Source organism: Aythya marila (genome assembly GCF_965140915.1).
Source record: "Aythya marila genome assembly, chromosome: 2".
In the NCBI taxonomy this organism is placed as follows: domain Eukaryota; kingdom Metazoa; phylum Chordata; class Aves; order Anseriformes; family Anatidae; genus Aythya; species Aythya marila.
Window position 1 is genome coordinate 157,024,629 of NC_139043.1, and position 63,112 is coordinate 157,087,740.

General features: G+C 47.7%; 1 protein-coding gene and 1 long non-coding RNA gene across 20 annotated transcripts; both read left to right on the forward strand.

Moving 5' to 3' along the window:
* The first annotated feature begins 38,149 nt into the window (after positions 1 to 38,149).
* On the forward strand, positions 38,150 to 39,185 carry LOC309874504. Its single transcript, XR_014316836.1, has 4 exons — positions 38,150 to 38,178; positions 38,309 to 38,373; positions 38,905 to 38,958; positions 39,059 to 39,185. It is a non-coding gene; the product is annotated as an uncharacterized lncRNA (long non-coding RNA).
* A 26-nt stretch (positions 39,186 to 39,211) lies between these two features.
* LOC309874505 (uncharacterized protein) lies at positions 39,212 to 56,963 on the forward strand. 19 transcript variants are annotated; one of them, XR_014316843.1, is made up of 20 exons: positions 39,212 to 40,349; positions 40,469 to 40,518; positions 40,912 to 41,005; positions 41,692 to 41,783; positions 43,259 to 43,376; positions 43,839 to 43,899; positions 44,060 to 44,110; positions 44,242 to 44,301; positions 44,865 to 44,918; positions 45,019 to 45,128; positions 46,224 to 46,289; positions 46,455 to 46,502; positions 46,602 to 46,670; positions 46,890 to 46,983; positions 52,185 to 52,295; positions 52,384 to 52,491; positions 52,611 to 52,660; positions 53,054 to 53,147; positions 54,064 to 54,425; positions 54,695 to 56,963. XR_014316843.1 is itself a non-coding variant. In XM_082752729.1 (12 exons), exons 7-12 carry the CDS (start codon positions 44,072 to 44,074, stop codon positions 46,772 to 46,774), a joined length of 288 nt encoding a protein of 95 aa, XP_082608855.1. In that variant the 5' UTR covers positions 39,212 to 40,349; positions 40,469 to 40,518; positions 40,912 to 41,005; positions 41,692 to 41,783; positions 43,259 to 43,376; positions 43,839 to 43,899; positions 44,060 to 44,071; the 3' UTR covers positions 46,775 to 46,840. The 19 variants fall into 19 exon arrangements, 1 of the variants encoding a protein (XP_082608855.1); XR_014316837.1 differs by having other exon boundaries at positions 44,242 to 44,318; positions 54,064 to 56,963; XR_014316842.1 differs by having other exon boundaries at positions 54,064 to 56,963.
* The last annotated feature ends 6,149 nt before the right edge of the window (positions 56,964 to 63,112 follow it).

The following is a 63,112-nucleotide window of genomic DNA, read 5'->3' on the forward strand; positions in this document are numbered from 1 at the left end:
CTGTTACCACTTGGTGGTTACTAAACAATCTACCTCAGACTCTCTTCTGTTTTTATCTGCAGACATTATGAAAGCGCACCTGAGGCTTCCCAGGTCCCTGACTTCAGTTCTCTTTCATCCCGTGAGGAGGACGGAGATTCTTCAGGTGGCCTTGCCTTGGCACACGCTGTGCTTTGGAAGCACTAAAAAGAAATGCTTTTAAAAGTGTGCATTTATTTTAATGTTCATACAAAAGAGATTGGTTTTGAACAGTGTTGTTACCGGATCACTAATTTGATATTTTAACTGTATACATTTTTTTGAACATAGGTGGGTGTGTGTGTGTGTGTATATGTGTGTATATATATATATATATATATATATAAAAAAATAAACCGTTTTATTAATTCTCGTTAAGTGCTGATCTGAGGAGTCTGTAATGGGCAGCGCTGAATTCCTCAAATTGTCTGTCACCAACAGACCGCTAATATTTTTTGTGAAACCAGTCTGCATATCCTGAAACCCCACTTCTGGTAATAGCTGCGGAATGTGTTTGTTACTTACCTCCCGGTAGCACGTACCCTGGAGCACCTGCCTCATCAGTCAGCTCAGCCTGTACAGGGTGTACATTTTTGCTCCAAGGCTAAAGTGTTAAAGACACCAAGTTCCAGCTTACCAAATCCTTGGTTACCCGAGTTAGTATCCTCCCTTCCGTTCCTCTTACTCTTTTGTTCAAAGGTAATGTTGTGAATCACAGAAAATGCAACGAAGACTGGAGCACCTGCACGTAATTAATATTTTCCTTTTAAACGGTAATATGCCAGTAGTAAGTGGCTCTTCAGATAATTTTATTTTCGGTTGTTCTCATTTAGAAACAGTCTCCTGCTCCTTTAACAGCTTTCTTTTAAAAGACAGGTTGAAGTTGTGCTGGCGTTAAGAAGCTCTTCACAAGGTATTGGGGCTGTCCTGAGGATTCCACTTGACCAGCCAGCAGAAGAGGCAGGGAAACATACTTACATTGATGGCCTGAACTTCTCTTCCTATTACTCTTTTTAGTACTAGCCAGCGTGTGTGAGACATCTTTTCCTTCTCCTGTGAAGCAGTGGGCTGGTCTTTCTGGAAGAGGTTGTTTGACCATTGGAATTACACCAGTGAGATTCAAGAAGGAAATAAAATCCAAAAGCAGCAGCGTATCTTTATTACTACGTTAAGTGAGAAAGTGACACGTGGAACGAACTCGTTATAAACAATTCTGAACTCTTTTCTTAGCGGGAACGTACTTACCTGTACCGTTGAACGTACTTGAAAAAAAAAACAAACAAACCACAGGAGTACCTTGGAATACATAGGGCGATTCATCCCTTCAGGATCATTACACGGCAGCTGTATGTCACCACAATACACCTCTTTTGCTTAATGGTGGACTTCTAAGAGGGAATTTACTTGGGTCAGGTATACTGTGTGTATGTGGTTTTATGCACGTAGAACTGCCTGTACTACACTATCTTTTAAATAGGTGGTGGTAAGAGGAGACAGCTTTCTTCTAGTAGATTCTTCCTTAAGTTTCTTTAGTGATTCCGGGGGCGCTCACTTGACCGTGATGTGCCTGACCTGGTTAGCATCTGAACCTCCTCCTCTGATGTGGTACAGCTGTCTGCTAAATTAGTTACAGAAAGACGGTGACTTTAACTCAGCCAGTTCTCTCTTACCTCGCTATTGTTTTATCTGGATAATTTGAATTTGGATTAGAGCAGCGGAGGGAAAAGATGCCTTACACTGAAACGGACGCGAGTCTGTGAGAAGAAAGCCAGGCGTCCTTGGAGACTGTGCCAATGAAAAGGGGAAGAAAAATGAGTGGAATAAATCTGAGTGCACATAGTCCTGCATCCCGAAGGGAGCACAGAAGGAAGGTTGCTTGCTTAGAAGAGCAGTGGATGCTTCGTGCCCGCCTTAAAGAGAATATTAACAGAGAGAATTCTTTGTAAGACAAGCTGCCCCGCGGGGTGTGGGTAGCAAATACGTTGGAAAAAATACAGCCACAAGCTCCGAATGGCACAGTAGGCGAGCTGTGATCCGCCCGACAAGGCCTCCCGCGGGCGCCCTCTGCCGCCACCTGCTGGTGGAAAACGAGTACTGCAGGCGGCCGAGGGGCGCGCATGCGCGGTGGCACCGGCGGGCGCCCTCTGCCGCCACCTGCTGCTGTTATTCGGGTACTGCAGGCGGCCGAGGGGCGCGCATAGCGCGGTGACTCCCGCGGGCGCCCTCTGCCGCCACCTGCTGGTGGAAAACGAGAACTGCAGGCGTCCGGGGGGCGCGCATGCGCGGTGGGGTCCGGTGGCGCCCTCTGCCGCCACCTGCTGGTGGGAAACGAGTACTGCAGGCGGCCGAGGGGCGCGCATGTGCGGTGGCGCCGGCGGGCGCCCTCTGCCGCCACCTGCTGGTGTTATTCGGGTACTGCAGGCGGCCGAGGGGCGCGCATGCGCGGTGACGCCCGCGGGCGCCCTCTGCCGCCACCTGCTGGTATTAATCGGGTATTGCAGGCGGCCGGGGGGCGTGCATGCGCGGTGGGGCCCGGGGGCGCCCTCTGCCGCCACCTGCTGGTGGAGAACGAGTACTGCAGGCGGCCGAGGGGGGCGCATGCGCGGTGGGGCCCGGGGGCGCCCTCTGCCGCCTCCTGCTGGTGGAAAACGAGTACTGCAGGCGGCCGAGGGGCGCGCATGCGCGGTGGGGCCCGGGGGCGCCCTCTGCCGCCACCTGCTGGTGGAAAACGAGTACTGCAGGCGGCCGTGGGGCCGTGCATGCGTGTTGCTTATTACGTCGTTGGTTTTTTTGATGTGTAATTTCCTACGCTCCTAGATTTTTCTTCATATGTAAATCACACAGAATCACAGATCTTCTAGGTTGGAAGAGACCTCAAGATCATTGAGTCCAACCTCTGACCTAACACTAACGTTTGAGCTAATTCCCGTGGAAAATATTTCATTTACTTTCTTGGTTGTATTGTCCTTTCTATGTTCAAAGCTGAGGCATAAATACGGTAAATTTTGCTTCTAGAAACACCCCAGTTCTTTTGTCTGCACTCTGCATGCTGTAAACTAGGCATAGGCACAAAAAAAACAAATAAATAAATAAATAAAAGAACACAGCTGCTGCTGCTCCTGCTCTCTTTCTTGTGGTTTGCCCCCTCCTCTTTCCCAGGTGATTGGGTTTGGGTGCTGGGCGGGGCCAAATGGTATAGGAGCCCCAGGCACGGCATCAGAGAGCTCCTTCTGCCTGGGCTGCTCTTTGGGGTCAGTGCTTTGTTGATGCTTCTGTTAGCTACATGCAGGGTTCTTTTGGTGGGTCAGGGTCTGGTACGATCTTTTAGAGGAAACCGATCTAGTAGTATGTGCATTTATTGCTTGAAGCTCTTTGGAGGTGATTAATTGTTATAGCACGTTTATGGATAGGATGTCAATGTTATTTTGTGCGTTTGCTTTGTTGTTCTAGGTCCCTCGTGATTTTTGCAGGGTTACAGGGCAGATGCCACCAGATCTACCCCTTTTGTTGTTTTTGTTTTGTTTGATTTTTTTTTTTTTTTTCTTGATTTTTCTTTTCCTTTTTTGGAAGGGGGTTTGGGATTTGAGCATCTCAATTTTGCGGGTTTGGGATTTGAGCGTCTTAATTTATTGGGTTAGGGGTTTTAGGCATAGGACTTCAGGGGTTTAGTGTGGTAAATAGTTTGGGTTAGGTCCGTAGGGGTTTCGAGGATGTTTAGGGATAGGGCTTGAGGCTTTTTTGTGTAAGGGCGGGAAGGGCTAGGGTTACAGTGAGTGCTGTTAAATGTACTTCTCGAAAACTCGGCCTCTGATTGGCCGTGCTGGCTGTCCAGGGAATTCTGGTAGGTGTAGTTTTCCGGCACCAGGCTTCCGGTAGGCCGTGTTGACTGCCCGGAGCATGCCGGGAGATGTAGTTCTGGGACTCCGAACTTCCGGGAGGCCATGTTGGGTGCCCGGAGCATGCCGGGCAATGTAGTTCTGGGACTCCGGACCTCCGGGAGGCCATGTTGAGCGCCCAGAGCATGCCTGGAAATGAAGTTCTCGGGAACCAGGGTTGGGCTTAGGGACTAGGGCTGGGGCTAGGGTTAGAGTTTAGGGTGAGGGTTGGGGTTAGGGTTAGGGCTAGTGAATGCTGGTTCTCTGTGTTTGCAGATGACGGTGAGCGTGTTTAAACTAATTCCAGTTGAAGAAGTTTCAGTTACTTGCTTGGTGCCGTTATCAGTTCAACATTAAAAGCTGCAGCAAAAGCAAAAGGGGATTTTTGCTTCTAGAAACGCCACAGGTCTCTTGTCTGCTCTCTGAATGTTTTTGAGATAAAACAGATTTTAAAAAACAAAGGAAAAAAAACAAAACAAAACAAAACAAAACACAGCTGCTCCTTTTGCTCTCTTCCTACTTTCATGTGCTTTGCCCCTCCCCTTTCCCAGGTGATTGGGTTTGGGTGCTGGGCGGGGCTAAATGCTATATGAGCCCCAGGCATGCCATCAGAGAGCTCCTTCTGCCTGGGCTGCTCTTTTGGGGGCAGTGCTTTGTTTTTCCTTCTGTCCGTTGCAGGGTTGTTTAGGCAGGCTGGAGTCTATGGATTTCTGGATTTTAAGTGCTTGGAATTCACTTAGTAGAGGGATGTTTAGTAGGGGCTGCTGGCTCAGTTTGGGGCGCGGTTGTCACTGCAGTTATTTTCCTACAGCCAATAGAGTAAAATTCCAGTTTGCCTTTTAGAGGTGCTATAAGTGGGTAAAGAGAACAGATGGAAGCGTGTGCCACGTGGGGTAGGCAAGCGGCTGAGGTACAGGAGGGGATGAGAGCATGTGATTTTTTTTCTGGGGATGAAATGGACTCAATTTTGTTGGTGTATAATCTGTTCTGCTCCTAGATTTTTCTTTCAATGTGAAGAAAAGTTTGAGCTAATTCCAGGTAAGAAAGTTCCAGTTACTTGCTGGGTCGTATTGTCCTTTTAATATTCAAAGCTACAGCAAAAGCGTGGGGATTGTTGCTTCTAGAAACACCCCAGTTTTCTTGTCTGCACTCTGCATGCCGTTGAGCTAAAGCAGACTAAAAAATAAATAAATACAGGAAACACACACACAAAAAACAACAATAACAAAAACAACAACAACAAAAAAACCACACCATTGGGTGATGTGTTGTGAACGCAACGATCATTTAATCCCTTTGTTTTCCCAGGTGGTGTGGATGATACTGGTTGCAGTGTTGGAGCTTGGATTTGGAGAGGAACAGGTGAGCATAGTTGTATGTTGCATCAGCAGTAGTCAGCGTTGTGGAGAAGGTGGGCATCATGACCGGCATGCTAGTGAATGCTGGTACTCTGTTTTTGCAGCTGATGATGAGCCTGGCAATTGACTAAGATGACGACCAGTGCCTGTGTATTTCTTGAGGCGGAGGGAATTTACCATGCAGCAACCTGAGAGCTAAGTTGGGGGGCACCTGGTATTTGCATGTCTGGGGTGGCTAATGGGAGCTGGGAGCCAGAGCAGCGTGGAGCCAGCTGGCTGAAAATACTTGGTGCCGCTGCGAGGGTGGTTCAGGCTGGGTCACGTTCAGGCTGCTTGTGGCTGGGTCACCAGGCTAATAGAAGCAGCGGGATTATTTTGTAGCGTGAGTGCGTGCGCCAGGCAGGACAGTTTCCTTCTGTTCGTCTGTCCTGTAGTGTTGCTTCTGCAATGTCTGTTCTGTGCTTCTCGGGTCTTGATATCCTTCTCGCTTTTTACACTGGACTGACCAGACAGGTGACTTGGTAGCGGTGCTGAAGGGCCTCAGTGCTTGTTTTGTCATCGTGGCTCTGATCCGAGCACTTCTTGTCTTGCAGTCGCTGCTTGAAGTGCAGTTCTGTTTCAGGTCTCGTGCATCATATTCGGTTTGAGATCGCATCTGTTTCCATCCTCGCTCTTGTGGAAGTCATCTGGGCCGCATCAGGAGCTCTTGCTTGGGAATTGATTTCCTAAGCGTCGTCTTATGTGATTAAGGAGGTATTGGGGAGGCAAGGACAGTCCCCAGACAAGGACTGTATATCTCGAAACAAGACACCGGAACTCACGATAAGGAAGCGGCAGACGGACAGAGAAACAAATGTAAGGACTATAAATCTCAAAACTGGACGTTGGAATTCATTATAAAGACACAACAAAGGGAAGAATTAGCAACAGCCAGCTCTTGCGATTAAGAAACATGCCAACTCAGCGGATTCCTGACCAAAGGTGAAAAGTACAATGTGAGGAAGACTCGGGGTCTTCCTCCCAAAGACCCCTGCTCATGTCCCAAAGGCCCCTGCCCACAGTTCTTGGGAGGCTCTACGCAGGCGCAAGGTGCCAAAAGGCTAATTAGCATGAGAAGCGAGGGAAGGCGGGGGTAGGCAATGAATATGTATAGGCGCCGGTAGAATATTGATAGATTGATTGTATAAATTCAAGACTGCTTTCTGCTTTGGGTATGCACGATAGGTGGAGAGATCCCCCCGTGCATCCAGCGCTGCAATAAAGAATATACCGCTTAAAGGAATTTCGGCTTCAATCTTTGAATCATATGGGGTTTTCAGTCCCCATCCTTCTGGTCTCTTGTCTTGAAGGAAGGCTTTTTAGGCCTCCATCACCCCAGTTCTGGCAGTGTCTTCCAGTCGCGTGTCGTGACATTTGAGTCTCTCCTTGGGTCTGGTGCAGAGCACCTGTTGTGACTTGCTGTTGCCATAGGGCTTCCCTCCGGGGGTCACTTTTTCTTGCGCCTTGTGTTGTGTGTTTTGTTTGTAGTGTTTGTGGCGTGGCTGTGTGTGTATGTGTTTGGTCTGGAGCTGTCCTGCCTGGCAGTTAGTGATGACAGCTAACGTGGCAGTGCATGGGTGGGCTAATACATTGTCCGGACTGTGTTGGCGAAGACATCTGGTCTGCCTCTGCGCACGTACTGAAGGGCAGCGGGCACAGTCATCTCTGTGGTGTTTGTCAGATGTGTGTGTGGGGGGGAAGAGTTGAGCTGCTTGTGAGCAGCTGCTCGCATAGTGCTTGAACGGTGTGCTTGAGGAGGAGGTCTGTGGAATCTTGAAAGCTTACAGATAAGGGGTTTTTGAAACTTTTATTTTTATTTCTCTCCTGTCCCCAGTAGAGTGTAAACCTCTGGAGGAACCTGTCACAGGAAAGAGCTCCTTCCGGAACTGTTCAGCGCTCCGTAGGCAGCTCGGTGACTGGCTTGGTCTACTTCTGAGGTGTGCTGAGGTATGGGGGCTGCTGTTTTGAAATGATAATATTGTAAACGGGGTCCCTTTGTGTTGTTGAGGGATGGGTGCTAATGCTGGCAGCTGAATGATTATCTTGTGACCGTTTTCATTTGTTAAAGCTGAAACACAGTGTACAACGCGGGACTTGACCGGAGCTGCTTTTGGCAAGGTGAGCGATGAACAGATGTAGCAGGTACTTTAGGGGTGCAGTTGTCACTGCAGTTACTTAACTGCACAAAGTACAGTAAAAATCCTGTTTATATTTCAGGGGTGTTGTAGCTGGCCTAAGAGAGCAGATGGAAGCACCTGCCTCGAGGGCAGGTGAGGGAGCAGAGGTTAGGGAGCAGATGAGAGTAACTGTCCCAGCTGTGCTGTGGCTTTGGATGCTGCTTCAGCCTATGCTTTTCTTTTTGTTTCACAGGTGTGTCGCACAGGCTCAGAGGGGCCAAGCTGCACTCTGAAGAGCAGCACGAGAAGGGCGGGCTGTTTGTGAGCTGGATTGGAGCAGAACTGCCAAGTAGCACGAGGTGACTGCGAAGGGTCTTGCTTTGCAGGTGCCATGGCAGGCTCTCCACAGAAGCGGTTGAGGATTTGAGAAGAGGTTGCAGATCATCGAGGAGCGACACGTGCAGGGACGGCTTGAAAACGGTATGGCTGCTTTCTCTTCTGTTTATCAGGTGTCCCAGGCGACGTGGGCTGTGATGTTAGCCTTTAGGATCGGAACAAAGCAGGTGCTGATGGCGGTCTTCTTCGGTAGGCAAAGAGGTGCCCGAAGCCCCCTCCTGTGCAGCCTGAGCACGCCTCGCTGAGGATGAAGCTTGCTTTCCAGCAGTTCTGGAAACTGTGTTGAGGCTGAAATGCTGCGTCTGTGTTCGGGTTGGGGTTGCACCTTGGTGAGTGTAGGGATGGGTTTTAAGTGGGTGCAGCGGAGGGCCCGGCCCCAGTGTCCTGTAGTGTGTTTTGACCCATCAGCATAGCCTTTTGGTTCTCAGATAGCCTGCTGAAGTAAGTGATTTTTGCTGCGAGTGGAACGGAATTGATTTTGTTGGCGTATAATCTGTTCTGCTCCTAGATTTTTCTTTCTGCGTAAATAAAAGTTTGAGCTAATTCGAGCTGAAAAAGCTTCAGTTACTTGCTTGGTTGTGTTGTCCTTTCAATATTCAAAGCTGCAGCGAAAGCATGGGGATTGTTGCTTCTAGAAACACCCCAGTTCTCCTGTCTGCCCTCTGCATGCTGTTGAGCTAAGCCTTATAAATAAGTAAATAAACCACAGCTGCTGCTCCTCCTCTTTCTACTTTCATGTGCTTTGCCCCTCCCCTTTCCCAGGTGATTGGGTTTGGGTGCTGGGTGGGACCAAAAGGTATATGAGCCCCAAGTATGCCGTCAGAGAGCTCCTTCTGCCTGGGCTGCTCTTTGGGGGTAAGTGCTTTGTTTTTCCTTCAGTCAGTTGCCGGGTTCTCTAGGCAGGCTGGAGTCTATGGATTTCTGGAATTCTAAGGGCTTGGAATTCACTTCATAGAGGGATATGTAGCAGAGGTTGCTGGCTCACTTTTTTTTTGGGATGGTGGGATGATACGCTCCTGTGTTTGATCTGTATTTTAATCTCTAGATGAATCAACCCACTTGTGTAACTCTCCAGAGGACTAAAACCAGCTTGATGACATGCTACAAGAGGCTTGACCGTGTTGGTGCAGTATTACCAAGAGACTGAGCAGGGTCACCTTTTTCATCTGCAAAGGGTATGTCTGCCATTACCCCTGCCGGGGCTGCTATGCATTCATGGCCTTGTGGCATTTGTGGACTTCAGTTTGTTTGTTTGTTTGTTTGTTTGTTTGTTTTATTTGTCTGGCTCTGGTCTCTGTGTTTGAGTCCTCTGCATGTGCCGCACTGTTTGCGTATCCATTGTGGATGTGACCTTCTCTCTTTGTTTCTTGTAGCTCAGGGCGTAGGCACGGAAGCTTGAACGAAGCATGAGGGTGAGTGGACAGCAGTGGGGGCCCCGAGTTGCTCGGTGGACTGTGTGAGTCTGCTTCAGCTGTCGGGCCGGCTTTGCAAGTGCCTTGCGACAGCAGAGTACGTCTCCTGCCACGTTTCTGACACGTGCCAGACGTCAGCGGTTCCAGGGTTCCAGTTCCTGAAATGCTGGAGATGCTCGGAGCACGAGAGGGGCTGGGGGAGAGGGGACAGGGGAGAGGGGGGCGGCTGCGGCGGCGGGGGGGGGCAGAGAGGGCAGCAGGAGGAGGTGCCGTTGCGTGCGCGTGGCCGACGCCCCTCTGGATTGGCTGGACTGCTCCGTCCCGAGGCATGCTGGGAGCTGTAGTTCTGCGCTGCCGGGCGGCCACGTGGGCTCCGGGCTGCGCGGCCGGGCCGGGGCCGGGCCGGGGCCGGGCCGTGCGCGCCGGGAGGCGCAGGTTGCCGCTGGCGGCGAGCGCGGTTGCCGGCGGTGAGGCGAGCGAGAGCCTCCGGGGGTGCCTCCTCGGAGCGTCGGGCCGGGAGGGGCGGGGGGTGTTGAGGCCGGGCGCGGGTCCTCGCTGCGCTTGATCGTTGGGCTGCGCCGCGCCGCGCCTCGGAGGCTTTCCTCTCCCTGCGTCCTGACAGCCGGCTCTCTCCTTGTGCTGCGGTTCACCGGGGCAGAAGCAGCTCCCCGCCGCTAGGACCCCTGCGGGGTTTGTTGCCGAGCGAAGGTGGCGCACCGGGTAAAGCGAGGAAAGCCGCAGCTGGCGTGCTGCGGTCGCAGGGTTCTCAGGAGAGAGAGCAGCCCGTCCGTCCCGACTGCCCAGGTAAGTCGCAGCGACCTCGGGGTGGAATCAAGGCGTGCTCGTAAGCTTCCTGCAGTCCCGGCTCCAAGGCTTCATTGAATTTGCGGAAGCGCGAGCTGCTCGGCGCTGGGAAGCGCAAAGGGAAGGAAGGCACGTAGTGCCTGCCGAGTCGTAGTAGCCTCTTAGACCTAGAATGAACTGGCCTGTCAGGCTCTGTCTGTTGCTCAGTCTTTGGTACGAGAGGCTAAACTTTGTCCCGCCTCAGCTTTCGGAGTTGTCCTAGGAATAGACCGGTGCTTGCGGGGCTTTCCGGGACGCTGGTTGCGGTCAGTGAGGACAGACGTGAGAGGCAATTTCTGTCTGTCTGTCTGTCTGTCTATTGGTTATGTCCCAAGAGTTTTGCTTGAACTGTGTGCAATAAAGGAGGCCTTGGGCCTGTACTGAGCAGCGAGAGAGAGCAAAACTCTGCGTAAGCACTGGCCGTGGCAACGTTGCTTGGGAGTTGAGCGGCTGGGGGTCTTTCCAGAGGTGGGGGGTCTTCCCAGCGGAACTCGGTACGCAGGCAGAAACGTGACCTTCGAGGTCTTTGTTTGTCTTGCGCTGCAGCTGTGGTATTTGACCCATAACTGTATGGAGTTGCTGAATTCTAGAGGGGATGATGATAGAGACGTCCCTGGTTCAGCCTTTTTTTGCCGCAGTCCTTGCAGAAGTTGTGGAAAAATGAGTAGTATCCTTCTCTTTAAGTTCACCTTTTAAAGAGTTCTTCCTGCAGACTCCTGTCTCCGTGGTTTAGGTACGTGATTTGTGTGAAACAGAGCCAGGCTTTCCTGTTAACGAGTGCCCTGATTGAAATTCCCTGTTGTTGGAGAACAAGAACCATCAGTGGTGCTTGGCAGTTTAAAACCTCTTGGCTTACGCAAAGGCTAACTTGCCAAAGCGAATGGGAAGTAGCCTAAAGTTCAGTAAATGCGCTGAATAGAAAAGGCCGTCTTCTTGACGGGAAAAGAGCTTTGCAGAACGTGAGCTTTGTTTCCCGTAGGGCTCCCTGCTTGCCCACCTGTTCAGCGATTACTGCAGGCTTTGACTGGTCCCCTCAGGCCCAATATCGCACACGTGCTGTGCTGCAGACGGTGCCTTAGCTTCCTTGCCGTCTCGTGCTGCGTTACTTGTACCTGCAGAAAACTTACTTCAGTGTCACAGAAACCCCGTGGGAAGCGTTCCCGACTCACGCCGGTAGGACCATCCCGTCGCGGCTGGTAAAATCCAGGAGCAGGACGATGCTTGGAAGAACGTCACCTATGGAGGAGAAGACAACAGTCTCCTTCCTCTTAGGCAACAGGTTTCCAAGACTGGTTTCCCCACCCCCCTGTGCGTTTTGAAGGAGGCAGTCCCTAAGCTGATGCAATCCAACTATCCAACTGCATCTAAGATGCTGGTTGTTACTTCCATAAGCTATAAAGGAACTTAATGTGCTCTGTGTTTTTAGGTCGAGGCTTGTGTGCGTGAGTTTGGCTTGTCGCGATGGCCGGTGTAGATGATCGCTCACGTGCCCCAAAGCTCCTTGTGCTGATGCTGGATCTGCCCCACGGTAAAGGACCGCATGCTGTGTGTTCAGCTTTTCTTCCTTACCGTGTCGTCCGTATGTATGTATGTATTTACTTCTCTGAAGGAAAGGGTGGATTTTTCGTGGGTCCCTCTGTGCGCGTCTCGAACCAGGCTGCAGTAAATACGCGTAAGCGAGTAGGCTGCTGCAGCGCGTCCTGGACAGTATCAGGGTGCTACTCTGCTAGCAGTGGAGAGCTGGGTGAAGGTGCCCAGGGTAAGGGCTTGTTCTGCCTCAAGTTGAACAGAAAGTTTCAGGAGTTGAGCATCCCAGGGGATGTTTGTAGGACTGCTGTTAGACGATAAAGGTTCGGATGGCTGTCGACGAAGGGGATTTTGTTGGTTCTTTTTCGATAGCTGTTCCTGCCAAAGATCGCGTCGGTCACAAAAGGTAGTAGTAACCTTGCGGTTTCTATGTTCTGTAGCGTTTGTACTAAAATACACTGGCAGATGAATAAATGAGCAGGTACAAATACACGTGACTCTATAGCTGAGACTAAATAACGTGCAGTTTCTTCTGTGTTTTATCTTTCAAAGCACGTTGTTGCTGAGCGCCTGAGCTTTTTGCTCGCCTTACCGAGGAAAGGAATGGCAGTGCTTCTTCCCCCCTCATCTCTCTTTTTTTTTTTTTTTTTTTCCCCCCTCTCCTCTTCTTCCTCGATGACAGGGTACTCGAAATGTTTTCCTCGGATGTCCACGTGAAAAACGAAATAAATAAATAAATGCTGATGGTGAAGACACTGACAGAATTGGGTGACATTTTCAAGGTAGAGGAGGGGCGAAGAATGTGGAAATTCCTGGTACATTAGTGGTGCTCTGTTAACAAAACTGACGTATACGCCACTTGCTGTTCCTAGTTTTTTGGTTTGGTTTTCCTTTCAGTAGTCTCCCCGAAGGCTTTTGCGGACACACGGTGTATCTTTTCTGTTCTTCCAGTATTCGTTTGTCAGGAAAGACGACCATGCAATCCGAGGGCTGTGGACAACCATCTACCAGGTGGTTGTTGCAGCCTCCATCGGTCATGTTATTTGTGCTTTTAGCTCGCCCTCTCCTATATCTTGAGTTGAATTTCTTTTTTTTTTTTTTTTTTTTTTTTTTTTGGCAACGCTATGTTTGCAGTGATAGCATTGCTGCCGAGGTATTTTTGACTAAAAATGATCTTAACTGTAGTAGTGAATTCACAGAGTGTGGCTTTGTGTAACGACTCCCGCGATCACAACTTTTTTTTTTCCTTTGTCACAGATAGGAGGAAAGCTCTTTCCGGAGAGATGGAAAGAAAGTTGTTTCAGAATACGTTCAGAATGTCTGAAGTTGCTTTGGAATTTTTTTTTGTTTTGTTTTTTTTTTTTTTTTTAGTAGTTAACGGTAGTACAGCCCACAGAGCAATTTCTTTGTGCGTGAGAACTCGCGGGTTAACTGAAAGTTACTTGTTTTATTATAAAACTAGGATTTGAAGCCACGGGCATTCAGAAATGCATATGATATGTCTTGTCACAGTCTTCTAGATCAGCTAACCGGAATGAGAACCAATCTTCTGAAAACACGCAGGGATATCGTGGGGCAGGATGAAGGTAAATGGACACAATTATTTATTAATATTCTGGTACAGCTATTTAATTCACCTAAGTAGTGTTTCTGTCCTCGGTGTGGGAGAGGAAGTAGACTTTGCATCGTTTCTTGGGTCAGTCGTCCTTCCCTAGATCCCGAAGGAAAAGAATGAAATTTCTGCCTTCTGTCACGAAACACGTTGTGCGTGCTTGGAATTTGAAAATTAAGTTTCATGGGTGAGCTTTCCTGTGCAACAGGATGCAGTAGATGTTCTTATAGTGATGGTGAAAGGAAAGAGGGGCTTTATTTGCCTTTTGCTTTTCCTTTGTTTTGTAGAGGGAGGAAATAGTGATTTCTAGATCTTAAATGCTAACACTGGAAATGGAAGCATGCGAGGCTTGTGTTTCCTTAGTCTTAAGGTAGACTAAATTTAGATACCTTGTTCTGCTGCAGACTGCCTTCACGGCGTTCCTGTTGCTCAAAGGGGAAATCGTCAGGAGTAGTTGAAAATGATGCCTTCACCCCTTCGGGAGATTGATCCAGATCAACCAAAAAGGCTTCTTCACACACTTGGCAGTCTGTTCAAACAGGATGAGAAGGTAGGAGAAGTCTTGCTATCTGCTGTATCATTATTTGAAAAGTAACTGAATTGTAACACGGAGGCAAATACTCTGGTAGTGAATTGACGAAGCAATTGTTTTTTACTTATATTTAAAAAAAAAAAAAAAAAAGTCTTTTCAGGGTACGATGATAGATGAAGCAGATAAATTTGTTGCTGGGCCTCAGAATAGGATCAAGCGTCCTAGAGAGCCCAATACTCCAGCATCACTAAAGAGAGAAGGCGTAGCACGTCGCCGCTATTGCGACGGCCACAGTCACTGTTGTGACAAACCATGTTGGTGGGAAAGGGCCACCCTGTGCTGCTGGATCTCCGTCACCATATCTGAACCTCAAAGGCATGCCAACAAATAAAAGTATGTTGGAGTTGTTGTAGTACAGGAACTTGTGTGGTCATAAATGGACATAGTGTGCAGGAAAAAAAAAAAAAAAAAGGTCTCCGTGCTTTCTGTGTTAATTCAAAAGGACACGTAAGTTTTTTAGAGTTAATTGGGACTGAATTTCTTTGGTCGGCTTAGACAAACAGGCTGTTGCTATAGGTAACGAAGTCCTGAATGAGCAATAATTTGGAACTGTTTCTAAAAAGTGCTGAAACCTTTCACCACGATGGTTTGGCGGTAGCAAGGATTTCATTTCAGCTTTTAATTCTCATTTGTGTATTCTATAGTGGGGAAGGGAGAAGTGGGGAAGGAAAGTGTGTAAAAAAAAAAAAAAAAAAAAAATTTTAAATTTCTCACAAATAGTAATTTACCCACCTGTTGCAGCAGAGTCGAAAGAAAAATTTGCTGGAACTGGGGGAAGGAGGGGAAACTTTAGTTTGCTTTAGTCACTGAAATGGGAATACAGCAAATAACTTCACGACAGTCATATGAGACGGTAGCAGCCCAAAAGGAGGTATTCCTGTGGTTGCGTCAAAGGGTGAATAAAACTACTGAAGTGATCTGACAGTGCTGAGTAACTCTCTCCACAGTACTTTCAACAAGAAGGGATGCAGAATAATGTCCTTCTGTGTTTTTTGATCCTGCAGTTATATGCACTACTAAGCTCCTTCTTAATTTTCAGACACTGGTATCAGTACTGTCCAAGATGGTAATGGAGAGAAGAAAGCAGAAAACTGTCAGTTGCTGGAAGAGCAAATTGATGGCTTGTCTGTGCAAATGGCTTCTTCGGTTCCAGCTGTTAAGGGAGAGGATGAAATGTCACCTGGTGACTTAGACTCTCTACATGATGAGTTCAATTGCTTAAATGATGCAAAGATGGCTTGGATCGTAAACCTGGTACCAATGCACTTGTTCGAGGGCCTCTAAATTACAGCGTGGCTGGAGATGACCAAAAACGAGTGATGGAGTCTACTTCTGAATCTGTGCCAAACTGATTTAAAATAACACCTACAATGTTGGAGGGAAGCGATGCTGGTATTAAAATCAGAGTGGTGAAAGAGGTTCGCAAACGTGGAAGAAGTAAGTTCTTTATTAGTGTATTAAAAATAGGCTAGGGGTACAGCAGACTTTTTCTTGAAATGAGGATCTATTTTGAAAATAAAACCTCAGATTTGGAATGATTTTTGATTACTCGTGTACAAGTAGTGGAAGAACAAGAAAGTAAGTACATGTATTCACAGTCCAACTTTATATCCTCACCGTCCTTACTGCAGCACTCTTAAGCAGGCTTAGTCACAGCACCATTCGTGTTTTCATAGTTGGTTCAGAGAAGAAAACACAGAAACCAATGAAAAAATACTGTTGTTTCACATCTAAGGTGTCCGGTTCATTCTTTTGCGCTACTTTTTTTTTTTTTGTTAAACTTTATACGAGACAATCGTGCTCATGCTCCACATAGATCGGTCATCTTGTAAAGAGTAGTTATCTTAAACCTCTGCTTTCAAAAATGACAGCTCTAGGTTGAAACATGGCTCGGTATCCCTTTGTTTCTATTAACTGCTGATCATGGCAGCGTGTTCGTGGAGATGCAAGGCTTCTCTGCTGATTAAACCTAGTCTGCATTTTCCAAGGGCAGGTGTTTCTAGATACTGCTCTTTTAAGAGAACAAAATTCAGCGTTACATTTGAATATCAGCTAATCGATATCACTTCAAATTATTGGTATGCTGGCTTTTTTTTCTTACGTGCATTACTGTATGCAGAAATGGGAAACTCTAGGCTTTGTTGTTTTTCCTTTGGCTGTTGAGATTTACTGAAAATGCATTTACAAGATCTGTTTCTAATACCTGTTTGGATCTCTTCTTTAAGATCGTGAAAAAAATCTTCTCTCTTCTTGAGGAGGTACGTACAAGGACGGATGGAAACTCAGAAGTATTTCATTGAATTTGCTATAAGGGAAGGAGCAAGGTTTGTATAGATACGAATGATTCGGAGTTAAACGCTAACGTTGTTCATGATAGCAAATCTCAGTCTTTTCCAAAACAAGTGTTTTGTTTTGACATACTTAAATTATTACAGTTTCAGCGGTCAAACTGCCGTTGTATTTTCTGAAGTAAATGGTCGTTACCTAGAGCTGAAGTGTGAAATAGAAAGATACGGGTGGTTATGGAAGAAAGACCCAGAATTTGCGTGGGTTGGGGAAAGATGGCTGTATCAAATTAAATTTGCCATTCTGATGTCAGAAATGAGGGAAGCTCTTCCATGCTGGAAACAGAGAGCCTCTGCTAATACTGTTTGTCGTGGCCAAATAATACTGAGTTATTTAACTGCTGTTTTTGGAAGAAGAAATGAAATTACTTCCCTAGGTTTAAAAATCGTGTCTTAATACAGCACTTAGAGAGAACGCTAGAGGAGCTAGAGTTCAACAGCCTACCCAACAGAGTTAATCAGGTGAACGGTAGATAATAGTGTACCAGCCAGAGGAATACGGACCGGGAATGAGTTTGCTGTGCCGCAGAAGAGTGGAAGAGGACGTAGCTGTTGCCCTCGCCATCCTGGCGGTCAAGTGATCTTACTGTCAGAGTCCGAGAAGAAGCAGCAGAGCTTTAACTTTACGAACCTCTATCGGCAGAAGCTGGGCTGTAACCTTAAGGACGTGCTATGAAAGGTGTGGCTTTTTTCCTGTGGAGGGTGCTCTTTGCTCAACAGGCTGAAAAAAATAACCATTGCTGCCCCTCCTGCAGGTGGTGAGAATTTACTCACTTGAATACTGTCATTAGCCGTTTTACGTGCAATAGGCAGTGGATCGCACTAAAATGGGGCACTGTCAAATGCACACAGTGTCTGCATTGTGGAGGGATCCCATCTGTTTTGTTCCGGTCCCCCCCCCGTCCCCCGTCCCCCCCCCCCCCCCAATAAAAAAACAAACAAACAAACAAAACTCCCAGAAACACCTGCACTGGTAATATTGCATGTTGCCAGCACAGAGACGAGGGCCTTGTTCCCGAGAACTGCTAGCCATGCCTTTAAACTTGAGATTCAGCATAGATCGAGAGTAAAGAAACTGCTGTTGTGTTAATGAAAGCTAAAGACAGCCCTGTGACTGTTACCACTTGGTGGTTACTAAACAATCTACCTCAGACTCTCTTCTGTTTTTATCTGCAGACATTATGAAAGCGCACCTGAGGCTTCCCAGGTCCCTGACTTCAGTTCTCTTTCATCCCGTGAGGAGGACGGAGATTCTTCAGGTGGCCTTGCCTTGGCACACGCTGTGCTTTGGAAGCACTAAAAAGAAATGCTTTTAAAAGTGTGCATTTATTTTAATGTTCATACAAAAGAGATTGGTTTTGAACAGTGTTGTTACCGGATCACTAATTTGATATTTTAACTGTATACATTTTTTTGAACATAGGTGGGTGTGTGTGTGTGTGTATATGTGTGTATATATATATATATATATATATATAAAAAAATAAACCGTTTTATTAATTCTCGTTAAGTGCTGATCTGAGGAGTCTGTAATGGGCAGCGCTGAATTCCTCAAATTGTCTGTCACCAACAGACCGCTAATATTTTTTGTGAAACCAGTCTGCATATCCTGAAACCCCACTTCTGGTAATAGCTGCGGAATGTGTTTGTTACTTACCTCCCGGTAGCACGTACCCTGGAGCACCTGCCTCATCAGTCAGCTCAGCCTGTACAGGGTGTACATTTTTGCTCCAAGGCTAAAGTGTTAAAGACACCAAGTTCCAGCTTACCAAATCCTTGGTTACCCGAGTTAGTATCCTCCCTTCCGTTCCTCTTACTCTTTTGTTCAAAGGTAATGTTGTGAATCACAGAAAATGCAACGAAGACTGGAGCACCTGCACGTAATTAATATTTTCCTTTTAAACGGTAATATGCCAGTAGTAAGTGGCTCTTCAGATAATTTTATTTTCGGTTGTTCTCATTTAGAAACAGTCTCCTGCTCCTTTAACAGCTTTCTTTTAAAAGACAGGTTGAAGTTGTGCTGGCGTTAAGAAGCTCTTCACAAGGTATTGGGGCTGTCCTGAGGATTCCACTTGACCAGCCAGCAGAAGAGGCAGGGAAACATACTTACATTGATGGCCTGAACTTCTCTTCCTATTACTCTTTTTAGTACTAGCCAGCGTGTGTGAGACATCTTTTCCTTCTCCTGTGAAGCAGTGGGCTGGTCTTTCTGGAAGAGGTTGTTTGACCATTGGAATTACACCAGTGAGATTCAAGAAGGAAATAAAATCCAAAAGCAGCAGCGTATCTTTATTACTACGTTAAGTGAGAAAGTGACACGTGGAACGAACTCGTTATAAACAATTCTGAACTCTTTTCTTAGCGGGAACGTACTTACCTGTACCGTTGAACGTACTTGAAAAAAAAAACAAACAAACCACAGGAGTACCTTGGAATACATAGGGCGATTCATCCCTTCAGGATCATTACACGGCAGCTGTATGTCACCACAATACACCTCTTTTGCTTAATGGTGGACTTCTAAGAGGGAATTTACTTGGGTCAGGTATACTGTGTGTATGTGGTTTTATGCACGTAGAACTGCCTGTACTACACTATCTTTTAAATAGGTGGTGGTAAGAGGAGACAGCTTTCTTCTAGTAGATTCTTCCTTAAGTTTCTTTAGTGATTCCGGGGGCGCTCACTTGACCGTGATGTGCCTGACCTGGTTAGCATCTGAACCTCCTCCTCTGATGTGGTACAGCTGTCTGCTAAATTAGTTACAGAAAGACGGTGACTTTAACTCAGCCAGTTCTCTCTTACCTCGCTATTGTTTTATCTGGATAATTTGAATTTGGATTAGAGCAGCGGAGGGAAAAGATGCCTTACACTGAAACGGACGCGAGTCTGTGAGAAGAAAGCCAGGCGTCCTTGGAGACTGTGCCAATGAAAAGGGGAAGAAAAATGAGTGGAATAAATCTGAGTGCACATAGTCCTGCATCCCGAAGGGAGCACAGAAGGAAGGTTGCTTGCTTAGAAGAGCAGTGGATGCTTCGTGCCCGCCTTAAAGAGAATATTAACAGAGAGAATTCTTTGTAAGACAAGCTGCCCCGCGGGGTGTGGGTAGCAAATACGTTGGAAAAAATACAGCCACAAGCTCCGAATGGCACAGTAGGCGAGCTGTGATCCGCCCGACAAGGCCTCCCGCGGGCGCCCTCTGCCGCCACCTGCTGGTGGAAAACGAGTACTGCAGGCGGCCGAGGGGCGCGCATGCGCGGTGGCACCGGCGGGCGCCCTCTGCCGCCACCTGCTGCTGTTATTCGGGTACTGCAGGCGGCCGAGGGGCGCGCATAGCGCGGTGACTCCCGCGGGCGCCCTCTGCCGCCACCTGCTGGTGGAAAACGAGAACTGCAGGCGTCCGGGGGGCGCGCATGCGCGGTGGGGTCCGGTGGCGCCCTCTGCCGCCACCTGCTGGTGGGAAACGAGTACTGCAGGCGGCCGAGGGGCGCGCATGTGCGGTGGCGCCGGCGGGCGCCCTCTGCCGCCACCTGCTGGTGTTATTCGGGTACTGCAGGCGGCCGAGGGGCGCGCATGCGCGGTGACGCCCGCGGGCGCCCTCTGCCGCCACCTGCTGGTATTAATCGGGTATTGCAGGCGGCCGGGGGGCGTGCATGCGCGGTGGGGCCCGGGGGCGCCCTCTGCCGCCACCTGCTGGTGGAGAACGAGTACTGCAGGCGGCCGAGGGGGGCGCATGCGCGGTGGGGCCCGGGGGCGCCCTCTGCCGCCTCCTGCTGGTGGAAAACGAGTACTGCAGGCGGCCGAGGGGCGCGCATGCGCGGTGGGGCCCGGGGGCGCCCTCTGCCGCCACCTGCTGGTGGAAAACGAGTACTGCAGGCGGCCGTGGGGCCGTGCATGCGTGTTGCTTATTACGTCGTTGGTTTTTTTGATGTGTAATTTCCTACGCTCCTAGATTTTTCTTCATATGTAAATCACACAGAATCACAGATCTTCTAGGTTGGAAGAGACCTCAAGATCATTGAGTCCAACCTCTGACCTAACACTAACGTTTGAGCTAATTCCCGTGGAAAATATTTCATTTACTTTCTTGGTTGTATTGTCCTTTCTATGTTCAAAGCTGAGGCATAAATACGGTAAATTTTGCTTCTAGAAACACCCCAGTTCTTTTGTCTGCACTCTGCATGCTGTAAACTAGGCATAGGCACAAAAAAAACAAATAAATAAATAAATAAAAGAACACAGCTGCTGCTGCTCCTGCTCTCTTTCTTGTGGTTTGCCCCCTCCTCTTTCCCAGGTGATTGGGTTTGGGTGCTGGGCGGGGCCAAATGGTATAGGAGCCCCAGGCACGGCATCAGAGAGCTCCTTCTGCCTGGGCTGCTCTTTGGGGTCAGTGCTTTGTTGATGCTTCTGTTAGCTACATGCAGGGTTCTTTTGGTGGGTCAGGGTCTGGTACGATCTTTTAGAGGAAACCGATCTAGTAGTATGTGCATTTATTGCTTGAAGCTCTTTGGAGGTGATTAATTGTTATAGCACGTTTATGGATAGGATGTCAATGTTATTTTGTGCGTTTGCTTTGTTGTTCTAGGTCCCTCGTGATTTTTGCAGGGTTACAGGGCAGATGCCACCAGATCTACCCCTTTTGTTGTTTTTGTTTTGTTTGATTTTTTTTTTTTTTTTCTTGATTTTTCTTTTCCTTTTTTGGAAGGGGGTTTGGGATTTGAGCATCTCAATTTTGCGGGTTTGGGATTTGAGCGTCTTAATTTATTGGGTTAGGGGTTTTAGGCATAGGACTTCAGGGGTTTAGTGTGGTAAATAGTTTGGGTTAGGTCCGTAGGGGTTTCGAGGATGTTTAGGGATAGGGCTTGAGGCTTTTTTGTGTAAGGGCGGGAAGGGCTAGGGTTACAGTGAGTGCTGTTAAATGTACTTCTCGAAAACTCGGCCTCTGATTGGCCGTGCTGGCTGTCCAGGGAATTCTGGTAGGTGTAGTTTTCCGGCACCAGGCTTCCGGTAGGCCGTGTTGACTGCCCGGAGCATGCCGGGAGATGTAGTTCTGGGACTCCGAACTTCCGGGAGGCCATGTTGGGTGCCCGGAGCATGCCGGGCAATGTAGTTCTGGGACTCCGGACCTCCGGGAGGCCATGTTGAGCGCCCAGAGCATGCCTGGAAATGAAGTTCTCGGGAACCAGGGTTGGGCTTAGGGACTAGGGCTGGGGCTAGGGTTAGAGTTTAGGGTGAGGGTTGGGGTTAGGGTTAGGGCTAGTGAATGCTGGTTCTCTGTGTTTGCAGATGACGGTGAGCGTGTTTAAACTAATTCCAGTTGAAGAAGTTTCAGTTACTTGCTTGGTGCCGTTATCAGTTCAACATTAAAAGCTGCAGCAAAAGCAAAAGGGGATTTTTGCTTCTAGAAACGCCACAGGTCTCTTGTCTGCTCTCTGAATGTTTTTGAGATAAAACAGATTTTAAAAAACAAAGGAAAAAAAACAAAACAAAACAAAACAAAACACAGCTGCTCCTTTTGCTCTCTTCCTACTTTCATGTGCTTTGCCCCTCCCCTTTCCCAGGTGATTGGGTTTGGGTGCTGGGCGGGGCTAAATGCTATATGAGCCCCAGGCATGCCATCAGAGAGCTCCTTCTGCCTGGGCTGCTCTTTTGGGGGCAGTGCTTTGTTTTTCCTTCTGTCCGTTGCAGGGTTGTTTAGGCAGGCTGGAGTCTATGGATTTCTGGATTTTAAGTGCTTGGAATTCACTTAGTAGAGGGATGTTTAGTAGGGGCTGCTGGCTCAGTTTGGGGCGCGGTTGTCACTGCAGTTATTTTCCTACAGCCAATAGAGTAAAATTCCAGTTTGCCTTTTAGAGGTGCTATAAGTGGGTAAAGAGAACAGATGGAAGCGTGTGCCACGTGGGGTAGGCAAGCGGCTGAGGTACAGGAGGGGATGAGAGCATGTGATTTTTTTTCTGGGGATGAAATGGACTCAATTTTGTTGGTGTATAATCTGTTCTGCTCCTAGATTTTTCTTTCAATGTGAAGAAAAGTTTGAGCTAATTCCAGGTAAGAAAGTTCCAGTTACTTGCTGGGTCGTATTGTCCTTTTAATATTCAAAGCTACAGCAAAAGCGTGGGGATTGTTGCTTCTAGAAACACCCCAGTTTTCTTGTCTGCACTCTGCATGCCGTTGAGCTAAAGCAGACTAAAAAATAAATAAATACAGGAAACACACACACAAAAAACAACAATAACAAAAACAACAACAACAAAAAAACCACACCATTGGGTGATGTGTTGTGAACGCAACGATCATTTAATCCCTTTGTTTTCCCAGGTGGTGTGGATGATACTGGTTGCAGTGTTGGAGCTTGGATTTGGAGAGGAACAGGTGAGCATAGTTGTATGTTGCATCAGCAGTAGTCAGCGTTGTGGAGAAGGTGGGCATCATGACCGGCATGCTAGTGAATGCTGGTACTCTGTTTTTGCAGCTGATGATGAGCCTGGCAATTGACTAAGATGACGACCAGTGCCTGTGTATTTCTTGAGGCGGAGGGAATTTACCATGCAGCAACCTGAGAGCTAAGTTGGGGGGCACCTGGTATTTGCATGTCTGGGGTGGCTAATGGGAGCTGGGAGCCAGAGCAGCGTGGAGCCAGCTGGCTGAAAATACTTGGTGCCGCTGCGAGGGTGGTTCAGGCTGGGTCACGTTCAGGCTGCTTGTGGCTGGGTCACCAGGCTAATAGAAGCAGCGGGATTATTTTGTAGCGTGAGTGCGTGCGCCAGGCAGGACAGTTTCCTTCTGTTCGTCTGTCCTGTAGTGTTGCTTCTGCAATGTCTGTTCTGTGCTTCTCGGGTCTTGATATCCTTCTCGCTTTTTACACTGGACTGACCAGACAGGTGACTTGGTAGCGGTGCTGAAGGGCCTCAGTGCTTGTTTTGTCATCGTGGCTCTGATCCGAGCACTTCTTGTCTTGCAGTCGCTGCTTGAAGTGCAGTTCTGTTTCAGGTCTCGTGCATCATATTCGGTTTGAGATCGCATCTGTTTCCATCCTCGCTCTTGTGGAAGTCATCTGGGCCGCATCAGGAGCTCTTGCTTGGGAATTGATTTCCTAAGCGTCGTCTTATGTGATTAAGGAGGTATTGGGGAGGCAAGGACAGTCCCCAGACAAGGACTGTATATCTCGAAACAAGACACCGGAACTCACGATAAGGAAGCGGCAGACGGACAGAGAAACAAATGTAAGGACTATAAATCTCAAAACTGGACGTTGGAATTCATTATAAAGACACAACAAAGGGAAGAATTAGCAACAGCCAGCTCTTGCGATTAAGAAACATGCCAACTCAGCGGATTCCTGACCAAAGGTGAAAAGTACAATGTGAGGAAGACTCGGGGTCTTCCTCCCAAAGACCCCTGCTCATGTCCCAAAGGCCCCTGCCCACAGTTCTTGGGAGGCTCTACGCAGGCGCAAGGTGCCAAAAGGCTAATTAGCATGAGAAGCGAGGGAAGGCGGGGGTAGGCAATGAATATGTATAGGCGCCGGTAGAATATTGATAGATTGATTGTATAAATTCAAGACTGCTTTCTGCTTTGGGTATGCACGATAGGTGGAGAGATCCCCCCGTGCATCCAGCGCTGCAATAAAGAATATACCGCTTAAAGGAATTTCGGCTTCAATCTTTGAATCATATGGGGTTTTCAGTCCCCATCCTTCTGGTCTCTTGTCTTGAAGGAAGGCTTTTTAGGCCTCCATCACCCCAGTTCTGGCAGTGTCTTCCAGTCGCGTGTCGTGACATTTGAGTCTCTCCTTGGGTCTGGTGCAGAGCACCTGTTGTGACTTGCTGTTGCCATAGGGCTTCCCTCCGGGGGTCACTTTTTCTTGCGCCTTGTGTTGTGTGTTTTGTTTGTAGTGTTTGTGGCGTGGCTGTGTGTGTATGTGTTTGGTCTGGAGCTGTCCTGCCTGGCAGTTAGTGATGACAGCTAACGTGGCAGTGCATGGGTGGGCTAATACATTGTCCGGACTGTGTTGGCGAAGACATCTGGTCTGCCTCTGCGCACGTACTGAAGGGCAGCGGGCACAGTCATCTCTGTGGTGTTTGTCAGATGTGTGTGTGGGGGGGAAGAGTTGAGCTGCTTGTGAGCAGCTGCTCGCATAGTGCTTGAACGGTGTGCTTGAGGAGGAGGTCTGTGGAATCTTGAAAGCTTACAGATAAGGGGTTTTTGAAACTTTTATTTTTATTTCTCTCCTGTCCCCAGTAGAGTGTAAACCTCTGGAGGAACCTGTCACAGGAAAGAGCTCCTTCCGGAACTGTTCAGCGCTCCGTAGGCAGCTCGGTGACTGGCTTGGTCTACTTCTGAGGTGTGCTGAGGTATGGGGGCTGCTGTTTTGAAATGATAATATTGTAAACGGGGTCCCTTTGTGTTGTTGAGGGATGGGTGCTAATGCTGGCAGCTGAATGATTATCTTGTGACCGTTTTCATTTGTTAAAGCTGAAACACAGTGTACAACGCGGGACTTGACCGGAGCTGCTTTTGGCAAGGTGAGCGATGAACAGATGTAGCAGGTACTTTAGGGGTGCAGTTGTCACTGCAGTTACTTAACTGCACAAAGTACAGTAAAAATCCTGTTTATATTTCAGGGGTGTTGTAGCTGGCCTAAGAGAGCAGATGGAAGCACCTGCCTCGAGGGCAGGTGAGGGAGCAGAGGTTAGGGAGCAGATGAGAGTAACTGTCCCAGCTGTGCTGTGGCTTTGGATGCTGCTTCAGCCTATGCTTTTCTTTTTGTTTCACAGGTGTGTCGCACAGGCTCAGAGGGGCCAAGCTGCACTCTGAAGAGCAGCACGAGAAGGGCGGGCTGTTTGTGAGCTGGATTGGAGCAGAACTGCCAAGTAGCACGAGGTGACTGCGAAGGGTCTTGCTTTGCAGGTGCCATGGCAGGCTCTCCACAGAAGCGGTTGAGGATTTGAGAAGAGGTTGCAGATCATCGAGGAGCGACACGTGCAGGGACGGCTTGAAAACGGTATGGCTGCTTTCTCTTCTGTTTATCAGGTGTCCCAGGCGACGTGGGCTGTGATGTTAGCCTTTAGGATCGGAACAAAGCAGGTGCTGATGGCGGTCTTCTTCGGTAGGCAAAGAGGTGCCCGAAGCCCCCTCCTGTGCAGCCTGAGCACGCCTCGCTGAGGATGAAGCTTGCTTTCCAGCAGTTCTGGAAACTGTGTTGAGGCTGAAATGCTGCGTCTGTGTTCGGGTTGGGGTTGCACCTTGGTGAGTGTAGGGATGGGTTTTAAGTGGGTGCAGCGGAGGGCCCGGCCCCAGTGTCCTGTAGTGTGTTTTGACCCATCAGCATAGCCTTTTGGTTCTCAGATAGCCTGCTGAAGTAAGTGATTTTTGCTGCGAGTGGAACGGAATTGATTTTGTTGGCGTATAATCTGTTCTGCTCCTAGATTTTTCTTTCTGCGTAAATAAAAGTTTGAGCTAATTCGAGCTGAAAAAGCTTCAGTTACTTGCTTGGTTGTGTTGTCCTTTCAATATTCAAAGCTGCAGCGAAAGCATGGGGATTGTTGCTTCTAGAAACACCCCAGTTCTCCTGTCTGCCCTCTGCATGCTGTTGAGCTAAGCCTTATAAATAAGTAAATAAACCACAGCTGCTGCTCCTCCTCTTTCTACTTTCATGTGCTTTGCCCCTCCCCTTTCCCAGGTGATTGGGTTTGGGTGCTGGGTGGGACCAAAAGGTATATGAGCCCCAAGTATGCCGTCAGAGAGCTCCTTCTGCCTGGGCTGCTCTTTGGGGGTAAGTGCTTTGTTTTTCCTTCAGTCAGTTGCCGGGTTCTCTAGGCAGGCTGGAGTCTATGGATTTCTGGAATTCTAAGGGCTTGGAATTCACTTCATAGAGGGATATGTAGCAGAGGTTGCTGGCTCACTTTTTTTTTGGGATGGTGGGATGATACGCTCCTGTGTTTGATCTGTATTTTAATCTCTAGATGAATCAACCCACTTGTGTAACTCTCCAGAGGACTAAAACCAGCTTGATGACATGCTACAAGAGGCTTGACCGTGTTGGTGCAGTATTACCAAGAGACTGAGCAGGGTCACCTTTTTCATCTGCAAAGGGTATGTCTGCCATTACCCCTGCCGGGGCTGCTATGCATTCATGGCCTTGTGGCATTTGTGGACTTCAGTTTGTTTGTTTGTTTGTTTGTTTGTTTGTTTTATTTGTCTGGCTCTGGTCTCTGTGTTTGAGTCCTCTGCATGTGCCGCACTGTTTGCGTATCCATTGTGGATGTGACCTTCTCTCTTTGTTTCTTGTAGCTCAGGGCGTAGGCACGGAAGCTTGAACGAAGCATGAGGGTGAGTGGACAGCAGTGGGGGCCCCGAGTTGCTCGGTGGACTGTGTGAGTCTGCTTCAGCTGTCGGGCCGGCTTTGCAAGTGCCTTGCGACAGCAGAGTACGTCTCCTGCCACGTTTCTGACACGTGCCAGATGTCAGCGGTTCCAGGGTTCCAGTTCCTGAAATGCTGGAGATGCTCGGAGCACGAGAGGGGCTGGGGGAGAGGGGACAGGGGAGAGGGGGGCGGCTGCGGCGGCGGGGGGGGGCAGAGAGGGCAGCAGGAGGAGGTGCCGTTGCGTGCGCGTGGCCGACGCCCCTCTGGATTGGCTGGACTGCTCCGTCCCGAGGCATGCTGGGAGCTGTAGTTCTGCGCTGCCGGGCGGCCACGTGGGCTCCGGGCTGCGCGGCCGGGCCGGGGCCGGGCCGGGGCCGGGCCGTGCGCGCCGGGAGGCGCAGGTTGCCGCTGGCGGCGAGCGCGGTTGCCGGCGGTGAGGCGAGCGAGAGCCTCCGGGGGTGCCTCCTCGGAGCGTCGGGCCGGGAGGGGCGGGGGGTGTTGAGGCCGGGCGCGGGTCCTCGCTGCGCTTGATCGTTGGGCTGCGCCGCGCCGCGCCTCGGAGGCTTTCCTCTCCCTGCGTCCTGACAGCCGGCTCTCTCCTTGTGCTGCGGTTCACCGGGGCAGAAGCAGCTCCCCGCCGCTAGGACCCCTGCGGGGTTTGTTGCCGAGCGAAGGTGGCGCACCGGGTAAAGCGAGGAAAGCCGCAGCTGGCGTGCTGCGGTCGCAGGGTTCTCAGGAGAGAGAGCAGCCCGTCCGTCCCGACTGCCCAGGTAAGTCGCAGCGACCTCGGGGTGGAATCAAGGCGTGCTCGTAAGCTTCCTGCAGTCCCGGCTCCAAGGCTTCATTGAATTTGCGGAAGCGCGAGCTGCTCGGCGCTGGGAAGCGCAAAGGGAAGGAAGGCACGTAGTGCCTGCCGAGTCGTAGTAGCCTCTTAGACCTAGAATGAACTGGCCTGTCAGGCTCTGTCTGTTGCTCAGTCTTTGGTACGAGAGGCTAAACTTTGTCCCGCCTCAGCTTTCGGAGTTGTCCTAGGAATAGACCGGTGCTTGCGGGGCTTTCCGGGACGCTGGTTGCGGTCAGTGAGGACAGACGTGAGAGGCAATTTCTGTCTGTCTGTCTGTCTGTCTATTGGTTATGTCCCAAGAGTTTTGCTTGAACTGTGTGCAATAAAGGAGGCCTTGGGCCTGTACTGAGCAGCGAGAGAGAGCAAAACTCTGCGTAAGCACTGGCCGTGGCAACGTTGCTTGGGAGTTGAGCGGCTGGGGGTCTTTCCAGAGGTGGGGGGTCTTCCCAGCGGAACTCGGTACGCAGGCAGAAACGTGACCTTCGAGGTCTTTGTTTGTCTTGCGCTGCAGCTGTGGTATTTGACCCATAACTGTATGGAGTTGCTGAATTCTAGAGGGGATGATGATAGAGACGTCCCTGGTTCAGCCTTTTTTTGCCGCAGTCCTTGCAGAAGTTGTGGAAAAATGAGTAGTATCCTTCTCTTTAAGTTCACCTTTTAAAGAGTTCTTCCTGCAGACTCCTGTCTCCGTGGTTTAGGTATGTGATTTGTGTGAAACAGAGCCAGGCTTTCCTGTTAACGAGTGCCCTGATTGAAATTCCCTGTTGTTGGAGAACAAGAACCATCAGTGGTGCTTGGCAGTTTAAAACCTCTTGGCTTACGCAAAGGCTAACTTGCCAAAGCGAATGGGAAGTAGCCTAAAGTTCAGTAAATGCGCTGAATAGAAAAGGCCGTCTTCTTGACGGGAAAAGAGCTTTGCAGAACGTGAGCTTTGTTTCCCGTAGGGCTCCCTGCTTGCCCACCTGTTCAGCGATTACTGCAGGCTTTGACTGGTCCCCTCAGGCCCAATATCGCACACGTGCTGTGCTGCAGACGGTGCCTTAGCTTCCTTGCCGTCTCGTGCTGCGTTACTTGTACCTGCAGAAAACTTACTTCAGTGTCACAGAAACCCCGTGGGAAGCGTTCCCGACTCATGCCGGTAGGACCATCCCGTCGCGGCTGGTAAAATCCAGGAGCAGGACGATGCTTGGAAGAACGTCACCTATGGAGGAGAAGACAACAGTCTCCTTCCTGTTAGGCAACAGGTTTCCAAGACTGGTTTCCCCACCCCCCTGTGCGTTTTGAAGGAGGCAGTCCCTAAGCTGATGCAATCCAACTATCCAACTGCATCTAAGATGCTGGTTGTTACTTCCATAAGCTATAAAGGAACTTAATGTGCTCTGTGTTTTTAGGTCGAGGCTTGTGTGCGTGAGTTTGGCTTGTCGCGATGGCCGGTGTAGATGATCGCTCACGTGCCCCAAAGCTCCTTGTGCTGATGCTGGATCTGCCCCACGGTAAAGGACCGCATGCTGTGTGTTCAGCTTTTCTTCCTTACCGTGTCGTCCGTATGTATGTATGTATTTACTTCTCTGAAGGAAAGGGTGGATTTTTCGTGGGTCCCTCTGTGCGCGTCTCGAACCAGGCTGCAGTAAATACGCGTAAGCGAGTAGGCTGCTGCAGCGCGTCCTGGACAGTATCAGGGTGCTACTCTGCTAGCAGTGGAGAGCTGGGTGAAGGTGCCCAGGGTAAGGGCTTGTTCTGCCTCAAGTTGAACAGAAAGTTTCAGGAGTTGAGCATCCCAGGGGATGTTTGTAGGACTGCTGTTAGACGATAAAGGTTCGGATGGCTGTCGACGAAGGGGATTTTGTTGGTTCTTTTTCGATAGCTGTTCCTGCCAAAGATCGCGTCGGTCACAAAAGGTAGTAGTAACCTTGCGGTTTCTATGTTCTGTAGCGTTTGTACTAAAATACACTGGCAGATGAATAAATGAGCAGGTACAAATACACGTGACTCTATAGCTGAGACTAAATAACGTGCAGTTTCTTCTGTGTTTTATCTTTCAAAGCACGTTGTTGCTGAGCGCCTGAGCTTTTTGCTCGCCTTACCGAGGAAAGGAATGGCAGTGCTTCTTCCCCCCTCATCTCTCTTTTTTTTTTTTTTTTTTTTCCCCCCTCTCCTCTTCTTCCTCGATGACAGGGTACTCGAAATGTTTTCCTCGGATGTCCACGTGAAAAACGAAATAAATAAATAAATGCTGATGGTGAAGACACTGACAGAATTGGGTGACATTTTCAAGGTAGAGGAGGGGCGAAGAATGTGGAAATTCCTGGTACATTAGTGGTGCTCTGTTAACAAAACTGACGTATACGCCACTTGCTGTTCCTAGTTTTTTGGTTTGGTTTTCCTTTCAGTAGTCTCCCCGAAGGCTTTTGCGGACACACGGTGTATCTTTTCTGTTCTTCCAGTATTCGTTTGTCAGGAAAGACGACCATGCAATCCGAGGGCTGTGGACAACCATCTACCAGGTGGTTGTTGCAGCCTCCATCGGTCATGTTATTTGTGCTTTTAGCTCGCCCTCTCCTATATCTTGAGTTGAATTTCTTTTTTTTTTTTTTTTTTTTTTTTTTTTTTGGCAACGCTATGTTTGCAGTGATAGCATTGCTGCCGAGGTATTTTTGACTAAAAATGATCTTAACTGTAGTAGTGAATTCACAGAGTGTGGCTTTGTGTAACGACTCCCGCGATCACAACTTTTTTTTTTCCTTTGTCACAGATAGGAGGAAAGCTCTTTCCGGAGAGATGGAAAGAAAGTTGTTTCAGAATACGTTCAGAATGTCTGAAGTTGTTTTGGAATTTTTTTTTGTTTTGTTTTTTTTTTTTTTTTAGTAGTTAACGGTAGTACAGCCCACAGAGCAATTTCTTTGTGCGTGAGAACTCGCGGGTTAACTGAAAGTTACTTGTTTTATTATAAAACTAGGATTTGAAGCCACGGGCATTCAGAAATGCATATGATATGTCTTGTCACAGTCTTCTAGATCAGCTAACCGGAATGAGAACCAATCTTCTGAAAACACGCAGGGATATCGTGGGGCAGGATGAAGGTAAATGGACACAATTATTTATTAATATTCTGGTACAGCTATTTAATTCACCTAAGTAGTGTTTCTGTCCTCGGTGTGGGAGAGGAAGTAGACTTTGCATCGTTTCTTGGGTCAGTCGTCCTTCCCTAGATCCCGAAGGAAAAGAATGAAATTTCTGCCTTCTGTCACGAAACACGTTGTGCGTGCTTGGAATTTGAAAATTAAGTTTCATGGGTGAGCTTTCCTGTGCAACAGGATGCAGTAGATGTTCTTATAGTGATGGTGAAAGGAAAGAGGGGCTTTATTTGCCTTTTGCTTTTCCTTTGTTTTGTAGAGGGAGGAAATAGTGATTTCTAGATCTTAAATGCTAACACTGGAAATGGAAGCATGCGAGGCTTGTGTTTCCTTAGTCTTAAGGTAGACTAAATTTAGATACCTTGTTCTGCTGCAGACTGCCTTCACGGCGTTCCTGTTGCTCAAAGGGGAAATCGTCAGGAGTAGTTGAAAATGATGCCTTCACCCCTTCGGGAGATTGATCCAGATCAACCAAAAAGGCTTCTTCACACACTTGGCAGTCTGTTCAAACAGGATGAGAAGGTAGGAGAAGTCTTGCTATCTGCTGTATCATTATTTGAAAAGTAACTGAATTGTAACACGGAGGCAAATACTCTGGTAGTGAATTGACGAAGCAATTGTTTTTTACTTATATTTAAAAAAAAAAAAAAAAAGTCTTTTCAGGGTACGATGATAGATGAAGCAGATAAATTTGTTGCTGGGCCTCAGAATAGGATCAAGCGTCCTAGAGAGCCCAATACTCCAGCATCACTAAAGAGAGAAGGCGTAGCACGTCGCCGCTATTGCGACGGCCACAGTCACTGTTGTGACAAACCATGTTGGTGGGAAAGGGCCACCCTGTGCTGCTGGATCTCCGTCACCATATCTGAACCTCAAAGGCATGCCAACAAATAAAAGTATGTTGGAGTTGTTGTAGTACAGGAACTTGTGTGGTCATAAATGGACATAGTGTGCAGGAAAAAAAAAAAAAAAAAGGTCTCCGTGCTTTCTGTGTTAATTCAAAAGGACACGTAAGTTTTTTAGAGTTAATTGGGACTGAATTTCTTTGGTCGGCTTAGACAAACAGGCTGTTGCTATAGGTAACGAAGTCCTGAATGAGCAATAATTTGGAACTGTTTCTAAAAAGTGCTGAAACCTTTCACCACGATGGTTTGGCGGTAGCAAGGATTTCATTTCAGCTTTTAATTCTCATTTGTGTATTCTATAGTGGGGAAGGGAGAAGTGGGGAAGGAAAGTGTGTAAAAAAAAAAAAAAAAAAAAAAATTTTAAATTTCTCACAAATAGTAATTTACCCACCTGTTGCAGCAGAGTCGAAAGAAAAATTTGCTGGAACTGGGGGAAGGAGGGGAAACTTTAGTTTGCTTTAGTCACTGAAATGGGAATACAGCAAATAACTTCACGACAGTCATATGAGACGGTAGCAGCCCAAAAGGAGGTATTCCTGTGGTTGCGTCAAAGGGTGAATAAAACTACTGAAGTGATCTGACAGTGCTGAGTAACTCTCTCCACAGTACTTTCAACAAGAAGGGATGCAGAATAATGTCCTTCTGTGTTTTTTGATCCTGCAGTTATATGCACTACTAAGCTCCTTCTTAATTTTCAGACACTGGTATCAGTACTGTCCAAGATGGTAATGGAGAGAAGAAAGCAGAAAACTGTCAGTTGCTGGAAGAGCAAATTGATGGCTTGTCTGTGCAAATGGCTTCTTCGGTTCCAGCTGTTAAGGGAGAGGATGAAATGTCACCTGGTGACTTAGACTCTCTACATGATGAGTTCAATTGCTTAAATGATGCAAAGATGGCTTGGATCGTAAACCTGGTACCAATGCACTTGTTCGAGGGCCTCTAAATTACAGCGTGGCTGGAGATGACCAAAAACGAGTGATGGAGTCTACTTCTGAATCTGTGCCAAACTGATTTAAAATAACACCTACAATGTTGGAGGGAAGCGATGCTGGTATTAAAATCAGAGTGGTGAAAGAGGTTCGCAAACGTGGAAGAAGTAAGTTCTTTATTAGTGTATTAAAAATAGGCTAGGGGTACAGCAGACTTTTTCTTGAAATGAGGATCTATTTTGAAAATAAAACCTCAGATTTGGAATGATTTTTGATTACTCGTGTACAAGTAGTGGAAGAACAAGAAAGTAAGTACATGTATTCACAGTCCAACTTTATATCCTCACCGTCCTTACTGCAGCACTCTTAAGCAGGCTTAGTCACAGCACCATTCGTGTTTTCATAGTTGGTTCAGAGAAGAAAACACAGAAACCAATGAAAAAATACTGTTGTTTCACATCTAAGGTGTCCGGTTCATTCTTTTGCGCTACTTTTTTTTTTTTTGTTAAACTTTATACGAGACAATCGTGCTCATGCTCCACATAGATCGGTCATCTTGTAAAGAGTAGTTATCTTAAACCTCTGCTTTCAAAAATGACAGCTCTAGGTTGAAACATGGCTCGGTATCCCTTTGTTTCTATTAACTGCTGATCATGGCAGCGTGTTCGTGGAGATGCAAGGCTTCTCTGCTGATTAAACCTAGTCTGCATTTTCCAAGGGCAGGTGTTTCTAGATACTGCTCTTTTAAGAGAACAAAATTCAGCGTTACATTTGAATATCAGCTAATCGATATCACTTCAAATTATTGGTATGCTGGCTTTTTTTTCTTACGTGCATTACTGTATGCAGAAATGGGAAACTCTAGGCTTTGTTGTTTTTCCTTTGGCTGTTGAGATTTACTGAAAATGCATTTACAAGATCTGTTTCTAATACCTGTTTGGATCTCTTCTTTAAGATCGTGAAAAAAATCTTCTCTCTTCTTGAGGAGGTACGTACAAGGACGGATGGAAACTCAGAAGTATTTCATTGAATTTGCTATAAGGGAAGGAGCAAGGTTTGTATAGATACGAATGATTCGGAGTTAAACGCTAACGTTGTTCATGATAGCAAATCTCAGTCTTTTCCAAAACAAGTGTTTTGTTTTGACATACTTAAATTATTACAGTTTCAGCGGTCAAACTGCCGTTGTATTTTCTGAAGTAAATGGTCGTTACCTAGAGCTGAAGTGTGAAATAGAAAGATACGGGTGGTTATGGAAGAAAGACCCAGAATTTGCGTGGGTTGGGGAAAGATGGCTGTATCAAATTAAATTTGCCATTCTGATGTCAGAAATGAGGGAAGCTCTTCCATGCTGGAAACAGAGAGCCTCTGCTAATACTGTTTGTCGTGGCCAAATAATACTGAGTTATTTAACTGCTGTTTTTGGAAGAAGAAATGAAATTACTTCCCTAGGTTTAAAAATCGTGTCTTAATACAGCACTTAGAGAGAACGCTAGAGGAGCTAGAGTTCAACAGCCTACCCAACAGAGTTAATCAGGTGAACGGTAGATAATAGTGTACCAGCCAGAGGAATACGGACCGGGAATGAGTTTGCTGTGCCGCAGAAGAGTGGAAGAGGACGTAGCTGTTGCCCTCGCCATCCTGGCGGTCAAGTGATCTTACTGTCAGAGTCCGAGAAGAAGCAGCAGAGCTTTAACTTTACGAACCTCTATCGGCAGAAGCTGGGCTGTAACCTTAAGGACGTGCTATGAAAGGTGTGGCTTTTTTCCTGTGGAGGGTGCTCTTTGCTCAACAGGCTGAAAAAAATAACCATTGCTGCCCCTCCTGCAGGTGGTGAGAATTTACTCACTTGAATACTGTCATTAGCCGTTTTACGTGCAATAGGCAGTGGATCGCACTAAAATGGGGCACTGTCAAATGCACACAGTGTCTGCATTGTGGAGGGATCCCATCTGTTTTGTTCCGGTCCCCCCCCGTCCCCCCCCCCCCCCCCCCCCCCCCAATAAAAAAACAAACAAACAAAACTCCCAGAAACACCTGCACTGGTAATATTGCATGTTGCCAGCACAGAGACGAGGGCCTTGTTCCCGAGAACTGCTAGCCATGCCTTTAAACTTGAGATTCAGCATAGATCGAGAGTAAAGAAACTGCTGTTGTGTTAATGAAAGCTAAAGACAGCCCTGTGACTGTTACCACTTGGTGGTTACTAAACAATCTACCTCAGACTCTCTTCTGTTTTTATCTGCAGACATTATGAAAGCGCACCTGAGGCTTCCCAGGTCCCTGACTTCAGTTCTCTTTCATCCCGTGAGGAGGACGGAGATTCTTCAGGTGGCCTTGCCTTGGCACACGCTGTGCTTTGGAAGCACTAAAAAGAAATGCTTTTAAAAGTGTGCATTTATTTTAATGTTCATACAAAAGAGATTGGTTTTGAACAGTGTTGTTACCGGATCACTAATTTGATATTTTAACTGTATACATTTTTTTGAACATAGGTGGGTGTGTGTGTGTGTGTATATGTGTGTATATATATATATATATATATATAAAAAAATAAACCGTTTTATTAATTCTCGTTAAGTGCTGATCTGAGGAGTCTGTAATGGGCAGCGCTGAATTCCTCGAATTGTCTGTCACCAACAGACCGCTAATATTTTTTGTGAAACCAGTCTGCATATCCTGAAACCCCACTTCTGGTAATAGCTGCGGAATGTGTTTGTTACTTACCTCCCGGTAGCATGTACCCTGGAGCACCTGCCTCATCAGTCAGCTCAGCCTGTACAGGGTGTACATTTTTGTTCCAAGGCTAAAGTGTTAAAGACACCAAATCCAAGGAGATGTTTGTTTCTAGAAACACCCCAGTTCTCTTGTCTGCGCTGTGCATGCTGTTGAGCTAAGCCATATAAAGAAGTTAATAAAACCACAGCTGCTGCTCCTCCTCTTTCTGCTTTTTTGTGCTTTCCCCCTGCACTTTCCCAGGTGATTGGCTTCAGGTTCCAGGTGGGACCTAATGGTAACTGAGTTGCAGGTGTGCCATCAGAGAGCTCCTTCTGCCTGGGGTGCACTTTAGGGTAAGTGCTTTGGTTTTCCTTCAGTTGTTTGGAGGGTTCTTTAGGTGGGTCAGTCTATGGACTGATGCATTTTCAAGTAGAAACCGGTACGCATATCTTTTTTGAGGTGGTAACTGGCAGGATCTGTCATTGTAAAGCAATCTAGTAGTAGGTGCCTGTATTGCATGCAGCTCTTCCTCAGGTGAGTAATTGTTATAGCAGTGTTACGGATAGTATGGCGATGTTACTTTGTGTGTTTGCTTTGTGTTTCTGGGTTCCCTTATGATTTTTTCAGAATTACAGGGCTTTTTGTGAGTCTTTGCCTTTATGTCAAATCTTATCAAAGTCACAACCTTGGTGGCAAAGTGATGGAGCATGGTTTAGGAGAAATATATCATGGAGGCTCCCTGTGTGAGCATGTATCTGAAAATGGCAGCAGTGGGCATGTAAGGGGTAGTCTCTTTCAGGTTTAGGGACAGTTTATTGTATTTCTGGAGCTTTTGTCTGTGGTTTTGCTGTCTGTTGAGTCTTTAGACCTTGCAGCCTTCTAGTGTTGATGTCCTTGAATTGACATATTAGAAGTATGTTTATGAGGTGTTGCTAGGTAGTTGTATTTGGGAAAAAGTTGAGCATGGTTCCTTGACCGCGTAAGTGCAGTACTGCCAAGAGACTGAGCAGGGTCACCTTCTTCATCACTGAAGAATAAGTCTGTTCGGGCCCATTTCGGCGCGGCGCCGCCCGGGCCCATTTCGGCGCGGCGCCGCCCGGGCCCATTTCGGCGCGGCGCCGCCCGGGCCCATTTCGGCGCGGCGCCGCCCGGGCCCATTTCGGCGCGGCGCCGCCCGGGCCCATTTCGGCGCGGCGCCGCCCGGGCCCATTTCGGCGCGGCGCCGCCCGGGCCCATTTCGGCGCGGCGCCGCCCGGGCCCATTTCGGCGCGGCGCCGCCCGGGCCCATTTCGGCGCGGCGCCGCCCGGGCCCATTTCGGCGCGGCGCCGCCCGGGCCCATTTCGGCGCGGCGCCGCCCGGGCCCATTTCGGCGCGGCGCCGCCCGGGCCCATTTCGGCGCGGCGCCGCCCGGGCCCATTTCGGCGCGGCGCCGCCCGGGCCCATTTCGGCGCGGCGCCGCCCGGGCCCATTTCGGCGCGGCGCCGCCCGGGCCCATTTCGGCGCGGCGCCGCCCGGGCCCATTTCGGCGCGGCGCCGCCCGGGCCCATTTCGGCGCGGCGCCGCCCGGGCCCATTACTCAGGTGGAGCTACTGAGCAGGTGAGGTAAAGGAACTGGGAACAGAGAAGTATTGCACAATGGTATGTTGCATTAGTTGTAGTGTGCGTTGCGCAGGACATGGGTATTAGGGCTTGCATGGTAGTGAATGCTGGTTCTCTGTGTTTACAGATGGGGATGAGCCTGTTTAAACTAATTCCAGTTCAAAAAGTTTCAGTTATTAGCTTGGTGATATTGTCAATTCAATATTAAAACCTGCAGAATAAGCCAAAGGCGATTTTTGCTTCTAGAATCACTGCAAATATTTGGTCTGCTCTCTGCATGCTTTTGAGATAAAGTTTATTTTAAAAAAAAAAACAAAAAGAAAAACAGCTACTTCTCTTGCTCTATTTCTACTTTCTTGTGCTTTGCCCCTCCCCTTTCCCAGGTGATTGGGTTTGGGTGCTGGGCGGGGCCAAAAGGTATATGAGCCCCAGGCATGGCATCAGAGTGCTCCTTCTGCCTGGGCTGCTCTTTGGGGGCAGTGCTTTGTGTTTCCTTCAGTCAGTTGCAGGGTTCTCTAGGCAGGCTGGAGTCTATGGATTTCTGGACTTCTAAGTGGTTGGAATTCTAGATCTCTAAGTGCTTGAATTAGAGGGATATTTAGTAGAGGCTGCTGGCTCACTTTTTTTTAGGATGGCCGCATATTCTCCTGTTTTTGAGATATATTTTAATCTCTACATGTTTAAAACCACTTGTTGTAGTCCCCTGGAGAGTTACACCAGCTTGATTACATGCTACATGTGGCTTGGCAGCGTAGATGCAGCATTACCAAGAGACTGAGCAGGGTTGTATCAGAGTCCCCTTTTTCATCTGCAAAGGGTAAGTCTGTGATTACTCCTGCCGGGGTTGCTGTGTGTGCATGTCTTTTTGGCGTTTGTGGAGTTGTGTTTTTTTTTTTTTTTTTTTTTTTGTGTGTGTGTATGTTCTAAGTTTCTGGTTTTCTGAGGGGTAAACAGTTAGTGTGCTGAACGTGGTAGGCAGGTGGAGGTTGGGAGCTGCTCAGGACTGGTAGGTTTGGTTTCTAGGAGTATGCGGCATCCATCCTGTGCGATGCGACTGATTGTTGGGCGGGAACGTTCCAGCTTGTGTGTCCTAAGCAATGTAGCTTGTGTAGCGTATGTTGTGTGGCCTGGGCAGAATTTGCTGTGGCGCTGTGAGCGAAGAATCTGAGTTAGAGCTGGTGAGCAACTGAAGTACAGGAGCTGGGAAGAGAGAGGTATTGCAGCAGGTACGCTGTGGTTGTGAGGTGCCTCAGAGTGTGCTTTTCTCTCGTCTCCACAGGTGCTTTGTGCAGTCGTGGACAGGGAAGGGAAATGCTCATGTCATGAAGCTCTGAGGGAAGGTGAGTGTTGTCAGCCTGGTCATCCCTTATCCGAAGCGAAGGGAAGACGCTCAGGTGTTTCCCTGTGAGGGTCCGAGGTGAGGCTGTGTGGGATAGAGGAGCAGTGTGGCAGGTGTGTGCTCGCAAGAACAGTGGTCATTGTGTCCTTTTGTTTTCCCAGGTGGCGTGGGTGATGCTGGCCGCTCCTTTCAAGCTTGGACCTAATTTGCAGGTACAGAGGCAAGTGGCCTGCTGTTTTGAAAGGTTAAAACTAAAGATGGGGTCCCTTTTGTTGTTGAGGGATGGGTGCTACTGCTGTCAGCTGAATGTTTATCTTCTGCCTGTGTTTTGCCTTTGTTCAGGGTGAAATGCAGGACGTCTTGACCCGAGCTGCCTCTGCAGTGACTCTGGTGCGTGATGAGCAGAGGTAACTGTTGTTTTTGGGGCGCGGTTGTCACTGCAGTTATTTTCCTACATCCAATAGAGTAAAATTCCAGTTTGTCTTTTAGAGGTGCTATAAGTGGGTAAAGGGAACAGATGGAAGCGTGTGCCACGTGGGGCAGGTAAGCGGCTGAGGTAGAGGAGGGGATGAGAGTATATGATTTTTTCTGGGGATGAAATGGACTCAATTTTGTTGGTGTATAATGTGTTCTGCTCCTAGATTTTTCTTTCAATGTGAAGAAAAGTTTGAGCTAATTCCAGTTAAGAAAGTTCCAGTTACTTGCTGGGTCGTATCGTCCTTTTAATATTCAAAGCTGCAGCAAAAGCATGGGGACTGTTGCTTCTAGAAACACCCCAGTTCTCTTGTCTGCACTCTGCATGCTGTTGAGCTAAAGCAGACTAAAAAATAAATAAATACAGGAAACACACACACAAAAAACCAACAATAACAAAAAAAAACCACCATTGGGTGACTTGTTGTGAACGCAACGATCATTTAATCCCTTTGTTTTCCCAGGTGGTGTGGATGATACTGGTTGCACTGTTGGAGCTTGGATTTAGAGAGGAACAGGTGAGCACAATCGTATGTTGCATCAGTAGTGGTCAGCATTGTGGAGATGGTGAGCAATGGGGCTGGTATCCTAGTGAATGCTGGTACTCTGTTTTTGCAGCTGATGATGAGCCTGGCAATTGCCTAAGATGATGACCAGTGCCTGTGCATTTCTTGAGGCGGAGGGAATTTACCATGCAGCAACCTGAGAGCTAAGTTGGGGGGCACCTGGTATTTGCATATCTGGGGTGGCTAATGGGAGCTGGGAGTCAGAGCAGCATGGAGCCAGCTGGCTGAATAGACTTGGTGCCACGGTGAGGGTGGCTCAGGCTGGGTCACGTTCAGGCTGCTTGTGGCTGGGTCACCAGGCTAATAGAAGCAGCGGGATTATTTTGTAGTGTGAGTGCGTGCGCCAGGCAGGACAGTTTCCTTCTGTGCGTCTGTCCTGTAGTGTTGCTTCTGCAATGTCTGTTCTGTGCTTCTCGGGTCTTGATATCCTCCTAGCTTTTGACACTGGACTGACTAGACAGGGGACTTGGTAGCGGTGCTGAAGGGCCTCAGTGCTTGTTTTGTCATCGTGGCTCTGATCCGAGCACTTCTTGTCTTGCAGTCACTGCTTAAAGAGCAGGTCTGTTTGAGGTCTCGTGCATCGTATTCTGTTTGAGATCGCGTCTGTTTCCATCCTCACTCTTGCAGAAGTCATCTGGGCCGCATCAGGAGCTCTTGTTGGGAATTGAATTCCGAAGCATCGTCTTACGGGGTTTTCAGTCCCCATCCTTCTGGTCTGTTGTCTTGAAGGCAGGCTTTTTCGGCCTCCATCATCCCAGTTCTGGCAGTGTCTTCCAGTCGCGTGTCGTGACATTTGAGTCTCCTCTAGGGTCTGGTGCAGAGCACCTGTTCTGACTTGCTGTTGCCATAGGGCTTCCCTCCGGGGGTCTCTTTTTCTTGCGCCTTGTGTTGTGTGTTTTGTAGTGTTTGTGGTGTGCCTGTGTGTGTATGTGTTTGGTCTGGAGCTGTCCTGCCTGGCAGTTAGTGATTAATGTGGCAGTGCATGGGTGTACTAATACATTGTCCGGACTGTTTTGGCGAAGACATCCAGTCTGCCTCTGGGCACGTACTGAAGGGCAGCTGGCACAGTCATCTCTGTGGTGTTTGGCAGATGTGGAGGTGGGAGAGTATATCTGCTTGTGAGCAGCTGCTCGCATAAGTGCTTGAACGGTGTGCTTGAGGAGGTTTGTTGAATCTTGAAAGGTTACAGATATGGGGTTTTGAAATGTTTATTCTTATTTCTTTCCTGTCCCCAGTAGAGTGTAAACCTTTGGAACCTGTCACAGGAAAGAGCTCCATCTGGAACTGTTCAGCACTGGGTAGGCAGCTCAGTGACAGGCTTGATCTACTTCTGAGGTGCTGAGGTAACGGGGCTGCTGTTTTGAAACGATAATTTGTAAATGGGGTCCCTGCTGTTGTTGAGGGATGGGTGCTAATGCAGGCCGCTGAATGATTATATTGTGACTGTTTTCATTTGTTAAAGCTGCAACACAGTGTACAACGTGGGACTTGAGCATAGCTGCTTTCGGCAAAGTGAGCGATGAACAGATGTAGCAGGCACTTTAGGGGTGCAGTTGTCACTGCAGTTAGTTAACTGCACAAAATACAGTAAAAATCCTGTTTATATTTCAGAGGTGTGTTGTAGCTGGCTTAAGAGAGCAGATGGAAGCATCTGCCTCGAGGGCAGGTGAGGGGGCAGAGGTAAGGGAGCAGATGAGAGTAACTGTCCTAGCTGTGCTGTGGCTTTGGATGCTGCTTCAGCCTATGCTTTTCTTTTTGTTTCACAGGTGTGTCGCACAGGCTCAGAGGGGCCAAGCTGCACTCTGAAGAGCAGCACGGGAAGGGCGGGCTGTTTGTGAGCTGGATTGGAGCAGAACTGCCAAGTAGCACGAGGTGACTGCGAAGGGTATCCATCTTGCTTTGCAGGTGCCATGGCAGGCTCTCCACAGAAGCGGTTGAGGATTTGAGAAGAGGTTGCAGATCATCGAGGAGCGACACGTGCAGGGACGGCTTGAAAACGGTATGGCTGCTTTCTCTTCTGTTTATCAGGTGTCCCAGGCAATGTGGGCTGTGATGTTAGTCTTTAGAATCGGAACAAAGCAGGTGCTGATGGCAGTCTTCTTTGGTAGGCAAAGAGTTGCCCGAAGCCCTGTCCTGTGTAGCCTGGGCACGCCTCGCTGAGTATGAAGCTTGCTTTCCAGCAGTTCTCAAAGCTGTGTTGAGGCTGAAATGCTGTGTCTGTGTTTTGGTTGGGGTTGCACCTTGGTGAGTGTAGGGATGGGTTTTAAGTGGGTGCAGCGGAGGGCCTGGCCCCAGTGTCCTGTAGTGTGTTTTAACACATCAGCATAACCTTTTGGTTCTCAGATAGCTTACTGAAGTAAGTGATTTCTCCTGCGAGTGGAATGGAATTGAATTCTTCTTTTGGCATGTAATCTCTTCTGCTCCTAGATTTTTCTTTGTAAATGAAAGATTGAGGTAATTCCAGGTGGGAAAAAAAAAAAGAGTTACTTGCTTGTTTGTATTTTCCTTTCAATATTGAAAGCTGCAGCAAAAGCATGGGGATTTTTGTTTCTAGAAACACCCCAGTTCTCTTGTCTGCACTCTGCATGCTGTTGAGCTAAGCCATATAAAGAAGTTAATAAAACCACAGCTGCTGCTCCTCCTCCTCTTTCTGCTTTTTTGTGCTTTCCCCCTGCACTTTCCCAGGTGATTGGCTTCAGGTTCCAGGTGGGACCTAATGGTAACTGAGTTGCAGGTGTGCCATCAGAGAGCTCCTTCTGCCTGGGCTGCACTTTGGGGTAAGTGCTTTGGTTTTCCTTCAGTTGTTTGGAGGGTTCTTTAGGTGGGTCAGTCTATGGACTGATGCGTTTTCAAGTAGAAACCAGTACTCCTATCTTTTTGAGGTGGCAACTGGCAGGATCTGTCATTGTAAAGCAATCTAGTAGTAGGTGCCTGTATTGCATGCAGCTCTTCCTCAGGTGAGTAGTAGTTATAGCAGTGTTACGGATAGTATGGTGATGTTACTTTGTGTGTTTGCTTTGTGTTTCTGGGTCCCTTATGATTTTTGCAGAATTACGGGGTTTTCTGTGAGTCTTTGCCTTTATGTCAAATCTTATCAAAGTCACAACCTTGGTGGCAAAGTGATGGAGCATGGTTTAGGAGAAATGTATCATTGAAGCTCCCTGTGTGAGCATGTATCTGAAAATGGCAGCAGTGGGCATGTAAGGGGTAGTCTCTTTCAGGTTTAGGGACAGTTTATTGTATTTCTGGAGCTTTTGCCTGTGGTTTTGCTGTCTGTTGAGTCTTTAGACCTTGCAGCCTTCTAGTGTTGATGTCCTTGAATTGACATATAAGAAGTATGTTTATGAGGTGTTGCTAGGTAGTTGTATTTGGGAAAAAGTTGAGCATGGTTCCTTGACCGCGTAAGTGCAGTACTGCCAAGAGACTGAGCAGGGTCACCTTCTTCATCACTGAAGAATAAGTCTGTTCGGGCCCATTTCGGCGCGGCGCCGCCCGGGCCCATTTCGGCGCGGCGCCGCCCGGGCCCATTACTCAGGTGGTGCTACTGAGCAGGTGAGGTAAAGGAACCGGGAACAGAGAAGTATTGCACAACTGTATGTTGCATTAGTTGTAGTGTGCGTTGTGCAGGACATGGGTATTAGGGCTTGCACGGTAGTGAATGCTGGTTCTCTGTGTTTACAGATGGGGATGAGCCTGTGTAAACTAATTCCAGTTCAAAAAGTTTCAGTTATTAGCTTGGTGATATTGTCAATTCAATATTAAAACCTGCAGAATAAGCCAAAGGCGATTTTTGCTTCTAGAATCACTGCAAATATTTGGTCTGCTCTCTGCATGCTTTTGAGATAAAGTTTATTTTAAAAAATAAACAAAAAGAAAAACAGCTACTTCTCTTGCTCTATTTCTACTTTCTTGTGCTTTGCCCCTCCCCTTTCCCAGGTGATTGGGTTTGGGTGCTGGGCGGGGCCAAAAGGTATATGAGCCCCAGGCATGGCATCAGAGTGCTCCTTCTGCCTGGGCTGCTCTTTGGGGGCAGTGCTTTGTGTTTCCTTCAGTCAGTTGCAGGGTTCTCTAGGCAGGCTGGAGTCTATGGATTTCTGGATTTCTAAGTGGTTGGAATTCTAGATCTCTAAGTACTTGAAATAGAGGGATATTTAGTAGAGGCTGCTGGCTCACTTTTTTTTAGGATGGTCACATAATCTCCTGTTTTTGAGATATATTTTAATCTCTACATGTTTAAAACCACTTGTTTTAGTCTCCTGGAGAGTTACACCAGCTTGATTACATGCTACATGTGGCTTGGCAGCGTAGATGCAGCATTACCAAGAGACTGAGCAGGGTTGTATCAGAGTCCCCTTTTTCATCTGCAAAGGGTAAGTCTGTGATTACTCCTGCCGGGGTTGCTGTGTGTGCATGTCTTTTTGGCGTTTGTGGAGTTGTGTTTTTTTTTTTTTTTTTTTTTTTGTGTGTGTGTATGTTCTAAGTTTCTGGTTTTCTGAGGGGTAAACAGTTAGTGTGCTGAACGTGGTAGGCAGGTGGAGGTTGGGAGCTGCTCAGGACTGGTAGGTTTGGTTTCTAGGAGTATGCGGCATCCATCCTGTGCGATGCGACTGATTGTTGGGCGGGAACGTTCCAGCTTGTGTGTCCTAAGCAATGTAGCTTGTGTAGCGTATGTAGTGTGGCCCGGGCAGAATCTGCTGTGGCGCTGTGAGCGAAGAATCTGAGTTAGAGCTGTTGAGCAACTGAAGTACAGGAGCTGGGAAGAGAGAGGTATTGCAGCAGGTACGCTGTGGTTGTGAGGTGCCTCAGAGTGTGCTTTTCTCTCGTCTCCACAGGTGCTTTGTGCAGTCGTGGACAGGGAAGGGAAATCCTCATGTCACGAAGCACTGAGGGAAGGTGAGTGTTGTCAGCCTGGTCATCCCTTATCCGAAGCGAAGGGAAGATGCTCAGGTGTTTCCCTGTGAGGGTCCGAGGTGAAGCTGTGTGGGATAGAGGAGCAGTGTGGCAGGTGGTTGCTTGCAAGCACAGTGGTCATTGTGTCCTTTTGTGTTCCCAGGTGGCGTGGGTGATGCTGGCCGCTCCTTTCAAGCTTGGACCTAATTTGCAGGTACAGAGGCAAGTGGCCTGCTGTTTTGAAAGGATAAAACTAAAGATGGGGTCCCTTTTGTTGTTGAGGGATGGGTGCTACTGCTGTCAGCTGAATGTTTATCTTCTGCCTGTGTTTTGCCTTTTGTTCAGGCTGAAACGCAGTGCGCAGTGCAGGACGTCTTGACCCGAGCTGCCTCTGCAGTGACTCTGGTGCGTGATGAGCAGAGGTAACTGTTGTTTTTGGGGCACGGTTGTCACTGCAGTTATTTTCCTACAGCCAATAGAGTAAAATTCCAGTTTGTCTTTTAGAGGTGCTATAAGTGGGTAAAGAGAACAGATGGAAGCGTGTGCCACGTGGGGTAGGCAAGCGGCCGAGGTACAGGAGGGGATGAGAGCATGTGATTTTTTTTCTGGGGATGAAATGGACTCAATTTTGTTGGTGTATAATGTGTTCTGCTCCTAGATTTTTCTTTCAATGTGAAGAAAAGTTTGAGCTAATTCCAGTTAAGAAAGTTCCAGTTACTTGCTGGGTCGTATCGTCCTTTTAATAATCAAAGCTGCAGCAAAAGCATGGGGATTGTTGCTTCTAGAAACACCCCAGTTTTTTGTTTGCACTCTGCATGCTGTTGAGCTAAAGCAGACCAAAAAAAAAAAAATAAATAAAGGAAACACACACACACACACACACAAAAAACCAACAATAACAAAAAAAAAACCACCATTGGGTGATGTGTTGTGAACGCAACGATCATTTAATCCCTTTGTTTTCCCAGGTGGTGTGGATGATACTGGTTGCAGTGTTGGAGCTTGGATTTGGAGAGGAACAGGTGAGCATAGTTGTATGTTGCATCAGCAGTAGTCAGCATTGTGGAGAAGGTGGGCATCATGACCGGCATGCTAGTGAATGCTGGTACTCTGTTTTTGCAGCTGATGATGAGCCTGGCAATTGCCTAAGATGATGACCAGTGCCTGTGCATTTCTTGAGGCGGAGGGAATTTACCATGCAGCAACCTGAGAGCTCAGTTGGGGGGCACCTGGTATTTGCATATCTGGGGTGGCTAATGGGAGCTGGGAGCCAGAGCAGCATGGAGCCAGCTTGCTGAAAATACTTGGTGCCACTGCGAGGGTGGTTCAGGCTGGGTCATGTTCAGGCTGCTTGTGGCTGGGTCACCAGGCTAATAGAAGCAGCGGGATTATTTTGTAGCGTGAGTGCGTGTGCCAGGCAGGACAGTTTCCTTCTGTTCGTCTGTCTTGTAGTGTTGCTTCTGCAGCGTCTGTTCTGTGCTTCTCGGGTCTTGATATCCTCCTAGCTTTTGACACTGGACTGACCAGACAGGGGACTTGGTAGCGGTGCTGAAGGGCCTCAGTGCTTGTTTTGTCATCGTGGCTCTGATCCGAGCACTTCTTGTCTTGCAGTTGCTGCTTGAAATGCAGTTCTGTTTCAGGTCTCGTGCATCGTATTCTGTTTGAGATCGCGTCTGTTTCCATCCTCACTCTTGCAGAAGTCATCTGGGCCGCATCAGGAGCTCTTGTTGGGAATTGATTTCCTAAGCGTCGTCTTTATGGGGTTTTCAGTCCCCATCCTTCTGGTCTGTTGTCTTGAAGGCAGGCTTTTTCGGCCTCCATCATCCCAGTTCTGGCAGTGTCTTCCAGTCGCGTGTCGTGACATTTGAGTCTCCTCTAGGGTCTGGTGCAGAGCACCTGTTCTGACTTGCTGTTGCCATAGGGCTTCCCTCCGGGGGTCACTTTTTCTTGTGCCTTGTGTTGTGTGTTTTGTTTGTAGTGTTTGTGGCGTGGCTGCGTGTGTATGTGTTTGGTCTGGAGCTGTCCTGCCTGGCAGTTAGTGATGACAGCTAACGTGGTAGTGCATGGGTGTACTAATACATCGTCGGGAGTGTTTTGGCAAAGGCATCCGGTCTACCTCTGGGCACGTACTGAAGGGCAGCTGGCAAAGTCATCTCTGTGGTGTTTGGCAGATGTGTGGGGGGGGAGAGTATATCTGCTTGTGAGCAGCTGCTTGCATAGTGCTTGAATGGTGTGCTTGAGGAGGTCTGTTGAATATTGAAAGCTTACAGATACTTACAGATAAGGGGTTTTGAAATTTTTATTTTTATTTCTATCCTGTCCCCCAGTACAGCGTAAAACTTAGGAGGAACCTGTCATAGAAAAGAGCTCCTTCTGGAACTGTCCAGCACTTGGTAGGCAGCTCGGTGACTGGCTTGATCTACTTCTGAGGTGCTGAGGCAAGGGGCTTCTGTTTAGAAATTATAATATTGTAAACGGGGTCCCTTTGTGTTGTTGAGGGATGGGTGCTAATGCTGGCCGCTGAATGATTATCTTGTGACTGTTCTCATTTGTTTAAGGTGAAACAGTGTACAACGCGGGACTTGAGCATAGCTGCTTTCGGCAAGGTGAGTGATGAACAGATGTAGCAGGTACTTTAGGGGTGCAGTTGTCACTGCAGTTAGTTAACTACACAAAGTACAGTAAAAATCCTGTTTATATTTCAGAGGTGTGTTGTAGCTGGCCTAAGAGAGCAGATGGAAGCACCTGCCTCTAGGGCAGGTGAGGGAGCAGAGGTAAGGGAGCAGATGAGAGTAACTGTCCTATCTGTGCTGTGTCTTTGGATGCTGCTTCAGCCTATGCTTTTCTTTTTCTTTTGCAGGTGTGTTGCACAGGCTGAGTGGGGCCAAGCTGCACTCTGAAGAGCAGCACGAGAAGGGCGGGCTGTTTGTGAGCTGGATTGGAGCAGAACTGCCAAGTAGCACGAGGTGACTGCGAAGGGTCTTGCTTTGCAGGTGCCATGGCAGGCTCTCCACAGAAGCGGTTGAGGATTTGAGAAGAGGTTGCAGATCATCGAGGAGCGACACGTGCAGGGACGGCTTGAAAACGGTATGGCTGCTTTCTCTTCTGTTTATCAGGTGTCCCAGGCAATGTGGGCTGTGATGTTAGTCTTTAGAATCGGAACAAAGCAGGTGCTGATGGCAGTCTTCTTTGGTAGGCAAAGAGTTGCCCGAAGCCCTGTCCTGTGTAGCCTGGGCACGCCTCGCTGAGTATGAAGCTTGCTTTCCAGCAATTCTCAAAGCTGTGTTGAGGCTGAAATGCTGTGTCTGTGTTTTGGTTGGGGTTGCACCTTGGTGAGTGTAGGGATGGGTTTTAAGTGGGTGCAGCGGAGGGCCTGGCCCCAGTGTCCTGTAGTGTGTTTTGACCCATCAGCATAGCCTTTTAGTTATTAGCCTACTGAAGTAAGTGATTTTTCCTATGAGTGGAATGGAATTGACTTTTTTTTTGGTGTGTAATCAGTTCTGCTCCTAGATTTTTCTTTCTGTATAAATAAAAGTTTAAGCTAATTCCAGCAGGAAAAGCTTCAGTTACTTGCTTGGTGGTAACGTCCTTCTAACATTCAAAGCTGCAGCGAAAGCATGGGGATTGTTGCTTCTAGAAACACCCCAGGTCGCCTGTCTGCCCTCTGCATGCTGTTGAGCTAAGCCTTATAAATAAGGTAATAAAAAGCACAGCTGCTGCTCCTCCTCTTTCTGCTTTTTTTTGTGCTTTCCCCCTGCACTTTCCCAGGTGATTGGCTTCAGGTTCCAGGTGGGACCTAATAGTAACTGAGTTGCAGGTATGCCATCAGAGAGCTCCTTCTGCCTAGGCTGCTCTTTGGGGGTAAGTGCTTTGTTTTTCCTTCAGTCAGTTGCAGGGTTCTTTAGGTGGGTCAGAGTCTATGGACTAATGCATTTTCAAGTAGAAACCGGTACGCATATCTTTTCGAGGTGGTAACTGGCAGGATCTGTCATTGTAAAGCAATCTAGTAGTAGGTGCCTGTATTGCATGCAGCTCTTCCTCAGGTGAGTAATTGTTATAGCAGTGTTACGGATAGTATGGCGATGTTACTTTGTGTGTTTGCTTTGTGGTTCTGGGTTCCCTTATGATTTTTTCAGAATTACAGGGCTTTTTGTGAGTCTTTGCCTTTATGTCAAATCTTATCAAAGTCACAACCTTGGTGGCAAAGTGATGGAGCATGGTTTAGGAGAAATGTATCATGGAGGCTCCTTGTGTGAGCATGTATCTGAAAATGGCAGCAGTGGGCATGTAAGGGGTAGTCTCTTTCAGGTTTAGGGACAGTTTGTTACATTTCTGGAGCTTTTGCCTGTGTGTTTGCTGTCTGTTGAGTCTTTAGACCATAAAGCCTTTTAGGCTTTATGTGCATGGAATTCACATATTTGAGGTATGTTTATGAGGGGTTGCCAGGCACGTTGTTTTTGGGAAACCGTGGGGTACGGTTCCTTGACCGCGTAAGTGCAGTACTGCCAAGAGACTGAGCAGGGTCACCTTCTTCATCACTGAAGAATAAGTCTGTTCGGGCCCATTTCGGCGCGGCGCCGCCCGGGCCCATTTCGGCGCGGCGCCGCCCGGGCCCATTTCGGCGCGGCGCCGCCCGGGCCCATTTCGGCGCGGCGCCGCCCGGGCCCATTTCGGCGCGGCGCCGCCCGGGCCCATTTCGGCGCGGCGCCGCCCGGGCCCATTTCGGCGCGGCGCCGCCCGGGCCCATTTCGGCGCGGCGCCGCCCGGGCCCATTTCGGCGCGGCGCCGCCCGGGCCCATTTCGGCGCGGCGCCGCCCGGGCCCATTTCGGCGCGGCGCCGCCCGGGCCCATTTCGGCGCGGCGCCGCCCGGGCCCATTTCGGCGCGGCGCCGCCCGGGCCCATTTCTCAGGTGGAGCTACTGAGCAGGTGAGATAAAGGAGTTGGGAACAGAGAGGTATTGCACAACTGTATGTTGCATCAGTAGCAGCGAGTGTTGTGCAGGAGGTGGGTATTAGATCTGGTGTAGAGGGATGGTTAACTGAGATAGGTCACGTAGACATAAAACAGCTGAATCTTCATGAGTTGGACAAACATCGCACACAACTTGTCTGAGCCAATCAGACACAAGGACACAATATCCGTTGGCGGTTTGGGAAAGTACCGACTGTGTTATTTCGGTCGAAAGGATGAGGAAGAAGCTGATAAGATAAGGACGTAGGGGGACCAATCATGAGCTTAACTTTTGTAATATGTATGAGCTAATTATATGTTAAGGAATAAAAGGCGCCTGAGCTATCCAATAAATCGAAGCTTGCTGATCATATCACTCGTATTGAGTGTCCCTGTCTTCTGTCGACAACAAATGGCGCCCGAACAGGGACCCCGCTGGCGGTGAACCTGCGAGCCACGGATCGACGTAATAAGGGAAGGAAACAGGTCCTGCAATGCAGCTCAGGAGGTGGAAGGGACGAAAATGCTGAATCCTCGCACCCGGGAGCACCTATAGAGGGTCCCGCCGGCCACGCGTCGCCGAGGTCTTGCAAAGGCTGCAACAGCGCTGACGTAAACAAAGGTATGGAGAGACAAGCGACGTATGATCTACTCAAGTGCTTTTTAGAAAAGCAGAGCACGCAGGGTATAGACTGTAAAAAGGAATTGCGGAGGGATGCGGAAAAAGGAATTGCGGAGGGACGCAGGAAATTGAAGTAATCGTGGTGCGATGCGGGACATCCGAGATCGAGTTGCTACAGTAGACCAGAGGAATCAGTGGACAACGGCAGCTGACCCTCACTGTGTGGTGAGTCGGCACAGAGCAGAGGGTTGGACATCAGGACCCTGCAGACTGTCAGATGTAACCATGGAAGCAGCGGCGGCTGTGCTGCTTCTCTCTGGCATTCATTTTATAAGAGGTTTATCTTGCAATGCAAAAAAGACTATTCGTCCCCAGATCGGTGTTATAACTATGTTTCTGGATAAGATTCCGTGGGGTTGCCACATTCTATGGATTAGTAATGACGACTTAGCTCTATTGCGGGGCAGGAGTGCAGAGATGCAGATTACACTGCCAAATGACCACCGGCAGACTTGAGGAGACACTGCTCGGCTGCGGGGATCGGCTGCAGCGTGGACGCCCCTAGGTGCACCCTGAGCGTTTTTGCTCGGAGGGGACTCCACTCTCAGCTGCTCACCACAGGAGCAAAGATCTCCTGAAGCTGCAGACAAACAGTATGTTTTCAGCTGCTGGAGGAATACTAACTGAAGTGTTAATAATTGTATGTGTTATTCTTAAATGTCCAGGTATTTTGTGTTGAAAGTATTTGTGTAAGGTTGCCATAGTGCAGGCTGAAATCATAGGAAATTAGTGCCGGCAAAAAAATCATAGGAAAATGAAGGACGACGTAGCCCTAGATTCATTACAGTGCCTTTTAGAAAAATGGGGAGTCGATTGTAAGCAACTAGCAGGACTAGTTGCGATCGGTCAAGCAAAATCATATTTCACAAGTATGGAGTCAAGGACTGGGGGCTTTGGGAGCTGAAGCAAAATCTAATAACAATCCGATGTGGAATAATGACACTGCAAAGGCTCTGCCACCTGGCACGTCTTTGATTTGCGGGGATCGTGCATGGCAAGGAATACCTGCCAACGCGTTTGGGGGTCCATGTTATCTAGGGCGACTCACATTGTTCGCCCCGGACTTATACAGTCTCCGGAAACAGAGCTTGTCGCAGAGATCCAAACGAGCTCTTAAGACTTTAGGTTCTGACTGATGATGGTGTAGAATTATGGGGCGCTGCTGAGAGAATATTTGCTTCATTAGTTCCAGCAGTGGGAACTGCACATGCTTTGGCTAGCATTAATAAGCTTGCTTGTTGGGCTGTTAAGCAATCAAATGTAACAACTGAAATTATTACTGAAATGGCACAAGATATGGATAGTCTTAGGCATGTTGTGTTACAAAATAGGGCTGCAATTGATTTTTTGCTTTTAGCGCAAGGACATGGATGTGAAGATTTTGAAGGAATGTGTTGTTTCAATCTTTCAGATCATGGTCAATCGATTCATGACCAGTTGAAATGGTTGATGCAGCACACAAAGAAAATTACAGTACAACCTAGTTGGCTTGACAATTGGTTGCAGTCCATCTTTGGGGGTCTGTCTAACTGGTTAGTGAGTCTAATCAAAGAGGGATTTCGCTTTCTGCTTATAGTTATATTGATAAAAATAGCTGCGCGAATAATTTTTGGTTGCTTAACTAAGAAGCTTGAACAAGTCACAGAAAAGTTATTAGTAGTCCAAAATAAAAACGGGGGAATTGTAGAGGGATGGTTAACTGAGATAGGTCACGTAGACATAAAACAGCTGAATCTTTACGAGTTGGACAAACATCGCACACAACTTGTCTGAGCCAATCAGACACAAGGACACAATATCCGTTGGCGGTTTGGGAAAGTACCGACTGTGTTATTTCGGTCGAAAGGATGAGGAAGAAGCTGATAAGATAAGGACGTAGGGGGACCAATCATGAGCTTAACTTTTGTAATATGTATGAGCTAATTATATGTTAAGGAATAAAAGGCGCCTGAGCTATCCAATAAATCGAAGCTTGCTGATCATATCACTCGTATTGAGTGTCCCTGTCTTCCTTCCGTCGACAACACTCTGGCATGCTAGTGATTGCTGGTTCTCTGTTTTTGCAAGTGATAATGAACGTGTTTGACGTAATTCCATTTGAAAAAGTTCCAGTTACTTGACTGGTCGTGTTGTTATTTCAATATTAAAAGCTGTAGCAAAAGCATGGGGATTGTTGCTTCTAGAAACACCCCAGGTCTCTTGTCTGTTCTCTGCATGATGTTCAGGTAAAGCAGATTTAAAAAAAAAAAAACACAAATAAACAAACAAAACAAAAAAAACCAGCTACTGCTCCTCCTGCTCTGCTCCTACTTCCTTGTGCTTTGTCCCTCCCCTTTTCCAGGTGATTGGGTTTGGATATTGGGCGGGGCCAAATGGTATATGAGCCCCAGGCATGACATCAGAGAGCTCCTTCTGCCTGGGCTGCTCTTTGGGGTAAGTGTTTTGTTTTCCTTCAGTCAGTTGCAGGGTTCTCTAGGCAGGCTGGAGTCTATGGATTTCTGGATTTCTAAGTGCTTGGAATTCACTTAACAGAGGAATATTTAGTAGAGGTTGCTGGCTCTTTTTTTTTTTTTTTTTTTGATGGTGGGATGCTCTTCTTTTTTTGAGCTATATTTTAATCTCTAGATGTACAAACCTACTTGTGTAATTTTCCAGAGGACTAAAACCAGCTTCATTTCATGCTACATGTGGCTTGGCAGTTTAGATGCAGCATTACCAAGAGCCTGAGCAGGGTTGTATCAGAGTCTGCTCTTTCCTCTGCAAAGGGTAAGTCTGTGATTACCTCTGCAGGGGCTGCTGTGCGTGCACGTCTTTTTGGCATTATTATTTATTCTTATTTCTTTCCTGTCCCCAGTAGAGTGTAAACCTTTGGAACCTGTCACAGGAAAGAGCTCCATCTGGAACTGTTCAGCACTGGGTAGGCAGCTCAGTGACAGGCTTGATCTACTTCTGAGGTGCTGAGGTAATGGGGCTGCTGTTTTGAAACGATAATTTGTAAATGGGGTCCCTGCTGTTGTTGAGGGATGGGTTCTAATGCTGGCTGCTGAATGATTATATTGTGACTGTTTTCATTTGTTAAAGCTGCAACACAGTGTACAACGTGGGACTTGAGCATAGCTGCTTTCGGCAAGGTGAGCGATGAACAGATGTAGCAGGCACTTTAGGGGTGCAGTTGTCACTGCAGTTAGTTAACTACACAAAATACAGTAAAAATCCTGTTTATATTTCAGAGGTGTGTTGTAGCTGGCTTAAGAGAGCAGATGGAAGCATCTGCCTCTAGGGCAGGTGAGGGGGCAGAGGTAAGGGAGCAGATGAGAGTAACTGTCCTAGCTGTGCTGTGGCTTTGGATGCTGCTTCAGCCTATGCTTTTCTTTTTGTTTCACAGGTGTGTCGCACAGGCTCAGAGGGGCTAAGCTGCACTCTGAAGAGCAGCACGGGAAGGGCGGGCTGTTTGTGAGCTGGATTGGAGCAGAACTGCCAAGTAGCACGAGGTGACTGCGAAGGGTATCCATCTTGCTTTGCAGGTGCCATGGCAGGCTCTCCACAGAAGCGGTTGAGGATTTGAGAAGAGGTTGCAGATCATCGAGGAGCGATACCTGCAGGGACGGCTTGAAAACGGTATGGCTGCTTTCTCTTCTGTTTATCAGGTGTCCCAGGCAACGTGGGCTGTGATGTTAGCCTTTAGGATCGGAACAAAGCAGGTGCTGATGGCGGTCTTCTTTGGTAGGCAAAGAGGTGCCCAAAGCCCTGTCCTGTGTAGCCTGAGCACACCTTGCTGAGGATGAGGTGTCCTTTCTACCAGTTCCCAAAACTGTGTTGAAGCTGAAATGCTGCGTCTGTGTTCGGGTTGGGGTTGCACCTTGGTGAGTGTAGGGATGGATTTTAAGTGGGTGCAGCGGAGGGCCTGGACCCAGTGTCCTGTAATGTGTTTTAACACATCAGCATAGCCTTTTGGTTCTCTGCTTACTGAAGTAAGTGATTTTTCCTGTGAGTGGAATGGAATTGAATTCTTCTTTGGCATGTAATCAGTTCTGCTCCTAGACTTTTCTTTCTATGTAAATAAAAGCTTGAGCTAATTCCAGATGAAAAAAAAAAAAAAATTCAGCTATTTGCTTGGTCATTTTGTCCTTTTAATATTCAAAGCTGTAGCAAAAGCATGGGGATTGTTGTGGAGGAATGGTTAAGTGAGGTAGGACACGTGGATGTTGAGCAGTTAGGAGGTCATGGGCTAGGGGGGGTACCGTACTCATATGAGCCTGGGCACGTGCGCAGCCGGTTGAGAACCAATCAGGCCCAAGGACACGATGCCCTTGTGTGGTTGGGAAAATCCCTAAGGCGGGACGGTAGCTAAAAGAGGGAGGAACTAACTGACAAGATAGGAAAGTGTTAGCCAATCCTGAGCTTAGTTTTTGCAATATGTATGAGTTGATTATGTTCGAACTAGATAAAAGGCGACTGAGCTATCCATTAAAGTTGAAGTTCACTGTTCACTCATATTGAGCGTCTGTGTCTTCCTTCTGTCGACAACAAATAGCGCCCGAACAGGGACCGATCTGAACGGGATTTGGACACTGCTGGCGGTGATCCTGGGCCACGGTTGGACGGAATAAGGGAGGAACCGGTCCTGCAACGCAGCCCAGGAGGTGGAAGGGACAAGAATCCCCTCACCCGCGTCGGGAAGGTGAAAGGGACGTGGAGTCCCCGCACCCGGGAGAGGATCCCGCCGGTCACGCGTTGCCGAGGTCTGAAAGGTGAAAGGGACGAAAACTTGGAGTTCCCGCACCCACAGCTCGGAAGGTGGAAGGGAGTCCCCGCACCCGGGATGAGCCTATAAAGGGTCCCGCCGGAGAAGCGCCGCCGAGGTCTTTGCAAAGGCTGCAACCGACGTATATAAAGGTATGGAGAGACAAGCGGCGTGTGCTTTGCTCGAATGCTTTTTAGAAAAGCGGATCACTTCAGATATAGACTGCAAAAAGGATTTACCAGGATTATTAGCATATGGAGTAATGCAGGGTTGTTTTATCAATCCTGATACAGTTTTTGAACAAACAGAGTGGCGTAAATTTGGGGACAAATTGTTTGATCAAGTTATTAATGAAAATAAGGCTGCTAAAAAATTATTGAAGCCTTGGAGAGCAGTCACTAATGCCTTAGTTATACATCAGGCTGAGCAGAGAGTCGCTACTGCTGCTACAGAGCGACTGGGATTGCCGGGAAGTGTTGGAGCTGGGGATTGCCCACTGCCGCCTTCAGTGAGAACGATAACGCTGCCTCGGGGCTACGGGGCAGTGGGAGCCTCCCCCCCCCTCAGTCACCGCCACGAGCAGCGCTGCGCTCGGAGTTCCGCGGAATCGAACGTCAGCTGACCCTCACCGTGTGGCGAGTCGGCACAGAGCAGAGGGACAGACATCAGGACCCTGCAGCCTGTCTGATGTAACCATGGAAGCAGCGGCGGCTGTACTGCTTCTCTCTGGCATTCTTTTTATAAGAGGTTTACCTTGTAATGAAAAAGGGATACTAACTGGAGTGTTAATAATTGTATGTGTTATTCTTAAATGTCCAGGTATTTTGTGTTGAAAATATTTGTGTAAGGGTAAGGTTTTAAAACAAAGTGTTGCAAGTCACTTCACGAGGAACACAATGAGAGGCAATACTTGTTTGTTTGCTTATCATTCTAAATTATATTGGCCGCGCGTATTGTTTGCTTATCATTCTAAATTATATTCCTGTGGTATGATTGAGGTTGTGGTATGATTGAGAGTGAGATGTGCCAGAGGCCTCTGGGTGTGTGAGTGTGCTGTGTACTGTGTTAGTGAGAGCGCATTTATTGCCATAGTGCAGGCTGAAATCATAGGAAATTAGTACTGGTCGAGCAAAATCATGTTTCACAAGTATGGAGTCATTGTGCGAAGTAGCCACTTGGAGAAACTTAAGGGAACGTACTGTTTAAAACTTTTTGATCGTAATGAGTCAATTCACAAATCCATTACTTTCTTGAAAGAGCACAGGAGAAAGAGTCAATATGGTATCAATCCTTTCAATCAATGGTTCACTGATTTGTTTGAAACAATGCATAGATGGTTACTGGGATTAGTCAAAGAGGGATTAAGGATTTTGTTCACTGTGGTGTCAATCATCATTGCATGTAGTATTGTAATAAATGTGGTTAAAGAGTTACTTGCAAAAATGTTATAAAATGTTATAGAGATTTTGAAGTGGTGCCAGAAACAGGTACCCAGTGGATCACTGCAAAGTGGACTGAAGCAGCTTTAGAATCTGCACACGCCGAAGACGACCAGGAAGAGGTTCCTGATAATCATTCTGACAATGACATGGGCTGTGACACCTCAACGACTATCAAGAACAGCCTTTGATCACCATCAAGTGATTAGGTTTAAGTGTGTTACTACTAAGTTGTGTTACTTACTATTAATTGTGTTACCATTAAGTGCTTACAGTAATTGTAGTGTTATTAGGGTTAAGTTGTATAGTTGTGTTATGTTATGTACCCTTTCAGAACATGCTTGTTTGGGGTCCCGATAGGGGATCCAAAGGAACTGAGTGAAATGTTAGCACCATACTCTGCCCGTATTACTCTGCTTAATGGATCTTTTTCTGACTGTAGGAACTGCACACGCTTTGGCTAGCATAAATAAGCTTGCTTGTTGGGCTGTTAAACAGTCAAATGTAACCACACAAGTTCTTTCTGAAATGTCGCAAGACACGGAAAGCCTAAGGCACGCTGTGCTGCAAAATAGGGCCGCTATTGATTTCTTGTTCTTGGCTCAGGGACATGGGTGTGAAGATGTAGAAGGAATGTGTTGCTTTAATCTTTCCGACCATGGTCAGTCAATTCACGACCAGTTGAAATGGTTAAGGGATCATACACAAAAAATTGTAGTACAAGATAGTTGGTTTGAAGGTTGGCTTAAATCTGTTTTTGGGAACATGGGTGGATGGGTTTTGTTAGTTAAAGAGGGACTTTGCTTTCTACTTATAATTATATTGATTATAATTGCTGCATATGTAACCTTTAACTGCCTAACTAAGAAACTAGAGCAACTCACAGAGAAGGTATTTGTAGCACAAAATAAAAACGGGGGAATTGTGGAGGAATGGTTAAGTGAGGTAGGACACGTGGATGTTGAGCAGTTAGGAGGTCATGGGCTAGGGGAGGTACCGTACTCAACTCATATGAGCCTGGGCACGTGCGCAGCCGGTTGAGAACCAATCAGGCCCAAGGACACGATGCCCTTGTGTGGTTGGGAAAGTCTCTAAGGCGGGACAGTAGCTAAAAGAGGGAGGAACTAACTGACAAGATAGGAAAGTGTTAGCCAATCCTGAGCTTAGTTTTTGCAATATGTATGAGTTGATTATGTTCGAACTAGATAAAAGGCGACTGAGCTATCCATTAAAGTTGAAGTTCACTGTTCACTCATATTGAGCGTCTGTGTCTTCCTTCCGTCGACAACAGATTGTAGCCTCTAGAAACACCCCAGTTCTCCTGTCTGCACTCTGCATGCTGTTGAGCTAAGCCATATAAATAAGGTAATAAAACCACAGCTGCTGTTCCTCTTCTTTCTGCTTTTTTTGTGCTTTCCCCCTGCACTTTCCCATGTGATTGGCTTCAGGTTCCAGGTGGGACCTAATAGTAACTGAGTTGCAGGTGTGCCATCAGAGAGCTTCTTCTGCCTGGGCTGCTCTTTGGGGTAAGTGCTTTGTTTTTCCTTCAGTCAGTTGCAGGGTTCTTTAGGTGGGTCAGAGTCTATGGACTGATGCATTTTCAAGTAGAAACCGGTACGCATATCTTTTCGAGGTGGCAACTGGCAGGATCTGTCATAGTAAAGCAATCTAAGTAGTAGGTGCCTGTATTGCACGCAGCTCTTCCTCAGGTGAGTAGTTATTACAGCAGTTTTACGGATAGTATGGCGATGTTATTTTGTGTGTTTGCTTTGTGTTTCTGGGTCCCTTATGATTTTTGCAGAATTACAGGGCTTTTTGTGAGTCTTTGCCTATATGTCAAATCTTATCAAAGTCACAACCTTGGTGGCAAAGTGATGGAGCAGGGTTTAGGAGAAATGTATCATCGAAGCGCCCTGTGTGAGCATGTATCTGAAAATGGCAGCAGTGGGCATATAAGCAGTGGTCTTTCTCAGGGTTAGGGGCGGTTTGTTATATTTCTGGAGCTTTAGCCTGTGTGTTTGCTGTCTGTCGAGTCTTTAGACCATAAAGCCTTCTAGGCTTTATGTGCATGGAATTCACATATTTGAGGTATGTTTATGAGGGGTTGCCAGGCACGTTGTTTTTGGGAAACCGTGGGGTACGGTTTCTTGACCGCATAAGTGCAGTACTGCCAAGAGACTGAGCAGGGTCACCTTCTTCATCACTGAAGAATAAGTCTGTTCGGGCCCATTTCGGCGCGGCGCCGCCCGGGCACATTTCTCAGTTGGAGCTACTGAGCAGGTGAGTTAAAGGAACCAGGAACAGAGAGGTATTGCACAATGATATGTTGCATTAGTAGTAGTGAGCGTTGTGCAGGAGGTGGGTATTAGCTCTGGCATGCTAGTGAATGCTGGTTCTCTGTTTTTGCAAGTGATGATGAGCCTGTTTGACGTAATTCCATTTGAAAAAGTTCCAGTTACTTGACTGGTTGTGTTGTCCTTTTAATATTAAAAGCTGCAGCAAAAGCATGGGGATTGTTGCTTCTAGAAACACCCCAGGTCTCTTGTCCTCTGCATGTTGTTCAGGTAAAGCAGATTTAAAAAAAAAAAAAAAAAAAGAAAATGAAAATCTGCTGCTCCTGCTCTGCTCCTACTTTCTTGTGCTTTGTCCCTCCCCTTTACAATGTGATTGGGTTTGGGTGCTGGGCAGGGCCAAATGGTATATGAGCCCCAGGCATGGCATCAGAGAGCTCCTTCTGCCTGGGCTGCTCTTTGGGGTAAGTGTTTTGTTTTCCTTCAGTCAGTTGCAGGGTTCTCTAGGCAGGCTGGAGTCTATGGATTTCTGGATTTCTAAGTCCTTGGAATTCACTTAACAGAGGGATATTTAGTAGAGGTTGCTGGCTCACTGTTCTTTGGGATGGTGGGATACGCTTCTGTTTTTTGAGCTATATTTTAATCTCTAGATGTACAAACCTACTTGTGTAATTTTCCAGGGGACTAAAACCAGCTTCATTTCATGCTACATGTGGCTTGGCAGTGTAGATGCAGCGTTACCAAGAGCCTGAGCAGGGTTCTATCAGAGTCTGCTCTTTCCTCTGCAAAGGGTGAGTCTGTGATTACCTCTGCAGGGACTGCTGTGCGTGCACGTCTTTTTGGCATTTATGGATCTCAGATTTTTTTTGTGTGTGTGTATGTTCTAAGGTTTTGTTTTTTTGAGGGGCAAATAGTGTGTGTGCTGAGCGTGGTTGGCAGGAGGAGGTGGGGAGCTGCTCAGGACTGGTAGGTTTGGTTTCTCAGAATGTGTGGCAGCCTTCCTGTGTGATGCGACTGATTGTTGAGTCTCTCCTTGGGTCTGAGGCAGAGCACCTGTTTTGACTTGCTGTTGCCATAGGGTTTCCCTCTGGGGGGTCACTTTTTCTTGTGCCTTATGTTGTGTGTTTTGTTTTAGTGTTTGTGGCGTGGCTGTGTGTGTATGTGTTTGGTCTGGAGCTGTCCTGCCTGGCAGTTAGCAATGACAGCTAACGTGGCAGTGCATGGGTGTACTAATACATTGTCCGGACTGTTTTGGCAAAGACATCCAGTCTGCCTCTGGGCACGTGCTGAAGGGCAGCTGTCACAGTATATCTGTTTGCGCACAACTGCTTGTTTACCTCTATTCATTTAATAAATTGTAAAATTTAATTGCAATCCAATTTGGGACCCAGTCATGTATGACAACTGGGGGCTTGTCCGGGAGGGCTTTGGTTCCTGAATTCTTACTTTTTATCTAGGAGAGGCGCCACACCATTTGGTGGCTGCTGTTCGAGTCAGGTCGGGACTAATGGCATCTTGAACCTGAATAAAGGTAAGCAAAGGTTTTGATTTTTTTTCAGTTCCCTTGCTGGCTGCAGCACTATATTTTGCCTGTAATTCTGTGTGTGAAGATATGAATGAAGACAATGGAGTCATAAGCGTTTAAAGCGTATACTGTTCTGTTGGGTGGGTTTCGGTTGCCTGTGTGTGTAAGAGTGTGACTGAGACGGAATTCAGTTCCGAAGCGATTGTGGAGGTCTTCTAACCACGGTTCCAATCTCCTGCTAGGGACTTGGCCAGTGAAGGAACGAAGGGATTCCTATAGGATTTGTGGGTGGGTGATAGATCTTAAATCCTCTGTAAGACACTCTTATTAAGGTAACCAAGGGCTGTGGGAATTGCCACAGTAACATTCCTAGATGGGTCAGACAAAATCGAAGACCAGGGACCAGAAGAAAGGGAGCAAATTACCAGACATACCACCAGAAAGTCCATTAGGAATAACGGTTAGAAATTGGAATGAGAGGGGCCCCAGAAAAGGAAAAAGTAAATAAAAAACGGTCCAGTATTGTGTGATAGAATGGCCAAAGGAGCCTTTAACACCACATATCTTTCAGCCTGCTTTTGGATCCTTTGAAGACTGTATTTGTCAGGCCTTAAATACACACGTTAATTCGAGGGAACCTTTTTGCTGGGAAGAAAGTGATTATGCAGGATTATGGATCAGGAGGACTTCATGTCCTTTTCCAGCCTCAATATTTACACTAAAAGCAGATAAGAAATTTGAAGAAGAACAAGAACAGGAAAAAGGAAAAGATAATAAACGGGAGCCGTTGGATAACCTACCATCTCCATATCCTAACAATCCACCTCCGGTGGCTGTGGTATCTCCAGCAGTACCACCATTGCCCCAGCTTTCAACACCATCAGCACGAGAATGAGACCGACCACCGGCTGCATGCACGAGAAGTAGTACTGCCGTATCTGAGAGAGCTCCTCCATATCCCTTAAGGGAGGTAACTGGTGTATAACTGGGTTGGAGTTTTAACAGGGGTTTTAATGGTTTCAGGGTTAGCGTGTTAGTGTTTTAGAGTTTTTGTTGTTGTTGTTGGTTTTTTTTTTTTTTTTTTTTTTTTTTGGGATGGAGTGTTGCTATGTTTTTTAGGGTTAGGGTCCTAGGGTTTTATTTTTGGTCAGTTACTTAGGGTTAGTGTGTTAAGATCCTTATTTATTTATTTATTTATTTTTCAGGTTAGGTTCTCCACGGTTAGGGTTTTGAGCGTCCTAGTTTTTTGGGTTATGGTGCTGAGCATCCTAATGTTTTGTGTTAGGGCTTTGGGTTTTAAGCATCCTAATTTTTGGGTTAGAGTTTTGGGTGTCTTCATGTTTTCAGTTTGTGCTTAGAGCGTCCTAAAGTTTAGGGTTTTGGTTTGTGTTTTGAGCGTCCTAATGTTTAGAGTTAGGGTTTTGAGCATCCTACTGTTTTGGGGTTAGGGCTTCAAGCGTTCTAATTTTGTTCTTTAGGGCTTTGGGAATCCTTATGTTTTGGGTTTGGGTTTTGAGCATCTTAAGTGTTTGGGTTAGGGCTTTTAGGCATAGTACTTCAGGGGTTTAGTGTGGTAAATAGTTTGGGTTATGCCTGTAGGGGTTTCGAAGTTTTTTAGTGTTAGGGCTTGAGGCTTTTTTGAAAGGCCGGTAAGCGCTTGGGTTACAGTGAGTGCCGGTAAATGTATTTCTCGAACACTCGGCCTGTGATTGGTCAAGCCAGCTGCCTGGGGAATGCTGGTAGGCGTAGTTTTCCTGCACCGGGCTTCCGGGAGGCCATGTTAATTGCCCAGAGTATGCCGGGAGATGTAGTTCTTGGACTCTGGACTTCCGGGAGGCCATGTTGAGTGCCCAAAGCATGGTGGGAGGTGTAGTTCTCGGACTCTGGACTTCCGGGAGGCCATGTTGAGTGCCCAAAGCATGGTGGGAGGTGTAGTTTTTGGACTCTGAACTTCCGGGAGGCCATGTTTGGTTCCAAGAGCATACCGGGAAATGAAGTTCTCGGACTCTGGACTTCCGGGAGGCCATGTTGGGTGCCCAGAGCATACCGGGAAATGTAGTTTTCGGGAACTAGGGTTAGGGTTAGTGTTAGTGGTTAGGGTTAGAGGTTGGGTTAGGGTGAGGGTTAGAGGGTTAGGGTTACATCCGTTAGGGTCATTAGGGTCAGGGTTTGGGTTAGGGTTTAGGGTTTTGGTTAGGGTTGGGGTTAGGGTCTGTTAGGGTTAGGGTCGTTAGGGTTAGGGGGGTTAGAGGGTTAGGGTTAGAGGGTTAGGGTTAGAGATTCAGGGTTAGGGGTTGGGGTTAGAGTTAGGGTGGGCGCGGGCAGCCCTTAGGGTTAGAGGGTTAGGGTTAGATCCGGGTTAGGGTTAGGGGGTTAGGGTTTAATTTTTATTTTTAATTTGTTTTTTTTTGGGTTAGGGTTAGGGGGTTAGGGTTAGGGGGTTAGGGTTAGGGGTTAGGGTTAGATCCGCGTGGTTAGGGTTAGGGTGGCTAGGGTTGTTAGGGTTAGATCCGCCGTTAGGGTTAGGGTTAGATCCGCCGTTAGGGTTAGGGGTTAGGGTTAGGGTTAGGGCGGGCCTCTTAGGGTTAGGGTTAGGGTTAGATCCGCCGTTAGGGTTAGGGTCTTAGGGTTAGGGTTTAGGGTTAGGGTTAGGGGTTAGGGTTAGAGTATTAGGGTTAGGGTTAGGGTTAGATCCGCCGTTAGGGTTAGGGTTAGGGTTGGGTTAGGGTTAGGGTCGTTAGGGTTAGGGGTTAGGGTTAGAGGGTTAGGGTTGGGGTTAGGGTTAGGGTTAAGTTGATAGGGGTTAGGGAATTAGGGTTAGGGAATTAGGGTTAGGGTTAGGGAATTAGGGTTAGGGTTAGGGAATTAGGGTTAGGGTTCGGGTTAGGGTTCGAGGGTTAGGGTTAGAGGGTTAGGGTTCGAGGGTTAGGGTTCGGGTTAGGGGTTAGGGTTGGGGTTAGGGGTTAGGGTTAGTGGTTAGGGTGAGGGTTAGGGTTAGGGGTTAGGGTGAGGGTTAGGGATTAGGGTTAGGGTTAGGGGTTAGGGTTAGGGGGTTAGGGGTTAGGGGTAGGGTTAGGGTTAGGGTCATTGGTTAGGGTTAGGGTTAGGGGTTAGGGTTAGGGTTAGGGTTAGATCCGCGCCGTTAGGGTTAGGGTTAGGGTTAGATCCGTTAGGGTTAGGGTTAGATCCGTTAGGGTTAGGGGTTAGGGTTAGGGTTAGGGTTAGGGTTAGATCCGCCATTAGGGTTAGGGTTAGGGTTAGGGTTAGGGTTAGATCCGTGGGTTAGGGTTAGGGGTTAGGGTTAGGGTTTAGGGTTTGGGTTTGGGGTTAGGGTTAGGGGTTAGGGGTTAGGGGTTAGGGTTAGGGTTAGGGTTAGATCCGTTAGGGTTAGATCCGTTAGGGTTAGATCCGTTAGGGTTAGGGTTAGGGTTAGGGTTAGAGGGTTAGGGTTAGAGGGTTAGGGTTAGGGTTAGGGTTAGGGCCATTAGGGTTAGGGTTAGGGTTAGGGGTTAGGGGTTAGGGTTGGGGTTGGGGTTGGGGTTAGGGGTTAGGGGTTAGGGTTAGGGTTGAGGGTTAGGGTTAGG

Bases quoted from the DNA above. Each gene is read 5' to 3' on its own strand.
- LOC309874505 (XM_082752729.1), top strand. From the start codon at position 44,072: ATGCTGGCCGCTCCTTTCAAGCTTGGACCTAATTTGCAG. The intron at 44,919-46,454 runs GTGAGCATAGTT...CATTTGTTTAAG, and splicing joins TTGGATTTGGAGAGGAACAG to GTGAAACAGTGTACAACGCG. The intron at 46,503-46,601 runs GTGAGTGATGAA...TTTATATTTCAG, and splicing joins GCATAGCTGCTTTCGGCAAG to AGGTGTGTTGTAGCTGGCCT.